This window comes from Anoplopoma fimbria, chromosome 18 (assembly GCF_027596085.1).
Source record: "Anoplopoma fimbria isolate UVic2021 breed Golden Eagle Sablefish chromosome 18, Afim_UVic_2022, whole genome shotgun sequence".
NCBI lineage: Eukaryota > Metazoa > Chordata > Actinopteri > Perciformes > Anoplopomatidae > Anoplopoma > Anoplopoma fimbria.
Window position 1 is genome coordinate 18,668,574 of NC_072466.1, and position 72,089 is coordinate 18,740,662.

The following is a 72,089-nucleotide window of genomic DNA, read 5'->3' on the forward strand; positions in this document are numbered from 1 at the left end:
TTTCCTGCCTGCCCGTTTGGACTCAAGACCTGTGAGCTATTTCCAATGAATCATTGAATTGTTCCTGCTGCCTCTCCAGACGGTAACATGCCATGGGTTCAGAGGTTGACTGCCTTTATCTTGGAGCCATCTCCAATGTAATTGTAAATGGCTAATGAGTATAACCAATATACCCTATATTATAGGGAAACAAGTTCTGGCTTTTTGTAAAAACATTTTAAAAATTGCTACTTGACTTCCTTAGCCTGACTTCAGTGCTGGTATTGTGTCATGACTGCATCTTTCCACTGAAAGCTTATATGTTTCTTTATCAAAATCTGACATTTATTGGTTAAGTCAAATGTATGTAGTGTAATTTACTACCTTAGAAATTAAATATTGCACTCGTAAAAAGTTTTGGGGCAACAAAAATAAATCGATAGTTCCCACTTTGAAAGAATATGACAGACAACGACTTGGCGATAAATGGGTAATTTATTTCTAATACGATTAAATGAATTATTAAAAGATTAATAATTAAACAATAATACAAATGATGGAATTAATTAGTTTCAAATAACACAGGCAAATTATTTGAGATAGTGAAGGGAATATGTGATTTCCTTTATAATCCTGACGCTACTCTAACCGATGAATCTAAATTATAATCATCCGACACCAACTCTTGATCACATTAGAAGATGTTAGTTTCCTACTTTGTGCAGCGTTGTCCAGATGACTTTTCGGTGGGTTCAGCCGGTTATTTCTGCTCCAACGGAGTCGATTCACGGCTCTCCAGCGGTTGTTGTTTCCCACTGAGAGGCGATGACTGCCGGTTGTATGGAGTGAAGGAACGTCTACCAAATGGACTGGCAAAAGTCTCTGAATTTTACACACTGCTGTTGCAAAGTGAACTGGAAAGCGTCTTGATCCGCGGCAGCAGGTTCTTGGTCCGACGCGGAGTTTAGGACCTGATAATACTCTGAATAATATGATAACTGAAACTACTCGTTGTGATATACTTAAACTAATCTCGTTTGGCCTAACGACAACAATTAAAGTTGATAGCTCACGAGGTCAACGGACGTGAGTAAAATAAGGCTTCGTTAAAATGAATAACTATAAGATGCTCAAAAGTAGTTCAGAAGAAAGAGCACTAGACAATAACTGCGATTCTCAAATAAAATAACGGGAGCATTTATGAAGCTCCGTAAACCAAACAAAACGCACAACCAACACAAAACGAAAAACGAAAAACAAGTGAGCGACAAAGAAAAGTTCAAAAGGTTTATCCACCCAGGATGGGTGTCAACTGGCGGGGTGCGGTTGTAATTTATGATATCTCTCCGCAACTATTTCAAGTTTCTTTGTCTCTTAATGTTGGCATACTCTTGCTTAGTAAATTAACTAATCTATCATCTTAAACAAATAAGTCACATACTTTCCCCCACTATGGATCATGAATATAAACCTTACACAGGTATCAACTTGTATGTAAACAAAAATGGAATTTTAGTTACACATAGTTAGTAAACAGGATTTAACCAGATAATACAGAGACAGAAATGTGCATCTGTCATGTGACTTACTAGCGTGTAAACATTTCAGAACTATCTCTAACATTTACTGTTTGTTTACCTGTTCAGAACCTTCCGGTCCTTAAGAAAATATATGTCTTATCACTGATGGTGTGTCAGGTGTTTAAAGGGCATGAAACATATTTAAATATATAACTTGAGTGGGGTTATTGAATACTCTGAAGACTTATACAGTGTTATTCAGACCTACAGAGAATAATTGTAAGACACTTAGTTTCTGTTTGTGACTAAGTATTTATGACTTAATCTGTGAAGCCTAGATAAGAGAGTGGTGGAAGAGAGAAAGGTTAGGCAATAGTTCAGAGAAATACTTCAGTTAATCCCTCTATGTTTTCACTTCCCGGTGCTAACTTCGTATCTTGCCTTGAGATCTTCCTCTAAGGGCTGTGGACTGTCAGATTTGTCACCTGTATTGCTTAAGGTGTAGAGGTACCGTCTGGTATGATGGGAGAGTCTCTGAGGAAGTGTATTCAAAAACTCCCCTCTAGTGATGATATTCCAGAGTGGGGGTTATTGGATTGTCTGTAGTTGGATGATTCTCAAATGTTAGATACACAATGCTGCTCCACACTCGCTACATGTAGTTACAAGAAAAAAGTCAGATTGTCATTGCCTGAGACCAATCCATATTTGATAAAAGGTCTGTACTTTCAAGTCTTCCGACCACTCAAAGCGCTTTTACACTGCATGTCATCATTCACCCATTCACACCCATTCATACACTGATGGCAGGGGCTACCATGCAAGGTGCCACCTGCCCATCAGGACTATCTAAGCATTCACACAGCGATGGCACAGTCTTCGGGAGTGATTTGGAGTCAGGTGTCTTGCACAAGAACACATTTACATGGACTAGAGGAGCCGGGGATTGAAACAGGGCCACAGTCGCCCTTGATGTCAATAACAATTGACAATGGATCAGACAAATAAACAAGTCTATTTTAAATTTCATCAGTTACATTTCAACTGTGCTACTGTCAACTGCTATGGTGCTGAAGTTGATCTTCTTTGCTCTGTGAGCACCATCAGGTGATCAAGCTGAACAGCTGATGAGTGGATGAATAAAAAAAACACAGCACAGCCTAACAGGTCCAGGCTTATTTAATTCCTTCAAAGAGAGAAGTGGGAGCATTGTCACTAAGTTAATACATCAGAGACATTTACAGTACATCACACACATTAAAATGTAGCCAAAAGTAATAAACAAAACATAATATTTCTTCCCTCTATTCCTTTAATGTATTAAAGTGTGCAATTTGGATTACGCTTTGAAAGATCAAATACTAACCGCACTTTAATCAGCATTACAGCTATTTAAGGGAAGTAGTAATGCAAACATGGAGGGTTTGAACTGTCACCCCTAGTTTTCTGCACAGACCAGCTTCATTTGCATTGCTCACAATGGTAAATTGACTGTACTTGTATAGCGCTTTTCTAGTCTTCCAACCACTCAAAGCTTTTATATTACTAATCATCCACCCATTCACCCATTCACACCCATTCATACACTGATGACAGGAGCTACCATGCAAGGTGACACATACATACACCGCAGGCTCCTGCAGGAGCAATTTGGGGTTAAGTGTCTTGCCCAAGGACACATCAACATGGACTGCCGGAGCCAGGGATCGAACTGCCGATCCTCTGATTGGAGGACGACCCTGCTCTCCACTGAGCCACAGCCGCCCCAATGGAACTCCTTTCACTGACCTGAACCACCTTCACTCAACTCTCAACAACAGGACCAATAGCACAAACTTAAAAACATGACATAGACAGACCAGAATACACAGACCAGAAGACACAGAACAGAAGACACAGAACAGAATACACAGAACAGAAGACACAGAACAGAAGGACACAGACCAGAAGACACAGAACAGAAGACACAGACCAGAAGACAATATATAAAGTGATAGGTTGATAAGTGTTCAGGACTATGATCTTGATATAACACATTGTTTTCACAACATGAAACTGCAATGTCTACATACTATACACACACACACACACACACACACATTAGGAACCCAGAATTATGACAACAAGTGTTGAGTAACATCAAATCAAACATTTAAGTCCAAACCAAGTGGAGATACATTAGCAAAAAATAAATACCACTAACCCTGTGCAGTACTACCTGTCACACAGCTCCTATCTATTCAAACAATAAGTTTATAAGTGATAGGTCAAAACAATTCAATGACTGTCATAGGTCATAGCAGTGGATTCTAAATAAATGTGAGGGGTGTTTCAAAGTAAGTATACAAAAAACGATGTTAAATAACTGCAGCTTAAATGAATAAGTCCACCTCTTTTTCTCATATTGGACAGGTAAAACATTCAAACTGAACTTTGAAAGATGAAGATCACAAGGACATAATATTTAGTTATCTGCTGCACTCAGTTAGCTGTATCTGTTGTTAGTTTCCATTTTACAGAATTAATCTTTAACATTTGAAGAATTTTATTCATCCTCTACTTTGAACTCTTCAGGGCCAGCTGCATGGGAAATAAAACAATGTAAAATATGTTTGTTGCAAAAATACAAACAAATACAAATACAGTCCATATACAAATCTGAACTTTGTAATATATATTACATTCATGACCAAGGAAAAGGTAGTATATATAGTAAATATAGCTGTATGCATATGTCACCTTGTGAGCAGTGTCTGCAAACTGCTGGGCTTTGTGCATCAGTTCCACGGTCTTGTCCTCAGCACGAGTTAGTCTCTGTCCACGCCGCCCCAGAACCACATTCACCCTGCGGACTGCATTACCCATAGTTCTCCATGTGACCTGCCCTGGCTGACCTGTTTATATACACAAAAGAAGAAAACATATATCAAAAATATATTCACCTATGTTAGCAGTCAGAGTAATATGTTGTCTTTTCGTCTTTATTACTGGAGCATGTATTGCATATGACAGAGAAACACTCATCAACATCAACATCCATTCACACCAGCCAAACCAAACGCCACCAAAAGCATAGGCGACCGCCTCGGGAGGAGATGGAGGGGGGCCGAGATGGAAGCTAAGCTAACCTAGCCCTGAGCTGAGGCTGCTCCACTTCCAAGCCCACTGCTGACTGTCTGATGACCGGTCACATCTTCACAGAGACCTGGCTCCATCGTTCAACCCAGATCAAGCTGATCAAGCTGCACTTGACGCATAGGCCGCAAGACAGGGCAGGACTCCGATGGGAAAAGAGGAGGAGGACTCTGTTTACATCAATGATGCTTTGTGCTCAAACAAATGTTTAGTTTAATGGACAATGTTTCCCTGATGTCGAATTTTTTATGTGAAGATGTTTGCCATATTATCTACCCAGAGAATTAGTTATGTGTGGTTGTGTGGCAACAAGGCTGTAAAATGTGCACAGCACACAATATATGGGGCGGCTGTGGCACCGCTGCTCCTCCGGGATGGGTCAAATGCAGAGAATTGTATTTTCCCCATTGTGGGACTAATAAAGGCTTAATTATTATTATCATTATTATTATAACGTGTGGCCTGACCTTTCTCAGCGATTCGCCCAGCCTTGGAAACAGCAAAAAACTGCGAGAAATTTCCTCAGAGACATGCATGCGAAAAAAACATTTAAAGTTTCAAACGTTAACAAAACTCTGGACTTTATTGGGCCAAATGATAGCAAGCATAGCTCCATTGGACTCAATGTTAAATCACACAATAATTTCTCAAAGAAAGCAGACTGTGACACCACAAACATAAAAAGTACATCAGCGAGTTCGACAGTCTTATCTCTCTGATATCAACATTTTGACAGTTTAACTAATTGTATGTCAATCAGGGGCAGGAGTTTGACAGGTAGTTTTGTTGAAAATCACTGTCTACACTTACATTCCTTAATCTCTGATCCCAGGTGCCACTATCACCCTGGCAACCAGTGACACACACGCACAGAAGCATGCAAGCACGCACGCAGTGCGTGTGTGTCTGTGACCTATGAATCTTGAACACAGAGATGAGAGGAGAGATAACTCTTCATTCTCAAGTGCCCTCAGGGTCACATTTTAAACACCACAAACATAAAAATGACATTAACACGATCAGAAATGCACCAGTTTTTATGGTCTTTTGCTTTTCATGTTTTTCTTGTGAAGCAAATCAGCCTTAACTGCATTTTGATGTGCAACTCTGTGAGCCGGAAATCAATCTCAGTGCTCCATATGAAGGACATTCTAATTACTAAAATGCATCTCGAGGATCAAGGAGCGAGGAGGCTTGCTTATAAAAAAGGTGTGAAACACAGCTGGAATAATCTCAAAATATGTCAGGACTCAAAAAAATTATTTAACAGTTCCTTATGTTTATTGTACTTATTTAAAAAGATAAAACTTTCTGCCCTTCAGTTTGTGTCGCTCCATTTAAGGTGCTGTTCTAACCTCATGGGGGGGTCGGTAGTTCGAGGAGAGAAATGGACGATGTTCCATCTGGGAAATATGAAAGACCCATGGACAGAGAGACTGAGGAGAGGACTTGAGTGTGAACCATCACCATCCGGCCAGGTTGGTTTGTTAGCAGTCACTGATATCACCTGGCATGATCACATGGTATCACAGCTGGCGATTGTCAATCAACTTTTGTTTCACTTTAGCTTTCAATGTGCAATATTGCTGGTGCAGCATCAAATTTATTTCAGAGGTGTTCCATTTGCATATATTCAACAACTGAGTGGAGACAACACGCTGGACAACTTGAGAATGTTTTGAGTATTGTTGCTCAGAAATCCTGCAGAAATATGAATTCTCTGTCTTGGGATGGGGGGGAGGATTACAGCACATAAATACACACACACACACACACACACACACACACACACACACACACACACACACACACACACACACACACACACACACACACACACAGAGTTCACATACTCCTATCAGCCGTCTCCTGAGCAAACTGTTCACCTCCTGTTTGTTTTGAAACAAATTTGCTTGTGTTTTTCTTCAGTGACAAATTTATGAGCTTTTTTAAGCAGAGGGCAAGTCTACCAACACAATTAACAATGAACTTATTTTGAGTTATCTTTCCTTAACTGCAAAACTGATTCACTGAAGCATCACTTGAATGTACTTTCTACAGTTCCTTCATCGAGAGTATCCTGTGTTTCTCCTTCATTTGCTGGTTCCCATCCCTCACTGTCAAAAACAGAAACCGTCTCCAAACCATAGTGAACACATGTTCCAAAATCACTGGAGTGCCACTTCGAAGCCTAGCCTCATTCTATGAGCAGCAGGTCAAGGCAAAGGACCATGACATCATGGGGGATAGTACCCATGTCCTACGCCCTCGGTTCCAGATGCTACCTCTTGGGCGCCGCCTATGCCTCCCCAGGCGCTCTACCAACCGGCATAGAGCATCGTTTATACCAGAAGCTATCCGCCTGGTGAACAAGGAACTGAAGGTCAACTCTGTTCTCTATTTGGACGTTGGCACATGAAATGTGATAGTGCCTATCTGCTATGTAGATTACTTATTAATTTACTTATTTTCGAATTATTTATTATGACTTTTAGTAATAGCAATTGCACATCCAACCTTAGCTCCTCTGCTTGTAAATAGTTTTTTGTCTGTTTCTATTTATGCCGAAAATCTAATTGCCCTTGTGGATTAATAAAGTTGTATTGTATTGTAATGTATTGTATCATACTGTACTCTCATCACAATAGCACTGCATGTCACATCACAACTGAGGTTATGCATGAGGTACTTAAAACTGTAACTTGGTGCTTTGCTGCAGCCTGGTACGTCTCCCAGCCATTACACTGCCCCTGCCAGCGGGTTCACTGGTGCGCTGCCTCTCAGTCTCAAAGAACTGGGCTTCCTAAAGACCGGCTATTGTGTCGACGTCCCCGAAATAAACAAAGTGTCCTATCATCTGACCGCCACATCACAGAGAGGCCTTTCTGTTGCAGCAAAGAGGTGCCACACAGAGGACAATAGACAAAAAGATAGAAGGGAAAATGACCCAGAAGGACACAAGCCCAGGATGATATGACAAGAGGAGTCATGGTGGTGACAGGATGTGTGTTGTTTTGAATACCAGAATACACTGAAAATGTCATTTTGAAATGTCTCTGAGAAAAGGAAGCAGACGCCAAAGTTTTCCTGTTTAGTGATGAAATGTGTTGGTAGTCCATCTTCTTCGCAGAGTTTTTAATGGATTTGAGGTGCTTACGCACTCATTTAGGGGTGTAGGAATTCTGAGCATCCTGAAAAAATGTTGCTCTCCTTCCTCAGGTACACTTCTCACACGTTTGATGGAACAGATGATATAGCTGTCTACACAGATCACTCATGTTTTATTTTAAGAGTCGCACAGCAGTGATTGTGTGTTGGGCTGGAGGTGCTGCCAGAACATGGATGACCTGCACAGCAGTGTTTTACCTGAGACACTGAAGGAGGACTAACGTGCTGCTTTAACTAATTTGCCTGTGAAGACATGGAGTAAAACAACATGACTGCAATCTGTGAGAGCCATTCAGCAATTTCAGAAAAGATCATTATTTCCTGAGAAAACTAATCATTTAGAAGATGTCAGGATGACACTACCCACATCAGTCTGATAATGATCCAACAGCACAGCTGTGGGGCACTGAGCAGGAAACTAAGCATTGAGTGAGACAGTTCTATGATGTGCTCAGCAATGTTGAGGTAGTTGGAGGTCAGTGGGTGGTACAGCTCCTCCCCAGCTCCTCCTGAACCCCAAATTGCTCCCCACGGTCAGGCCAGCAACCCTGTTTTGTAGTTTGATGCCTTCAGTGTGTGTCTGAGCATGTGAATGAACAAGTACTGACAAAAACTAAGAAAAGAGATCATATTACTGCGTATTAGCTTCTGTGCACTGGCTCCCTGTTAAGAACACGTTCCATTTTTAAAATCTTTTTTCTCACCTACAAAGCCCTTATTGGCCAGGCACCGTCGTATCTTAAGGACCTTATAGTTCCATATTACCCCATAGAGAGCTGCGCTCCCTGAATGCAGGGTTACTTGTGCTTCATAGAGTATCAAAAAGTAGGATGGGAGTCAGAGCCTTCAGTTAATAAGCTCCTCTTCTGTGGAACCAACTTCCAGTTTCTGTCAGACACACTCATTCAGACACACTCATCACTTTTAAGAGTAGGTTTAAGACCTTTCTTTTTGATAGCGCATATAATTAGACTGGCTCAGGTTTGCCTTGGTCCATCCTGACACCCACTTCTATTACTGTTATTAATAATAATAATAATAATAATAATAATAATAATAATAATAATAATAATAATAATAATAATAATACATTTTATTTAAAGACCGATTTTCAAAGTTCTCAAAGACGCTTTACAGACATTTAAAATCATCATTAAGAGCACTAAAAACTTAAAACACACAGCATTCGTCAGACATTAAAAGCAGCATTCGACAGACATTAATTATTATTACTAAATGGTAAATGGACTAAACATTTATAAATACACCATTTATGTTAATCAATAGGAGCACAGAGCTCTTTTCTGTAAACATGAATGACAGATACGATGTTTCATTTTAGTGAAGCTGTAACTTTTTGATTATTCAACTTCAACTTTAACTTTAGCCTTATTATCCCTGAAGGGAGATTTGTCTTGCAGGCATAGCACACAGAGACATAGGCACATGGACTAAGTTACATATAACATGATAACATACATAAAATATGAATCAGTCAAGAAAATACATTTTGGTAAAGAACTATTGTGTTAGCCATAGTCTTAGTCTTTCCAACTCTTAAACTTTTGTTTCCACTATCCACTTGAATGATTACTCGAGCAATTTAGTATGTCACTGAGATATCCTGGTTTGTAGTCCCTAGTATGGGACAAGCTCCCCCCAAAAAATCCTACCACAAACAAAAAGTATATTTTCATTAATCCCTCCCTGCATATATTTATATAATATTTATATACATAACAATATTTCTTCACTACTTGTTACTAGGTTGGAAGGTTACAAGGTTTCTTGATTAGTTATCGTAGGACGAGGTTGCAAAACGCAATATAGATTGTAGGCCCAATTTGTTAATTATGAAAGAAAACCAAAAAAGAACATTTTACATATAGAGGGCGAAGGAGTTCCACAGACAGAGGAAAGAAGCGGTTTTGAAGTCTGGTGGTTCAGCAGCTAATTCGTCTGTATCTCTTTTCAGACGGCTGCAGGGTGAACAGGTTTTGGCTGGGTAGGGTTTGTCTTTTTATGTCCTTGAGCTCTTTACAGGCTCCTCATCTCACCAATATCACTGATGCTCAGTAGATGGGTACCAATGGTGTTCTGGGTGGTTTAATCAGTAGCAGTAGGTTCTTCTCTGAGCACCACTCTGATTTCCATTCTCTTTGAAATCTGTTCGTTGTTTGTAATACAGCCGATGACTGTAGTGTCATCTGCAAACTTTACAAAAGGGCTCTCCTCATGTTTGGGGTAGCAGTCGTGGGGTACAGCATGAACAGAAGGGGGCTGAGCACACAGCCATGGTGGGCTCTGCTGTTCAACACTAGAGTGTGGACTCTTACTCGTACACATGTACCAAATCGTTCTTTCAATTCTTTACCTTTATCTGTCCAGCTTTGTTGTCCATTTCCCTAGCTCTTATTTGTATTTCTGTGTTAGTACATCAAAAGAAATGCAAGATTCATATTCCTTGTATGAGCACATCTACTCGGCAAATAAAGGTGTCTCTGATTCAGATTTTCTCAGACTTGACATGGTTCCTTCAGAGACACAGAAGACATTATACGGCTGTTTAGAAGGTATTGACAATAACTAATGAACCTACATGATCAGTAAATGCATGACTTAAGCCCACCATTTCATCACTGCCTTACCTTGAGTGGGTGATCGACTTTGGTGTGTAACCATTGTATTCTTCATACGATTCAAGTATGCTTTGCAGCGGTAGATGAACAGATTCATGGTGCAGGCGTCTGAAAGAACACATTAAAACGAGCTCATTCACATATAAACTAAATGATTTACAGAGTATCATGAACATCAATAATCTTGTGACACTACCTCCTGTGAGTTTGGATTGGCAGTTGATGAACTCTGTCTGTCTTGGAAGAATGTAGCTCTTCCGTCTGGCCTGCAGGGTTCTGGCTGCAGTGGACTGACTTGCTCTCCTCTGGTGGCCCATCTTGTCCAGATTTCCTGCTTTCCCCTCCCAGTAGGTCTGGCAGGCGTGGTACAGGATTTGGACAAAAATGCACTTCTCTGCTGATGAGCTGGCTACCCACTGGTCCACAGCATTGTCAAACACCAGGTCAAACTCTGGGCTGTCCTGGATGAGCAGGATACAGGCAAGAGATTAAAGTCAATATGTTGGATAGACCACTACTGGTAAGAACAGAATGTCCACATGCTGCTGACCTTGTTGGGGTTAATGCCGTTGACCTGTCGGAGCTGCTCCACCGTCCACTGGGACCTTCTGATGAAAGAGGAGGAGCCACCAAACTGCTTCACCTTTATAATGAGGAGCTGATGTGGTCTTGTGTTGGTCACTAAGTAAATTGTATAGAAAAAATGTTATCTTTATTGAAAGCCTTCAAAAATAGTTTATAAGGGATAAACAGGTTTACATAATAACTGCAAAGAAGACATTGGGAATGCCATACTAAATCATGACTTTAACTTGATAATTTGTAATTTCAGTCCAAGAAACTTATGTCAAATAACTGACCATTTATAAACAGTTAGATATGGCAATGAAGGCTCTGCTTTTTGAGGGAGCTCTTAAGGAATCCAAGAAGTAGCACATACCTGAACATCAAGAAATTAGCAAGCCAACAATACCAAAAGCGTCAATCACATAAACAAGAGTGAATTGGTGTGCATCATTACATTGTTCTGACGGGCAGGTGGCACCTTGCATAGTAGCCACTGCCTTAAGTGTATAAATGAGTATGAAATAGTAAATGACATGTAGTGTAAAGGCACTTTGAGTGGTCGGAAGACTAGAAAGGCGCTGTACATGTCACAGTCACAGATTCACTCTTCCTGCACTATTTCTCTCAGCTCACAGCCCAGCCCCCTCTCTCTCACCACACTCTCCCTCACTCACCTAATCAGCCTCATGCAGTGCACCTGTCTGCCACACCCACCTCATCAGCACAATCACCTCATCAGCACAATCACTCTCTGCTGCACCTACACCCTGCAGTATTTAAACCCCAGTCTCACACACACTCACTGCCAGATCGTTCTCCGCATTATGCCAGACCTTCCAGCGTTATTCCCAGGACTGATTTCCCGTTGTCGACCCCGCTTGTTTGAACTTCTCCGCCTTGCCTCTGCCCCGGTTAACCGACTCAGCCTTCTGTCCCCGACCACGAGATTTGCCTTCGCTCCTTTTGGTTTTTGTCTGCCTGCTCCGCTGACGGATCAGCGCTCTCTAGAGTGGAATATTCCCCGTGAGTTATCTCCTGCCTGTCTGTCTGCTGTTTGTTCCGCTTTGAATAAAGCTCCAGAACTTTACTCTGTCTCCTGGTCGTACTGCACTTGGGTCCACACACCACCCGTTACAGTACAAGTACAATTTGCTTTTTACCACTTACCATCTTCAAACTGAACTTACTATACTGAATCATCAATTACAGAAACTTGAAACCTGATATTGTGTTTGGGGTCTTGACTCGAAATATGAGTAACATAAACTTCATCAAACGTGCAAGAAGTATAATGCATAGGGTGAGGATTATCACGTACATACTTTTCTACATATTGTTATAAGTAGGTGGTATATAATAAAAATTTCATTCAAAAATGAAAATAAATAAATGCTAAACTAACACAGCTTGAGGCCCAGATTAAAGACCCAATGGAATGGATATTTTCAATACCCTGTCAAACAAGATCACTAGATCAAGAAAATACAAAAGCGATACAAAGGACTATGGTGGAGGGCACAGAAACATTCCCTGGAACATGCCCTACTACACACTTTAAAAAAGCAAGTAACACTAGATTTTCGATGGTCAGCAAAAGGGACAAGTCAAAAGGAAATGAGGCTGAAAACATCGTATCCCCAATCCTTTCATTCTAATTTAGACTTCCTGGCTCTTTACGAACCATGGCTCAACTCCAATATTGTAATAGAACTAGTAGAAATGCCTGGCAATCATTTCTACTGCAAAGATAGACCCTCAGGGAAAGGTGGAGATGTAATGATGTATGTTCAGTTTATTTATTTTGTATAGCCCAGAATTACAAATTTGCCTCAGAGGGCTTTACAATCTGTACACATGCGACATCCTCTGTCCTTCCCTCACATCGGCACAGGAAAAACTCCCCTAAAAAAACCTTTAACAGGGAGAAAAAAGGAAGAAACCTATGGGAGAACGACAGAGGAGGGATCCTTCTCCCAGGATGGACAGAATGCAATAGATGTCATGTGTACAGAATGAACAGCATAACAGATGTGAAAGATAATATTTAAAGCTGGGGAATGGAAATAATATTTAGCTGTATAAATAACCCTCTCACCCCAAATGTCCTTTGATGTGCTGGTCATGTATATCCCTCCATCAAATACAACTTCCTTCTTTAATGATTTGAAGCACTGCTAAAGTTAACTAAAGAAACATTTTTAGATTCAATATAAACTGGTTGGACAACAAATGAGTGCAAACTAAACAAAATATGTATCCTCAAAGTTCAATCTGAAACAAAGCTACTCCAACAAGAATCACCAGAAACTGTCAGACATTGATTTACTTGATATTCTCAAACAATCCATGATGGGTAATTAACAATGAAATTTAGTCACAGACCAAAAAAAGGTTCTTAGGCCATGCCTGTAATTCAGTGACAATAAAAGGCATTCCAAACCACTGACGTCATCACTTTTACATCCCTGAGAAACAAGGTGGTCAAAGAAATGCTTGTTGCAAAGATGAAGTAGTTTACCAGTCAATTGAAAACATCAAGGGGAATGGGTACTTGGACACAAATGTACAGTTTGGTCAACCCTAAACCTCAGAACAAAGCTCTGTTAAGTAGCTTAAGATTGAGAATGCCATAGCCAAAGAGTTTATGGAAATTGCAAATTGCTTTATGCACATGCAAAAGATGTCTTGCATAGACATTCATCTACCCCAGCAGAGCCGTTTACCAAACTCATAGACTTGTCTTTAGCCACAGAAAGATTCCCTGCTCTCTGAAGACGGCTCTAATTACCCACATTTGCATGTAGATGGAGCTAACCTGACAACAAATAACAGGCCAATTTGCATACCTTGCAATTTTCTAGAAAAGGTTGTAGCACAACAATTATGGCATATTTGCAGGATAATATTATCTTTCACCCAAATCAATTTGGTTTAGGACCCAAGCATTTAACAGAACTAGCTAATAGCTAACTACTTAAAAACATCAAAAGCTTTATGGATAGGGAAAGAGTAGTTTGTTCAGTCTAGACCTCAAAAAAGCTTTTTACACTGTCAATTATGAATAAATGCAAAAAACTTGGTTTATTTCTTAGTTACAAAATAGGAGTCAACGTTCATTCTAAAATCTGTATGCCGTGACCGTACATGGGAATACTACAAGGATCAGTTCTCAGACTTTTGTTGTTTAGTTTATATATCAACGACATCTCAACAATAGTTGAACTACAAATGTTTGCTGACAATATTGTTTCATTAGAGGCAGCAAAATCACCTACTATCGCTGCAGTCAAAATAAAAGATCTTAGGCGTAGATCTTAGACAAGATCACACACTGGCATGACATTTCCCGCTCAACACTCAATGTTAAAACAACTGTATGTAGTTCCCAAACACACACATTCAAAGTTTGGATATAAGACAATTAACTAGAGACGGTACAGGGCTAATCAAACCCTTAGGCAAATCAAATGCAGCTTACTCTTTAATACAGCTCAACATGGATGAAAACAATGATTTTTTTTTCTCATCTCTCATACTATATAACCCTTTTGCCTTTAAACCACTAACATCCCTTTATAACCAAGATAACAATGTTCTGGACAAGAAATAACGAAGATTTCATCATTGCAACATCCTAAAGAAGCATAATCTTCAATATCATAACTGTATTTAAGATAAGATAAGATAATCCTTTATTAGTCCCGCAGCGGGGAAATTTGCACTTCACTATACTACCACTAACACCCGAAGTGTATCAAAAGGAAATTATAGAACTGGACACTGCAAGACTTCCTTTGCACCAACTGCATTCTCAATTAACGGAACAACCCTCTGGAATCCCCTAACTGCCAGCTCAAAGCAGATTCAGGATTTGAAAATATTTTTCCAGTCCTGGTTAGACTTGGCCAGAACTGTAACCATTACACCAACTAATCATTACTTCCATTGTCATGGAAGGCTGTTTGTGTTTTTGTTTATATGCCCTGATTTTAAGATTTTAGAGTGTAACATGTAATTGTATTGATGACTAAAACTGTCAATGCCAAACAAGGGACTGGTGTTGGAACTTGGCTTTCGCTATATAATGTACAATACATTTCACACTGCCTCTGCAATGTTCAGTGTTTCTCTGTACTTGTCCCTTACAAAAAAATTGCCTAAAAATATTTCTTATTGGCGCTCTAAGGAGATTGGATTACTGATTTATGAAGAAAGTATCCCATTTGTCCTGTATTTCACGCTGTATTGTAATCAATGTATTGGTTTATTTTGTATGCCCTTTAGTAACACCTAGTGTAGACTGTGAATAGCTGCACTGATGAGGCGTTGAGCCAAATGTTCAGAGAAACAGAAGTGATGTTCAGGAAGTTCCTTATTGCCCATGGATTCATAGAGTTAGCATCAGTGTGCGATCTTCTTAATCCTATACCTTAAAGTCCACAAAATCAGCTTCATCTGTAAGTCATCTACTATTTACAGATATATTAACATGTTTAGGTTAAGATTTCTTTGGATTGAGTACAGTATTGTTGATGATGGTTAATTTACTGTCAACTACATATTGATGTATTAGTGTTTGGTGGCTATAGCATTGGTGCTTGTGTTAATGGTATTTACTGTTGAATATCATCTATTATTACTTACATTTGAATACTGTTAGTCACTTGTCGACTTTGGTTTATGTCAGTAAGCTTTTATCTACTGATTTAATAGAGATATTATTTAGTACTTACAAAGGCATTTACCTTTTGTATTTTTGTGCTCTTTTTCAGTTTTACAAAATGACATGTTTTCCTTCATTAAATTCTGCCAAACACAACAACCTGTCTGTTCCTTGGAGAATGCGGTGCTGGAGAATATATAACATCAAGCTGGCTGTATAGCTGAAAAATAAGTTTCCTGCAACAACTTTTAGTGAGAACAGCACACACGGCTTACCCAAAATACTAATTCTTCGCCGTATTGTTTTACGTGTTGCCTAACTGAAACTTTGTCTCAATTTGTAAAAAGAATTTATGAAAAATTGGTGATCGAACTTCCCTCCTATCTAGGAGACACAACATATGTCCTAAACAGAATATGATTTTAGCCCTCTAGATGTGCAAAGCCTCTATACCTACATCCCTCACAAGATGGTTGACAGACCCTGCCACACTATTTGAGTACTCGTTATGAAGGCATTCTGTCTCCTAATGAATTTTTATTGATACTATCTGAATACATTTCATTTATTAACGTCTTTCAATACACTGGCTGCATCCATAATAACTGCCTAACCCCTAACACTCAAAGGTTTCCATGTGGTTCGAAAGGTCTATGCATGATATATATTTAAAGTATGGAATGGTACATTACATGAGCTAAATACCCTAATAAGGCACATATAATTTCACTTCTACATTCTTCTTCCTTTCTTTCACTGCTGAATTTGATTTTGATCATATAAATTTCTTGGATCTCATCATTTATTTCACATGTCTACACTAACCTGCCCCCCCAAGCAGTTTCGTGGCTCTATAGTGTAACAGGATCGTCATGCTTCAAGTGGTCCTTGACAGTTAAATATAATCATATTTAGGCAGCAAACAACCCGGATGCCTATTTTAGCTAAAAAAAAAAGGTTACTATGCTAGACTTAAATTGTTAATAATTTGCTTTTGTACATATGATGCTTTTAGAAAAATAGTTAAAAAATGACCATTAGCTGTGAAAATGTATAATTTTATTTCACTTGTATCTTAACATGTAAATGTACAACTGTAAGTGTAATTACCTAGCATTCAGCTTTGTTTTTTACTGTTTCTATTTTGTCCACACTTTAAATGTTAGGCTCTAATGAATGACATCATAATAATAATAATAATAATAATAATAATAATAATAATCAATCCTTTATTAGTCCCACAATGGGGAAATTATTTCTCTGCATTTAACCCATCCCGGAGGAGCAGTGGGCTGCAATGAAGCGCCCGGGGAGCAACTTGGGGTTAGGTGTCTTGCTCAAGGACACCTCGGCATGTTGCCGGTAGAGGGGTTTGAACGCCAACCTTGTGGTTACGGGACAAGCGCTCTACCTCATGTGCCAGGAGTAATAGTACATCCAGCTGGTCTGCTGACAAGAGAGGCTTTTTCTCACAAGATGAAATTAATAACTGGCCAATCAGAGTTTATCTTACTAACCCGAGGACTTCCTTTCATTATGCTGCAAAAAAACAAACACATTTCAGACTATCAATGCTTAGCTATTGTTTACTAAATAACATAAGTCCTTAAAGTCAAATTTAACCTGAAACACAGATGAATGTGGCGTAGTCTTCTTTGGCTCCAGTAGGCAGGAAAGACATTCTCTTCCTTTTCCTCCTACGCACCTCCACTGCCACCAACATCCGCTCATCACGAGGGATGAAGACCTCTTTGTTGATAGCAGACTGAATGTTCATTGTAGTCCTGAGACCTGTTGAGGTGATGGATGGACATGACTGAGCTTGTCTAAGAACCACAGGCTCCAAACACCAATCAGCTGTTTTCTGCTAACAAGCCTCTATGATGAACATGCTTTGTACATTTAGTGACTTTATATAGTTTGACTCTTGACTTTATTTTTGTCTTTATCAAGACTAACATTCCTGAAAAATTAGATGAATAGAAAAACATTTAAAACGTATAAAGTCTAGTACTGAAAGGATTTGTCAATTAATATTTTTTTCAATTAAAGATAAATAAATAAACAAGGACTTTGATTAATTATTGTTTGAATAATAAGCACAAACACAAATTAATCTCTGGCTGCAGTTCTCACAGTATCACAGTAGGCTGAATGCATTTGTGCTTTAATCAGTGAAAACAAGCCATTTGAAAAAGTAACTTTACTCATTTTACTACTTTATGACTTCAGATTTAATCAATCTGAAAAAAACAATAGATTAAACGTTTGTTCAGAACTAATTCAATCTTCATGAAGAATTAAAGTTCTTCTATAATACTTTCAGCTGTTATGAAATGGATATTCTTTCATGAAAACCAAGTGATATGACCATAGTTAAACACTCATCACAGCACTAAGTAAAGAGGCTAAAGCAGATAATGATGTATTTATCTTTTCATTTCCTACAGTAAATTTCTGATTCATGCTTCTACTGTAGATCAAAAATGTTTGACCAACAGGTTAGCTTACCTGGTTTTGTCCGTTTCTTCTGACTGTTGTAGTGGTCTCAGCCTGATTTTCTTGTTAGTTAAACATCAGATTTTGTAGCCTGTTATATTATTAAATGTTTCCCAGGATTCCGTCATGAATGTATTCCCCGCGCACACCAAGCGGCGTGCCTTGCTGTGAAGGCACCAAAAAAACACAGTCCATCCCATTTCAGAGGTTTACATGCACGTGGTTTAAGTCTGGAAGTTGGAGAACAGTCATTGGCTGTCTCATAGACAAAGCCAGGGCTGACTAGCACTTTGACGGGGGGGCTGCTCTTCTATAGAGATCCAAATTGTTCATTGTCAAAGACATTATGAATTCGTAAACACAGAAAAAATGTGTAAAATAACTATTAACTACTCAAAAAGCAAAATATTATATACGATTTAATTATATTTCATCCTTCTTCCCATCGCTTTTCATCACAAAATATTCACCTGTCAATCAAGATATTTTTCATTGGCTGACAGACAATCACATAACTGACTCTATCTTTTGTCTTGATTAAATATATATAAAAAAAAGAAAGTGGTAAAAATTATGTTGTGAAATATAGACTGACTTTCAAAAAAGGCCATTTTATTAATAAAAAACCCTGCTGGAATTTGAAAATAACCTTACAAAAAGTGATTCACTGTGATGTACTAGTCACAGTGAAATAGGTGATGATAAAATGACATTTGCAGTGGTGCAACGGTGACTAATAAGAGGTCATGAGTGATCTGTTGGCCACACTCCTGAAAGTTATCATAGATAACAGTTAAATCCACTCAAAATGTGTTTTTTCTGTCCCCTAAAATGTCTGACCTTCATTATACTGACTTGTATCTGTGCAAAGTTTGTCAGTAGAGAGTTGTTTTCACATTCCTCCACTAAAGGCGGAGATGTCGGTGCGCTTACCTTGAATCTGAGATTAGAACGTACCCTGAGCAAGCTAGTTCTGATATGTCGCTGTCTAATATGCAAATGCAGGGTAAGAAACCTTAAGTGAGAGCTGATATTCAGCTTGAGATCTGATTGACAAATGTACCCAGGAAGTGAAAGGACTCCGCAGTGGCCACCAGGGAGTCACACAGGTTGATGTGGGCAGGTGATGCTGCATTCTTTCGGAATCCACAACCATCTTCACTGTCTTTAGAGCATTGAGCTCTAAGTTGTTTAGTCTGCACCAGGTCACCAGATGGTCAATCTCCCTGCTGTGGGCGGACTCATCCCCACCAGAGATGAGTCTATGTTAAGTTTTTCATGTGTGCGACATGCATGGTATTCCGTGATTTCCACTTCATGACTAAAGTCTTCTTGCCGATATTTAGGGCTGGTAGGAACAATCTCTTAGTAAGCACAGTAAGGGGGATAATGGGATCCATCAGCCCAGGAAGATGAAAATTCCTTTCCAAAAGGGTTTAACAGGTCTGCAGTGCCAGGTGGAATGACATAGCTATCAGGTTATTTTGTGCGCAATTTGAAGACATTTCTGGCGTGAATCCCATTTAAAAATCCATTGCTTTGTGTATGGAATACTTAATTCTTAGTTTCTTATTTTTCCAGTAGAATTAAGTGATAATTGAGTCAAGAGCTTTTACAAAAGGAGAGGGTGGCTTGAGATGGGATCATTGTGAATAGGTAATTTATTTAAGCAAGTACTGCCATTACCACTGATAGTGGTAGGTTCAAGCGGAGGAAGCTGTTATTTATTGTTTTGAGTAGTGTAGTGAAGTTGAGTATGAATAGTTAATAAATTATTCAAAGCCAAATCTTTGTTATGTGCTTATAAGAAAATGTTTAGTTTCCTTCGTCCAAGGCTTTTTCTGCATCTGAGGTGGCTATGATGGTTCCGGCTTGATGTATTGATAATGAATCCTTTAATTGGATCAATAACACCTGTGTTTACCCTGCTTTCACATTACAAAATAGATTCTGTTTAAGGGGTCCATATGCTTATATACAGAGAATGTTTTTGCGACACTTGTTTTTCCAGAAATCCACAACCATCTAAGGTCTACGTTGTTTAATCCGCACATGGTCACCAGATGTTTGATCTCCCACCTGTAGGTGGACTCATACCCACCAGTGATGAGTTCAATGAGGGTAGTGTCATCCGAAAACTTCAAGAGCTTGACGGACTGGTGACCGGAGGTGCAGCTGTTGGTTTACAGCATAGGGGAAAGAAAGCAGCCTTGTGCTGATGGTCCAAGACTCAGAGTCATGTTTCCCCAGCTTCACATGCTGCTTACTGTCAGACAGGAAGTCTGTGATCCACTTGCAGGTGGAGTCGGGCTTGTGCAGCTGTGAGAGTTTGTCCTGTAGCAGAGAAGGGATGATGGTGTTGAATGCAGAGCTGAAGACCACAAACAGGAACCTGGCGTAGATTCCTGAGGAGTCCAGATGCTGGAGGATGAAGTTGAAGGCCGTGATGTCTGCATTGTCTACAGACCTGTTGGCTCTGTAAGCGAACTGCAGGGGGTCCAGGAGTTGGTTGGTGAGGGATTTGAGGTGGGACAGGACAAGGCCCTCAAAAGACTTCATAACCACAGAGGTCAGGGCGACGGGGATGTAGTCATTATAGACAACAAGAATGAGACTCATCAGACAACCATAAAGGGAACTATGAAGTAATCACTCTGGGGTGATTACTTTTTCCTTGCTTAAGTTTGTTGGACTACCTGGTGAGTGAACAATTGCTGGCCAAATTGACCTGAGCTTGAAGCCTGGATAACAATTCCCGTAATGTTGTTGTTAATCTCATACATATAATCAGAGAATAATGACATATATAAAGGCTCTTGTGAATAGTTTGTTATGAGGTGGATTATGCTTACATAGCACTGTTCAGTTGTACACCCCCCTTTTGCTAACCAAATGTTAAACTATGTCCTAACCACTAACGTAAATCATATGTTACTAGAATTTGCATAATAACCTTACATGACGGCATTTTAGGCATAGTAGTAGTATACACAGTAAAAGTAGTAGTCATAGTGGCAGCAGTGTAGTTTAGCAGCAGTAGGAGGCAGCAGTAGTAACAGTTGTAGTAGCTGCAGTAGTAGCAGAAGCAGTGCTTGTGGTACTAGCACTAGTAGTGACAGCTGCAGTAGTAACAGAGAGACAGAGAAAGAGAATCCATGAGAAGTTGCTGCATCAAAGACGGGCTCCTAAACAAAATTCACAATTGGACTTAAAAAAGTGTGACATTTTGTAAAATAATCTGCATATGTTCTTCAGAAACACTCTCTAAAGACAGTGGTCCACAGAAAGAGAGTCTAAATCTTTGGATTACATTTTTTTTAGTCAAAAACAACTTAGTTAACTACCAACTGCCAAGCTAGTTATCAATAAATAGCGCTACTGTCCGCTGTTGCTGGCACCCCGGGGAAGGAGCTGCACTGGAGAAGGTAGCATCTAGGATTACTATTAGTTGGATTACTATTTGACTTTGACTGACTACTTTAACTATTTTATGACTACAAGAAGAAAAGAAAAGAAAATGAAATGGGTTTAAAGGATACAAAAACTATACATTATAATCCCATAGCTCGGCGGAAATAACTGGTTGCCATGGAAACTGGGCAGCAGGCAGAGAGCAGGGAGATTGAAAACACTGCTTAACGTAAATGTACAACAGCTAAGGAGAAACAGAAGTAGAAGACAGTGTGAAAACTTAGATGTCCTCTTTGCTGACAATGCCCAACAAAAAGAAGGAAGGAAGAAGAAAATACTCATATTCCTTCACTGATTCCATCTTCATCTGAAAAGATACTCAGTGCAGCAATTATGCATATGTATCCAGTGAGGGCATTGACCCATGAGGCAGATGGAAAATCTAAAAAAGATGAACACCTTGACAAGGATGACCCTCTGCTTATATACTTCATTAAACGTTCCAAGGGAATTAAGCCAACCTGAAGCCATTTGAAGAGCCATTCCCCCTGTTGAAAGGTAAGGTTTACATCAAGAGAATCAGTCAACACCATGACAAGTACAGAGACACAGACTCCTAATCCAGTGTCCTAGACTGCCACATCCTGCACCAAACCCAACTGGAATGGCACCAGTTAGATTGTACATCCACAATGCCAGCTGTCAAAAGTGAGCTCTGCCCATCCCAGCATCCTGAAGAACAAGCCCCACATTTATATGAAAATCAGAGGTGTATGTGGCATACCCAATGTCCACCTGGCCCTCAACCCAACCATTGGCACATGGACCTCCATGTTGGACTTCATCTACACAAAAAGGGATGGTGATATTTTCGAAGAACGTCAAAGACACTGCCCTGGGACGCGGTTCTTCCACCCACTCCTCTACTAGAAGCTTTAGAGACCATCCAAGGCCCCCTCCTCCCCATCACCCCCCTAGGATCAACCCCCTGCTATCAGAAGACACAACAGTTCAGCCTCTCAAAGACTCCCCAGATGTCAGGAGAACTAATACCAGTTACCATGAATAACCATATCAATGAACATAGTATGAACTATACCTACCTTAGTATGTATATATATATATATATATACAGCATCAGGGAGTTTCCATATCTGATATATTTGATACTGTCATCCTGCCCATTGCGCTACAGTAGTGAAGTATGGGGTCCGCTCAATCTTCATAGCTATACCCGTTGGGAAAAACATCCAACACAATATTTTCTTTTACATGTAAAAGGAACACACCAGTAAATGTAAAACATTAGAGCCGATCCCAGCCGACATTGGGCGAAGGCAGGGTTCATCCTGGATATTTGCCAGGCTGTCACAGGGCTCACACATAGAGATAGACAACCATTTATACTCACATTCATATCTACAATAATTCCTACATGTAAAAATAATGTGCAGTAAAAACCATAACACATACTCTGTTTTCCCAAGGATATGGTCTCCGACTTGTAAGAAAGGATCCAACTGTGAAAAACATCATACATCAAAAATCATTAGGGTCACCAACCAGATGAAGGAGCTGTTCTTTGCGAGATCCACACTAACACCCGAGTGAGGCTTGAGTGCACAAAAAAGGAGGTGGAGTTGCCATTTTGTTTAATCATCCCTCCAATGCAAGCAGATATCTTGTGGAAATTTAGCTTCTTTTGAATAAGTGACTCTTCAGCTCAATTCCTCCTCTCAAACAATATCTACAGGCCACCTAAATACTGTGCAGCCTTTTTTGATGACTTTTCTGAACAGCTGTCTATGATCTGTATTGATGTTGACTGCACAGTAATAGTTTGTGATTTTAACATCTATGTGACAACTCCCAGGACAGAGGCACTAAAGAACTGTGTTGTGTTCTTGAAAACTCTGTACGGACTCAAATGTGACCAAGCCCACACACAATAAGGGGCACACTCTGGGTCTGAATGTTTCTAAGGTTGTGGTGACAGATGTTGCTCTTTTTGATCATTCCTGTGATTGTGTACTCGATTTGAATATTTGTGTGGACACAAATATTCAAATCGAGATAATCAAAAACTAACATATTGCTGGAAACACCAGTAAACATTTATTCTTCATTAAGTCTGTCTCTTCCACACCTGCCCTCTCATGGGCAGTCAATGAGCTTGTAGATCATTTACATTCTGAAATTACACCAGCTAAGGTGAAGGCTGTCTCTGGTAAAAAGGTTCTCCATGGAAAAACGCCATGCTTGTAAGAACAAAAAAATAGAGCTGAACGCAGGTGGTGACAAAAAAATCTCCAGGTTCATCATGAAATCTAAGAAAAGAGACTTTGCATTTATAATTTGGAACTAAGCAATGCTAGGTGGTTCTTTTCTTTTTGAGTCATCGGCAAAAACAATAATAATGCTGGTGCCTTGTTTGTTCTGTCGACAGTAGCTTATGAAAATTAAAAAAATTAGACAAGCAGTCAGCGCCTCCATGTGAGGTAAAGGATATGTGTTTTTCCTGTGCCCACCTAAAATCATTTCAAATACCATCACACAATTCTATCAGACCATCCATAAAAATCTGAAGGACATTATACAACATCTGAAATCTTCCTCCTGCTGCCTTGATAGTCTACCAACAAGCTTTTTTTTAAAAAATGTCTCAAATTGCATGGCCTCAGATCTTTTGAAAACTGCAAACACACATCTCTTCTCTAAGGTGTCTTCCCACCGGCCCTGAAAACCTTCAATTATCAAGCCACTCTTAAGGAAGAACAATCAAGACATATCACTAATAAACAATTATAGGCTCATATCAAATCTCCTATTTTTAAGTAAAAAATGTAAAAGGCTGTTTTTCAACAGCTGAACAACTTCTTTACACTGAACAATTATTTTTGATGTCTTCTAATCAGGTTTTAGACCACACCACAGCACCCAGATTGCTCTTGTTAAGGTATTCAACAATATCCACTTAAACACAGATAGCGGAAGAATTTCTTTCTTTTTTATCAGAGCTGTATGTTTCTGTACGTATCATCTGTATGTTTACACTGGCTCAGATTATGGAAAACAACAAAATAAGGTACCATAAATATGCCGATGACACACAAATTTATATAACAGTATCACCAGGGGTCTTCTAATGATCACTCAGCACGTGGAAATCATCGGACTAAGTAAATCACCATTGGCTTATTTAGCGGCAATTACATGACTTCTATACAATCATATTAATACATCTTTCAAATCATTTTGAACAGAAATAACAACTTAAACATATTTTCCTGCCACAAAAACAAAAAACACTTCACAAGACCACAGGTTGATTGATTCAAAGAAGGACTTCACTTCCTGTTTAGCTTTTTAAGTTTGCTTTTTCTGGAGCACAGTGCCCTCTTGTGGCTTTAGTGTGAACATCAATTAAATTGAATTGAGAGGGAGATAGAGAGAAGGAAAGAGAGAGCGATAGAGCTAGATAGATAGGCACATAGCAATGTTTGGGATAAACAATAAGGGTGTCTGGGAAGCAGTGGCTCAAAGTTAATAGCATTATTCTCTTCCGCAGGACTAATAGGCTAAAATAATACATTTAGACTGACTGACAGGACAGACAAATAATGAAAGAATAGGAAACTAATTGAAAGTCAAGCCCAAAAGATGACATTTGAGTTTGGATTTAATTCAATTCAATTCAGTTTATTTTGTATAGCCCAAAATCAAAAATTACAAATTTGCCTCAGAGGGCCTTACAATCTGTACACATGCGACATCCTCTGTCCCGGAAACCTTACATCGGCACAGGAAAAACTCCCCTAAAAAAAAACCTTTAATAAGAAACCTATGGGAGATCGACAGAGGAGGGATCCTTCTCCCAGGATGGACAGAATGCAATAGATGTCATGTGTACAGAATGAACAGCATAACAGAGATACAACACATTCAATGTATATGACATAAATTATTCATATAATGAAGACCTCCACAGAATCAGAATGATGGTCATAACCACAATATATTGAAGTCAAGTATCATGCATGTACAGTTTAAATTATCAGAATAAGCTTGATTTGTAATCAACTTTATTTATCTGACCTGAGGTTGACAAGTGCGTGGCGATATGAGCTAAGGTCATTTGTTGAGTTTGTCACTTTTTGCAGCGCAGCACATAAAATTAATTTTATCTGGAGGGAAGCAGTTGGTAGATGCATATGCTACCCTGGACAGGCGTACTTATCTGGCCTCTCCAACCAACCGTGTTACGCAAAGAAGCCTACTTAAAGCTGGATTAGCGTTGAGTGTCACACTGTGCCCCACACTGCGCTCAGTCACACACAACCTCTCTTCCGCATACAACACAGCCGCTAAGGAGGGCTCTCTACTAATCAGCCCCTGGGAAACAGAGAATACAGGGGAGCTCTGGCTGCCCACAGAGCACACACACCCAAATACAAACATCCATGCATTCACTGGAGACTGTCGGAGCTCTTGGACACATAGGGGGGATTAATAAGATCTTTTTTTTCCTGCATTATTCGTGTCTGAGTCTTATCTTCTTTGAATAAGCAATCATGGGGGAGTGGACCATATTAGAGCGTCTCTTGGAGGCGGCTGTCCAGCAGCACTCTACCATGATCGGAAGGTAAGTGTTGGAGGAAAATAAATAAGAAACATGTCGTCTTTGCCTCTTGAAAAGGTCAAATGTTTTAAAGTCAAGGTCAAAATTCAGAACAGTGTCAATGGTGTACAGCAGGGAAAATCAAAAAGAAGAACCGCATTAGTTTGGTTATTCAGAGCTTGCAAAACATGTGAAAGAAAGCGTGTGTTTTCATCTTTGGGGATAGTGTTGAGGGCAAGCAGAGATTTGCACTTACATAAGATGAGTTAGACTGCAACCGGAGAACGGTGGGGTTAGACAGGCTGGGAGAACGCTGTTATTTCAGCAACAGACATCTCCATAACAGTTCCAGCGGCGGAGATCTGCCTGGATCCGCTTTTCCTGAAATAACATCCGCCTACAACTTGATGGTCTGCCTGAGGAAGCCTTGGTAGTGATTTTTAAAAAGGCATCCATTACAAAGGGTTTAGAAGTATAGGTATAGACTTTTTTAAGGTTAAATCAATATACAAAGGGATCTTCAAAACCTGGCAGCCCAAAAGTATTTCTTATAAGTTGATTATAACTGCTCATTAAAGCATTAGTGAATGATCTGAAAATAATCTACTGATTCTTTGTGTCAATTTGACATAACATAATCTAAGATAAACATGTCTTAGTTAACATGAACATATTAGCAAGATAATGCAAGGTAAACAAACAAGCCATCCAGGTTAAACAATTACACTTGTATTGTGTTCCAGAGATATTTACTAAAATGTGCGTGCTAACCAGATAGCCCAGGCCTGTCCTGTAATACCACTTGTACTTCAAGAAGGGATAGTGAGTCATTGTTGCATCCAGTCTGCCCACAGACTAACCCCAAAGTAAGAAGAAGTAAAGCAGAAACAGAAGGACCTTCAGTAAGCAATCAGCTCAAATTCAGCCAGAGCAGACTTGGGGTCTGAACCACGGAGCGGCCAGACTCCCTGTTGGATCAGCTAACCATTGTTGCTGGCGTTACACAGGTTAGACCTAGCGGCAGCCAACTGTGACTCCGGGCGTTGTGATTTGCGCTGGCTGGATTTGAGTTACTGCAGCCACTGAATGGGGGTACGTCTCTTGGCACACTCTCCTCCCAGCAGGATGGTCTCCTGGCTGCGGGGAGGACGAGATTAAGGTGCTGGACATTTTATTGTTTGGATATTATCAAATATACAAGCAATTAGTGTACACACAGACCGTTAGTGTCAAAGTGAACACACAGCTAAAATAACTATAGGCTGATGCGACAGTGAAGTTTATAAACTAGCAGTGTTATTTTGATGAATGTAAATGTTGATTGTATGGAGCCAGTAGTAGAGGTGAAATGCTCTATTTGTTTGGAGCAGGTGGCCAGACATTTCATATTGCACCTGTAAAGTGAAGCTTGATTTTAATATCCTGCACTCAACGATAATAACATAACTACTAGGAATACAAATTATGTTTTTCTGACTGAAAGCTGACCCCTGTTAACCAATCATTAACCATTATCCAACAAGATTGGTGGCTAGCATGCATGGGTGCTGTGGTTGAGGTGCCAATCAAGTCGGCAACAAGGGCAACAAAATGGTGGCCCAGCTGAAGTGTTTGTGCAAAACATAGTCCCCCTCCGTGAGAGAAGAAACATACTGAACAAAAATTGCTTGCCATTGTAGGTATTGTCATAGCAGCGCCAGATATCTTTATAGTAAGAGCGATCTATATAAAAAAGAAAGGGTCTCATGCTAACTTAGTATCCCCAAGACTAATTCAGATTTTGTGCAAAACTTTTAAGAGTTACCTTTCAGAGAAAGGCGGATTATGTGTGTATTTAAAAGGGTTAAAAACAGTAACCATTTTATTTTGGGTATCTGATTTTGAGGCTGGTGCACAAAAACGATTTGTTAAGCTATCGCAACTCTTTTAAATGAGAATATATTTCTGTTGCTAATTTTCCCTCAGGATCCTGCTGACCGTAGTAGTGATCTTCCGGATTTTGATCGTGGCCATTGTAGGAGAGACTGTGTACAACGACGAGCAGTCCATGTTCGTGTGTAACACCTTACAGCCGGGCTGCAACCAGGCCTGCTACGACAAGGCGTTCCCAATCTCCCACATTAGGTACTGGGTGTTCCAGACCATCATGGTGTGCTGCCCCATCCTCTGCTTCATCACCTACTCTGTGCACCAGTCTGCCAAGCAGAAGGAACGGCGCTACTCCACAATGATCCTCTCCCTGGACAGAGACATGGACTTTATGAAGAGAGACGACAGCTGGAAGATCAAGAACACCATTGTGAACGGGATGCTGCAGAGCACAGAAAACACCAACAAGGAGGTAGACCCCGACTGCCTGGAGGTCAAGGACACTCACAACTCAGCCTTGCGAACTACAAAGTCAAAAATGAGAAGGCAGGAAGGCATCTCCAGGTTCTACATCATCCAGGTGGTGTTCAGAAACGCACTAGAAATAGGGTTTCTGGTGGGTCAATACTTCCTGTATGGATTCAATGTTCCTGCAGTGTATGAGTGTGATCGATACCCTTGCATAAAAGATGTAGAGTGCTATGTTTCCAGGCCGACAGAGAAGACGGTGTTTCTGGTCTTCATGTTCGCGGTCAGTGGTATTTGCGTGGTGCTGAACTTGGCAGAGCTCAACCACCTTGGCTGGAGAAAGATAAAAACTGCTGTGAGGGGAGTGCAGGCTAGAAGGAAGTCCATTTATGAGATCCGGAACAAAGATTGGCCCAGGATGAGTATGCCCCATCTTGGGCGCACTCAGTCAAGTGACTCTGCATATGTGTAACTGCCTGTTACACATATATGAGGAGGCTGCGGGACAGCTGTGTAGAAACTAGTTTTCAAGATTGACAAAAACTTCAACATTCAGTCTAATAATTAATTAATTAGTTAAAAAGGAGAAAAACATTTTGAAACTGAGATTGTTTCTATAACATTTCTGAAACAAGAAATCTGATGTTACTGATGATGAAGAGAGCCTTTGATTTTGACTGGCCTTTTTTGTTGACCATTTATCTACTGGACATCATGTTTTATTTGGCGAGTATGAATTTTGTCTGCCTTTTATTGAGAGGTTCAAATGGATCATAGATCTAATTAATGAGAAGAAGGCACTGATGAAAAATAAATCTGTGTTTTATGTTTATTTATTGTGTTTCTTATAAGAACTAACTGATACACTACATGGTCAGATGTATGTGTAGCCCCAACATTTAAGCCATATGTGAAAGTTGAACATTAATTGCGACACTATGGTCATTATTGTGCTGCTATAACAGACTCCACTCCAGTCACCAGAGCATTAGTCAGCAATGATGTTGAGTGATAGGCCTGGCTCACAGTCGTCATTCCAAAAAGTTATTGGGTGGATTCAGGTCCCTGTTAGGCTAGTAAAATTCTTCACAATGAACTGGGAAAACATTTTTTTATGGAGTTGGCCATGTCCACATGGACATAGTCATGTTGCAATAGTAAAGAGACAAACAAAAATTGCTGACAAAAAGTTCGAAAGCAATTCTGGAGCACTTTTATAAAGTTGGGGCTCTTAAATCGATGGATTTAATAAGAAGGACAAATCCGTGCAGCAGAGGCAGAGGTATCCTGACTTTTAGTCCATAATATGAATCAAGTTCCTAAACAGCTGGATCCTGCTTTTCCCATAGAGCAACATGATAGTTTATTTCTTAATGCCATGTTCACGTCATATGGTAAATGGACTGTATTTGTATAGCGCTTTTCTAGTCCTATGACCACTCAAAGCGCTTGAACACTCCATGTCATCATTCACCCATTCACATCTGTTCAGACACTGATGACAGGGGCTACCATTCAAGGTGCCACCTGCCCACCAGGACTCTTAGTAATCATTCATACCCATTCAGACACCTTTGGCACAGCCTGCAGGAGCAATTTGGTGTTAGGCGTCTTGCCCAAGGACACATCAACATGAACTAGCGGAGCTGGGGATCGAATCGCCGATCCTCTGATTGAAGGATGACCCGCTCCACCACTGAGCCATAGTCAGGAAAGGATGGTAGCAATGGGAGGGATTTTCTCGTCCTCAGACAAATCAGGAGGATTGTATGATTGTAGAGTAGATTGTTTGAGGGTTAAAATACAGTGTATTGACAGTGTGCTTTTAACTGGTTTAATTACCTTAAAAATATGTATTTTGGCTGACATGAGGAATCTAAATATATTTGCCTTTTCGAGCATGTTTGTATTCTCGAAAAGTAAGTTGGACATTTTGGAATGTTTTTAAAAGTGTCACAGTTGCAACTTATATGCTAATGTGAACGCTATTTCATGTTGTAAACTGGTAAATACAGTAACTCCCATATGACATGTACAAGGCATTTAACTCTCACTGCTTCAACAAAGTCATTCCACACTCACTTTTTCTTTTAGAATTTGATGTCTCCCAGCCTAATCCCTGAGTCTGAGACAATAATTGGAAGTCCCAGACTCGACAAAATTCCTCTAGACCCACAAGCTATTATACAACAGTTTTCAATTGCTGCGCAGAGTTCCTTGTGAACGGTAAACTAGGTTTGCATTTGTTAATTAAATCTGACGCTCTATATTAAAATGAGAATGCTGTTGTTGGAAGAAACAGAGCGTTCTGTTTCCAGTTAACAAACTGGTAAAAAAAAAATTCTACCAATATGTATAATGCTAAATTGTGCCTCTTGTGCAAAAGCTTGTTTTACAATGAGGATGACAATGATTATGATTAGACAAAAAACTGTAACAATATGTCTAATAAAGAAAACTGTGTTTAACATTAGTGAAAATGTAACCTAGTTAGCTTTGCTAAACCTTTTATTAAATGGTATGGCAAACAAGTAACTTTCACACACACTTGAGTACAAAAAGGTCTAGTTTGTTCCAGAGTGCACTATTTATGAAAGCACCCTAATGCTTATATCTCTAATTGGTTTGCTGCTCTTTAAATTGGAACTTAAGGACCTAGCCCAACCCACGACAACAACCCAAGACTAAAAGTAAATGGTAAAGGGACTGTACATGTATAGCGCTTTTCTAGTCTTCCGACCCCTCAAAGCGCTTTAACACTACATGTCATAATTCACCCATTCACACCCTGATGGCAGGGTCTACTAAGGTGCCACCTGCCCATCAGGACACTTATAAGAGCCATTTTGTCATTGTTTTGTTTTGTAAACCTCCCACCACTTGGGGGCGTAGTGCCGCTCTCAATTAGGCAAGAGGTCAATGTAATCAGTGATGGTTACCTAAGGCAGGTGCTGCTGAAATTGGAAGGAAAATAGTTTTTGACCGTGCAATACCGTGCAATAGTGAACGAGGATGAACGGTATGATTTCTGTTGACTGTGATTTAGCAAAGAAACTTATGACAGAGAAACTGGCTGTGCTTTGTAAATAATAAATTGGACTATATTGTAAGCTGAACATCTCGTCAGATATTTGGCACGCGTCTAAACAAAAACAATCAGCAGCCGTAGTGGCCTTTTTTGATAGGCCACTACATTAAGTCAAAACCTGCTTCATTGAGGAAAACGTTGGATTTCTGCTGTCCTTTGTCTACGTTCCGGGACCAGAGCTGCTGTCGGCTACTTGTCATCTCCTGCTGCGCACCGGAGCTGTTGGAGCTGCGGTTCACACGCGGAGGCCAACGGAACGTCAGAACACCTGAATGCCGGCCAACGCCAAGGTATGTGTAGCGCTACCTCCAACACAGGAATGGCCATTGTCTTGAATGTGTGCACACATGACTTTGCGCATAAAATCTAATGTATTGGTGGTGACTGTGTAAATGAACTGAGCGCATATTTGAATATGTGTAAATGACTATGGATGAAAAAAAGACTTCCAATGCTGAACTCTTAACTGAGACAGAGACTCCGGTTGACGCAGGTGATATGGACTGCTCTGTAAAAAAGCGGACTGTTAAATTGACTGAAAAGGCACTTATGGAAAAAATGATCAACCTGCAAAAAGAAAGAAAGGTGAAATTTCAAAGAGCAAACAATCTCAGAGATAATTGTTGATTTGATAAAAGCTATGTTAAAAAGGTAAAAAGTACATTTGAAAAATCCAATGTTCTTTGTGTTGAAGCAAAGGTAAAACAGAACTTTGATGGCGTTGATACCTAAAGATGAGGTGGAAAAGCATGAGATGTGGTTTTAAGTAAAAATGCTTGATATCAATGACTTTATTGCTGATGTAAACAAATGTTTTCTTTGCAATGAAAGTTGCCTTTACGCTGAAAGTGTCAATGTTCATAATGATGGGGTTCATGTGGAGCCTCAGGACAGCATTTCAAATGTTGAATCCAATGCTTACAGCAAATTCTCTGGTAGAAAAAGTAATGTCTCAAAAAGCAGCAAGTCTACAACATCATCTGCACGGCTTCAAGCAGAGGCAGAAAAGGCTGCACTCATGGCCCGTTCTGCAGCACTACACAAAAAACATGCTTTGGAGGAGCAAGAGGAGCAATTAAGGAGGAAAAAGGAGCAACTTGAAATTGACACTGAAATAGCAGCATCAACAGCAAAACTTGCGGTGTTGAATGCCTCGTGTCATGGAAGTGTTTCAAATGCACATTCGGATGGAATGGAATCCTATTTCAGAAAAGGAGCATCACTCAATCCTCATGCTGAACAATATAACCCACAACAAAAGGAATAATCTCAGCAGAAATATTCATTGTTTGCCAACGCTCAGTCAACAGTGGAAAAAACTATGGAAGCGGACAAATATAAAAATAAAAATGCAGCTATTCATACAAGCTTCAAATGGAAAACATCTGATCAAATAAAATCACATCAATCAGATTTAAATTCTGGTGGTCAGCAAGCAACACATTCCCAAAGTAATCCTCAAGTACCTGGAGATCGCTACAGTCTGTAACAAAGACAAAATGAAGTAATGGAACTGCTTGTAAGGACAGAAATTCCTATTTTCAATGGAGATCCTCTACAATTTAGATAATTCATTAGAGCTTTCAAACATTGTGTTGAAGCTAAAACAAACAACAGAGGAGACTGTTTATATTATCTAGAGCAATTCACTAGGGGGCAGCCTAGAGATCTGGTGCGTAGCTCCCAACAGATGGCTCCAGAAAGAGGTTATGCTGTGGCCAAAGACCTTCTTGGAAGACATTTTGGAAATGGATTAAAGGTCACAGCTGCCTATGTGGACAAAATCATTGGATGGCCTGCTGTTAAGGCAGAAGATGTTACAGGGCAACAGGCATATGCATTGTTTTTAAGGGAATGTTGCAACGCTATGGAGGATTTGCAATATTTAGATGAACTCAATGTGCCATCGAACATGAAAACAATAATGCCAAACTTCCATACAAGCTCAGAGATAAATGGAGAGTAACAGCATGTGACATCTCTGAAACCCAAGGTCGCAGATCGGGCTTTAGAGATATTGTCAAGTTCATTGAGTACCAAGTAAAAGTTGTGTCTGATCCAATCTTTGGCGACATCCAGGACACTCAAGGTGGTGTAAATAAAGGTGTCAAAAAGGCAAATTTACAGCAAAAGTTGCAGTTCAAAAGAATCAGCTTTGCAACTGCTGTCTTTATGTCTACTGAACCAGCTGTGAATGCAACCACAAAAGCCTTCAGACTCAAACACTAAGTATGACACCTGCAATTTCAAATATTGTTTCCTGTTTGTATTGTACGCGTAGACACGCATTGGAGCATTGTTCACAATTAAGAAAAATAACGCATCGGGAAAAGTTGGACTTTCTGAAAGAGAAAAGAGTTTGCTTTGGTTGCCTGCACATAGGACACATGAGCAAGGATTGCAATCAACGCATATCTTGCAGAGTTTGCAACCAAAGTCGTCCCAGCATTCTTCACATTGAGAAAAAAGAAATAAGCAAAGGCGAAGATCAGACAAAGGAACTGTCGGTGAGTGGCACGGCTGTCTCTACTTGTGGTCATACAGGGGCCAGGGGCAGTAACGGCATTCTTTCGATCTTACCTGTCAATGTTAAATGTACAAAGGGAAATCAAAAATATTCAAACTTATGCATTTCTGGATCCAGGAAGTACTGACACTTTCTGTTCTGAGAGTCCATGGAAATGCTGAACATCAAAGGGAAGAAAACAAAGATGAATCTACGTACAATGGGTCGTAGTACTACTGTTCCAAGTTGCATTGTCAAAGGCTTGGAAATCTCTGAATTTGCTGCCGAGCATATTTATGAGCTTCCTAGTATGTTAACTCAGAAGGAAATGCCAGTGTCGACAAACAATATAATTACCGAAGAAGAGTTGTCGAAGTGGACTTACCTAAAAGATGTACATATTCCCGTATTAACGCTGATGTTGATTTGTTGATTGGCACAAACGCCTCAAAGTTAATGGAACCATGGGAAGTGATCAACAGTCGAGGAGAGGGACCATATGCAGTAAGAACTCTACTGGGCTGGGTGATTAATGGACATCTTCATGGAAACAGTTCAAAGCAGTGTGAGAGTGGCTACCCTGCTGTTACTGTTAATCAGATAGGTGTTGACAGATTGGAAGAACTGTTAAGACAGTGCAGTCATGATTTCAGTGAGAATTTCTCCAATGACAAAGAGATGTCAATAGAAGAAAGGAAGTTCATTGAAATAGTGGAAGGTTCAGTACAGCTTGAAGATGGCCAATACAACATTAAATTGCCTTTCTGTTGCTAAACAGCATGTCAGTGCATTGAAAAGGAGACGTCTGAAGGATGAAAGTTTCCACAAAGAATATTCAAACTTCCTTACTGATGTCATTGACAAAGGATATGCTGTAAAGGTGTCAGTGCATCAGTTGGAAGTCTTTGATGGGGAAAAATGGACATGAAATTTGAACATTTGGTTCAAAAGAGATGGATTGAAAGAGTTTCTGTGGAAATCAGAAAACGAGTGGCCAGCGCACTTATTGGATTTAAACATTGCTGATGACCCTGAAGTTAAAAGGATCTTCACAGTAAATGCAATTGTGACTGCAGATAATTCAAGCCACAGGCATAAACTGATCACTCACTTTTCCAGTTGGAAAAGGTTGAAATTTGCAGTAGGTTGGATTCTCAAGTTGAAGATGATTTTGCTGATCTTTTTTGGAAAAGATGGACACAAGAATACATACCATTGCTGCAAGAAAGACAAAAATGGAATGAGGATAAAACATTTTTTTTTACCTGGAGATGTCGTTGTTGTTGTGGATTCAACGGTGCCTTGTGGATCCTGGATACTTGGAAGGATACTAGAGACATTTCCTGATAGAAAAGGACTAGTGCGTTCTGTTCGTCTTCAAACCAAGGCCAGCATAATGGAAAGACCAGTGACAAAAACTTATCTTCTTTGTGAAGCAATTGAATCTTAAAGAATAATGAATTACAACGTCCATGTTTCTGAGCCAAGGATACACAGTTTATGGATTATAGGGGAATTCTTATGAAGTTGACTGTTTCAAACAGTACATTTATTTTTTCTAATGTTATGGCTCCTTATGTAAAATGTATAAAGAATTGTTTTGCCTCCTGCCAGAAACAATTAGGGGCCGGTGTGTAAGAGCCATTTTGTCATTGTTTTGTAAACCTCCCACCACCTGGGGGCGTAGTGCCGCTCTCAATTAGGCAAGAGTGTTACCTGAGGCAGGTGCTGCTGAAATTGGAAAATTGTTTTTGACCGTGCAATAGTGAACGAGGATGAACGGTATGATTTCTGTTGACTGTGAAACTTATGACAGAGAAACTGGCTGTGCTCTGTATATTCTATGAAACCCTGTATTTGTAAATAATAAATTGGACTATATTGTAAGCTGAATATCTTGTCTGATATTTGGCACACGTCAAAACAAAAACAATCTGCAGCCGTAGTGGCCTTTTTTGATAGACAACACTAATTATCATTAATACACATTCATACACAACAGCCTTTGGAAGCAATTTGGAGTTAAGTGTCTTGCCCAAGGACACATCGACATGGACTGCCGGAGCCGGGGCTCGGACTGCCGGAGCCGGGGCTCGGCGGACGACCCAGCTCTCCACTGAGCCACAGTCGCCTCAATACACTGAAGTATACAAAATTTGGCCATGAAGTGTATCAAATTATTATTATTATTATTATTATTAGAGTATATTCTTGCTCTAATAAGCCTATCTGCTCTGAGCTGCGATGGTGTTTCAATGACATTTCAATGATTCCAAACACCACATTCACAGTAACACACACAATATGGCTGTTGATAGGGCATGAATATTCTTTCGAAACTACAATACATTACACATCCTGACATATGTCTCATCTCAAATATCTATTTCTGTAGAAATGTCATTGTTTTGGAAGGTGGCCTGGAAAACCTTTTATACAACATGCACTTTTCCATTGCTTTTAAATGTAAACGTGTCCCGAGTGTTTCTACAGACCCCCACAGTGTCAGAAAAGATCACCCTCTTTTTCTCCTGCTCAGTCTATCAGAAAACGTGGGTCAAAAGGAGATGATCAAAATAGGGACCAGTTTGCACATCATTCGAAGTCCTAAGACATATATGGGTTTTCGAGTGGTTCTGCAGAGCCACCTTCAGCTAGGTGACCCCACCCACTGAGCTTTGCAGAATCCACCACTCTCCGTCATTTCTGATTTTCTGGTTATCACAAACCTAACACAGCTCAAGCAAAGACAGCTCCTTGTTCTTTGTTTTTTGGCTGCATGAACCAACAGAAAAGTTTTCATGTAACTTACTTCCATCACCTGACAACGTGAACTACTAGTGGATTAGCTTTATTTTTAGGTGTTTTAAGATCATTTTTTTACTGAAATTTCCTTACAACAGGAAAACTCTTTCTCAACGAGGGTTGGTAACATCTTCAAAACTGAAGCTCTGGAAGGATCTGTACCTGCTGTGAGTGACCCAACTTCAAATTTGGAGCTGTAAGTTCTGCAATTTTTATGTTACTTTAGTTACTGTATATTTAGCAGACTGTTTGCCTGTTAACGTTAGCATGCTGCACTGCTAATTTGGCTAGCTTCGATTGTAGAGCCAAAGGCTGGAGTAATATAGTAACCTTAGGTAATACATAGAGACTGGTCATTAAAGAGGCCCTATTATGCTTTTCCTCTTTTGTTCTGTCTTTTAGTGTGTTATATATATTTTTGTACATGTAAAAGGTCCGTAGAGTTGTAAAGCCTGAAGACCAAGCTAGAGAGACGGGAGCTGGAGCTCAGTCCAAAGAGTTTGGTTTGCGGCCGTCATGTTGAGAAGCTGCTATGTTAAGTCGTAATGGACTGTACTTGTATAGCGCTTTTCTAGTCTTCCGACCACTCAAGGTGCTTTAACACTACATGTCATCATTCACCCATTGATGACAGGGGCTTCCAACAGCAAACCCTGGATCAATCCTGATATAAAGACCCTCCTCAAGGAGAAGAAGAGGGTTTTTAGATCAGGAAACAAGGAGGAGCTGAGGAATGTGCAGAGGGAGCTGAGGAGGAAGATCAGGGAAGGGAAAAATGTCTACAGGACAAAGATGGAGGATCAGCTGCAGCAGAACAACATCAGCGGAGTCTGGAAGAGCCTCAAGGCCATGTCTGGCCACAAGGGGCCGAACCAACAGCCTGTGGGGGACAAAAAGTGGGTGAATGATCTGAACTTATTCTTTAACAGATTTGATCAGCCGATGACGACAGGGAATACAGAGAACTGAACCAGGACTGAACCAGCGGAACCGCCTCCAGATCAACTCTGGTAAAACCAAAGAGCTGGTGGTGGACTTCCGCCGGGGTAAACACTGTCCTCCGGAACCAGTGAACATCCAGGGACTGGACATTGAGATTGTGAAATCTTACAAGTACCTGGGTGTTCACTTAAACAAACTAGACTGGACTGATCACACTAACGCACTTTACAAAAAGGGTCAGAGCAGACTGTATCTGCTGAGGAGACTGAGGTCCTTTGGAGTGCAGGGAGCACTCCTGGGGACCTTCTTTGACTCTGTGGTGGCATCATCCATTTTTTATGCAGTGGTCTGCTGGAGCAGCAGCATCTCGACAGCCGACAGGAAGAGAATAAAGAAACTTGTCAAGAAAGCCAGCAGTGTGCTGGGGTATCCACTGGATACGGTGGAGGTGGTGGGAGACAGGAGGATGATGGCCAAGCTGTCATCCCTGATGAACAACACCTCCCACCCCATGCGGGACACCCTGGCAGCTCTGTACAGCTCCTTCAGCCACCGGCTGCTTCACCCCCGGTGTATGAAGGAGAGGTACCGCAAGTCCTTCCTTCCTGCTGCTGTCAGGCTGCACAACCAGCTCTGCTCCCAGCACACCACGACACTAATACACTAATACATGAATACACTGCAATACAACATTTATAATAATTTCTGTCTGTATATATATTTTTACTGTGGATCTCTACTGTTCTTACTGTTTTTATTGTTCATTTCCTTATTTATAATACTTATTTTGATCTTGTGTTTTTTATTTAATTCAGTCTCTTGTTTGCACTATCCTCTTTGCTGCTGTAATCCTGTAAATTTCCCCACTGCGGGACTAATAAAGGATTATCTTATCTTACCATGCAAGGTGTGCCACCTGCCCATCAGAATTAACTCATCATTCATACAACAGCCTACGGGAGCAATTTGGGATAAAGTGTCTTGCCCAAGGACACATCGACAAGGACCAACGGAGCCGATGATTGATCTGCTGATCCTCTGATCAAAGGACAACCCTGCTCTACCAATAAGCCACAGTGCCCATGTTCTGCTCTGCGAAAGGAAATGTTCTTAGAATTGACTACCAAAGGAAGTTGACCTGAAGAACAAGTGGCTAAACTTAATTTTTTTGTGCATTTTTACGGAGGACAAGTTTCAAAACCGGACACAGTTCACGGCTGGAAAATCTAAACTCTTACTACTGAAAGACCATGCTAAAAGATGATGGCGGTTCAGGATGACAATCTGTAAGTATGATTTATTATCTGTAGATGTGTAATGTTTAAAACAACCGAGGTAGCTAACGTTACTAGCTGGGGTTCAAGTGCAGAGCTACATGTTGCACACAATGCTCATCTGTCGGCTTCGGCTAAGTTGGTAGCTAACGTTATTGTGTCCTAATGGCTCTGCTAGTCAGCTATAGCCCCACTGTGACCTAACTCTGTGTAGAACAAGACGATTGGATATTTGAATTTGAAATATTTTGATTGTGACTAGAATTGAAATGAGGAGGTGGGTTTGTGATTAAAAACTGTATTGTAATGTTCACTTTGGTTTGGCAATTTCTTTTTACTATTTAGATGACTGTTGGCGCTGTGTTTCTTCCTGCTCTGATCCACTGGTCTCCTTTCATAATTCTGCCGACAATAGGTCAACTGGACATCTGTAGATGTGTAATGTTTAAAACAACCAAGGTTGCTAATGTTACTAGCCGTGCTTCAAGTGCAGAGCTTGACCTGGCACACAGTGCTCAGCTGTAGGCCTCAACTAAGTTGGTAGCTAACGTCCTTGTGTTCCAATGACTTTGCTACTCAGCCTTAGACCCACTGTCACCTTACACTGTGTAGAATAAGACGATTGAATATTTCAATCAAGTGAGGAGGTAGGTTTGTGATTACAAGCTGTAGTGTTACAGCCGCCATCCACTTTGGTTCGGCTAACTTTCTAGCTATTTTCAACTATGATAAATAAAAATCATATCTCAGTTGCAATGACCATTGATTAGTGTAGTTTTATCGGCTGCTATTTGACACACTTTTTTGTAATGTTACTCAAGGGTCAGTTGCAGTACACAAAGTACTGCAACATTGTCAAAGATGTGGAGAAGCTGAGACACCTCTACCAGTCATCCCTGGAGGCCTTCCACAGCTTGATCCTGCGTTCCCTATCCATGAATTTGTTTTTAGTTTTAATGGAATGCTATGCAGGTAATGCAATACTCTATAATGGATTCTGTAACCTCTTATAACAATGTGACTGATTAGTGAAGCATTAGGACTGTTATGACTGAGTCAGTCATTACATTTTTGCCTTTCTATTATTGTAAGTTCAGGAACATCTGTCTACAAGGTTGTGTTCCCCAAGTCAAAGAAGAATGAATACATAGCAAAGCCAGTTAAAACAGAGCCAACTTAAACTTTTTATTTTTCCTAAGAAACATAATACAATGAACATTCAATGTGAATGACCTTTTAAGTATAAGGAAGGAAGCATTCTGAATTTTAAACAAAAAAAATTACTGTTTAAATGTTATGATTTAACAGAGTATGTGGATGTACTGATGAAGCTGGTATTTAAGTAGGTGTTTGAGTTGTTTGAGTTTTTAAGCATTTGTTGAGGAGATGCCGGTATCGCCTGTATGGAGAGGATCAAACATCATTACCCCTGTAGCTTATCTGTACAGTCTTACAGTATTTGCATGTGTCATTTTTATTTATTTATTCTATATTTGAAAAGAAAGTCATTTGGAGGAAAAATAAATTAGTCTAATTTCTTCATTAGTTAGATGAAACATTTATGTTCATATGTAGTTTACACAGATTACATTGTATGTAATAACAAATTACTCTTCTATTCGACGCCTCAACCGTCCATAGTCAGCTTTGTAAATGTTGTGGATGTTCCTCAGGATGTATGGATTCAAATAGTTTAGATCAAGGCCAGGATGGTGAACCATGCATGTAGGAGGGACTGGAACCTGATTTACTCTACATAACATTACCAAAGTCACTAATGAAACACATTTGGTTTTAACAGAGAACATGTGCTAGTAGCTAACTTTGGTGGTATTTCCCTACACAGGCAACGTGAGTGTAATTCTTAGCTTCTTAGATAAAGAGAAGGACTTGTGTTTTACACCACATCATAGGCCTATAGCCTAATGCTAGGCGTGTGCTACTGTTAGATACCTGTCTTATTTCTTGGCAGCAGACGTTTTCAACTTTACTTTACTGTGACGTAAAGAAATTACACAGGTATAATGTTACATATAAAATACAAGAGAGCTATAACATAATCCACTGTGAAACGTCCTGCTCCAGTCATGGTTATGACTGTAGTTCGGGTCTATCGGCTCGTTCCTCCGGATTTTCGGTAACTTACTCGTGTTCATACTGACACGGCAGGACAGATGTTATCGTTAATATCGGCTACAACAGTGTTTTGGGCCACTCAGTGAGCCTTTTAGAGCTGAATTCTGTTGGTAAGGGGTGGGACATTTCTAATACGTGCGCTGCTAGTAAACTAAAATGTTGTAACAGTTACTTGAGATAAAAATATGCACCGAAAAAGACCATAATGGGTCCCGCTTAAGTCTCATTTGAAGCCAGTTAAATAATGACAGTAGTAGGTTGGCTCTTTGTAACTGTTGTTTTTTCCATGTTGACTTTTGTGAAAGTGAGTACTGTGCTGCTAAGCTGCTTTGTTAGCATGAAGGTCTTTCTGCTCTGTGATTCACACCAGAGTGTGTGTGTTACTGCTCTCGAGTGTGTAGATTTATGACATACTGCTCTTAAGGCACAGATGTGAAAACAAATTCTGAAACTGTATTGAAACCGATTTAAAGACTTTGTAACGTGAATAACTGTTTTCGTTTAATTTTGTCTCAGACTAAAAAATACGTAAATGTATATGATTCAGACACACTGTAATATTAGTGACTCACTGTAGCAGCACCATAGCAGTTCCAGTGTAACATACATATAAAAATACTGCCAGCAGTCCTCGGTCTCTCCGGTCACGGTCTCACTGAGTCTCCCTCTGTCTCTATTGCACTTTATTGTGCAAATTAAGTGTGTGTGCTGAATGCATGTGAATAAAAACATTTGACAGAGTTTCAGTGGAGGCCTTTATCAGTGGGTAACTTAACAAAAAAACTGTTACTTAAATAAGGCATTCATATTCAAACTTAAACATACAAATCGAAGTTTTGTTAAACAAAAGCACCAGACCTTATCAATGAGGATCAAGAGAAATACAAATTAACCATGGCATTTCGAACTGCTCTTCCTGCTGGTTCATCTGCTTGATGTGGTGGTGGTGGTGGTGGTGGTGGTGGCTGCAGCTGTGGTACTTCTGCCTCAAGTGGTGGTCTGTCCAGGATGTCTTCATTCAGAGGAACTCTTCTCAATTGGGCAATGTTATAAAGAACAATGCAGGCAGATATTATATTGCAGGCCTGCTTCGGCTCCACACGAAGATAGTTCAGGCAGGCAAATCTGCGTTTTAAAACACCATTGATACGCTCAATTGTTCCCCTTGTTGCGCTGTGTGCATTGTTATACCTCTGCTGTGGGTCACATGTGACAGTAGCAAAGGGCCACCGTAGAAGTGGGTAGCCACTGTCACCCAGGAGGATACCATCCGGCGCAGTTTGTTGCAGTCTTCTGTAGAGATGACTTTCTCTTAGAATCCGTGCATCATGTACAGAACCAGGCCATCTCACAACACAGTTGGTTATTTTAAGGTCAGCATTCCCTATGAGCTGCACGTTGATACTATGCCGTCCCTTTCTGTTGACAAATTCCCATTCTCTTTCATGGGGTGCCTGAATGTGTATGTGGGTGCAGTCAATGGCACCAATAGTGTTAGGCATCCTGGCAATTGAGAAGAATTTTCTCTTGGTTTGTGTTATTTCTTCCTCAGTATCTGGAAATCTCACATACTGGTGAATTAGACCAGCCAGGGCTGCTGCCACTGAATGCATGACGTGTCCCACTGTAGACTTTGTCACAGCCAGGCCATCTGCAATGACTTCATAGAAGGATCCACAGGCAAAGAAACGTAGGGCAATAAGCACCTGCTCCTCCACAGTTAAGGCATGACTCCTTCTTGTAGGACAGGGCTATTCAACCTCCTTAACAAGTGGGCCAAAAAGGAAAACCGCTGGTGGTTCATGGGCCACACATACAAAACTTATGTCAATTAATCGCTACAAATAAATCGTACTTAAAGCAGTGTTAACTTAATAGATATAGTGCTAAATGGAATAAACTTGTAAGACGCATTCCTTTCTTTTTCACTTTTAATTGCATCTTTATAACAATTCTTGATCTTACATATTTTGGACACATATTTTTAATAGCAATTTTTATTCAAACATATTTTTGGACACATTTATAATAACAATATAATAACAATAACAATATTTTGGACACATTTTTATGATTCAAACATATTTTTTGACACATTTATAATAACAATATAATAACAATAACAATATTTTGGACACATTTTTATGATTCAACAATGTTGTTGGAATTATCAAAAAACAGAACTACTGTACATATGACACAATTTTCATTCAAACATATTTTTTGACACATTTATAATAACAATAACAATATTTTGGACACATTTTTATGATTCAAACATATTTTTTGACACATTTATAATAACAATATTTTGGACACATTTCTATGATTCAACAATGTTGTTGGAATTATCACAAAACAGAACTACTGTACATATGACACATTTTGAGCCTGTTATATTCAGTGAGAGAAATTGCACTGCCAATTTCCTGGATCGCGATTCGATTCATAAGGTCAATCGATTCGATCCGATTGATTTTGCTATTTCAGCATAGTTTGGTTCATACGTTGTAAGACCGATCCTGAGACACTCATGCAACTTCTCATTGCTCATGGAGCAACGTGCCCTTGTTTTGATGGCATTCATGTGTGAAAAGCTAGACTCACAAGTATAGGTTGAGCCAAACATTGTCAGAATAAGTGATGCGACTTTCCTGATCGTGGGGTACTGATACTGGCTAACATGGTTACACCAAAAGTCAGCTACACCCTCAGACTGCAAGTGCTGTTTTAAAGCAAAGCAAGACTGCACATCAACCAGTTCCATCTGAAATGTGCCTTCATCAATACAGGATAATACCTCCTTTACTTTTACACAGAAGTCTGCATCAGGCTTGATGGAAAATGGGTCACGAGCAAACTGCAATACCTCAATGGGAATGCTGAAGCCTTGGAATCTCTCAGTGAAGTTCTCTGTCAATTTTGTCATGCAGTCTGTCATGACAGGCGTTATTTCTCCCCGTGGCGATGTGCTCATGAATGCACGGAGTTGTGGGAAGTGCAGCAGTTTTTTTGTGATCAGGTCTGTTTTGAAGATCGATAGCTTGGTCTTGAAGGCACAAAGTCTCTCAACCAGATCAGCGATCGACTTTCCCCGCCCCTGCAGTTCGAGATTCAAAGTGTTCATGTGTCCAAAAATGTCACACAGAAAGTAGACTTCTGCCATAAACCGTTCATCCAACATGCCCTCCAATAGGTTCGCTGCTCGTTTGTGTTTACATGTGCGAAGGAAAGACACAATCTCCTGGCGGAGCTCACAGAAACGATCCAAAACTTTTCCCTTGCTCAGCCATCTCACGTCGTTATGTACGAGCAAGTCAGTGTGATCGGCGAACGTGTCCGCAAGCAGCTGACGAAACAGGCGATGTTGTAGGCTGGAGGTTGAGCGGATGAAATTCACAATGCTCATGACGGTGTCCATGGTGTTTTTCAAATCACCACTGAGTTTAGCACACAGCACCGATTGATGAATAATGCAGTGCAAATACTGCATATGCGGGGCTATGGCTGATAGCCGCGCCACCAGCCCCTGAACTCTGCCGATCATAGCCGGAGCGCCATCAGTAACCAACAGGCACACCTTTTGTAAATCCAGTTCATGTTCATTAAAAAATGACACTATCTTTTGAAAAATCACTTCACCTGTAGTGTGTCCCTCCAGCGGAATAAGCCCAAGAAGTTCTTCCCGAAATCTCACTCCATCGAAAAACCTCACGTAAATGCAAAGCTGCGCCATGTCGGTACAATCCGTTGATTCGTCCACAGCAATCGATATATATTCCGCTTTTCGAACGTTTTCAAAAAGCTTCCCCGACACATCTTTTGCCAGTAATTCCACTCTGCGGAGAATTGATGTGTCTGAAAGAGGCACTTTTTTAATGGCTGAAGTGACGCTCTCTTTTACTTTTTGGTCAATAACCACTTCATCAATGACAGCAAGCATGCAGTCTTTAACGGTGTCGCGTCGGTAAAGCTTTATTTTATCCATTTAGTTCTTTTATTTTAGCCTCTTCTGTCTGGTAAGAGTCCAGGCTACACGCAGGGATGCTATCATGGCTCTCTGTTGTTCCGTGCAAAACTGACCAAGAGCCATTTGACTCCGTTCAAACGATGCTTGCAGCACCTGTAATTTCTTTCTCCGTTCCTCCGAGCCCGCGGGATAACTGGAAGCAAACGAGCCGTGATTTGAGTGGTAGTGCCTCTTCACATTGTATTCCTTAATCACGGAAATGGCTTCGTTGCACACTAAACACATCGGTTTACTACTTGCGGCGGATGGCAAAGTAAATAAATATTTTTCAGTCCATTCGCTATTGAATTGGCGATTTTCACCATCAACCTTCCTTTTTTTGGCTTAGAAAGAGACATCTTGGAGCTGTTGTTAGCCTAGCTACAGTGAGTTTCTCCGTGGTCTGCAAGCATAAAATGCAATGTGACCTTGACTGAGCCGTTGGCAGGTGCAGACAGAGCGGATGTAATCCTGTTGCCGTATAATTCTTTATATAATTCTTTCAGAACAATACATTATTTCTATTAAATATATAATTTATACCTTTTAATATATATATTTTTTTCATTCATTCTATCTATTTTAATAAGTGTGTTCACATAAGTCTAAATACGTATTTATTTGTTTTTCCTTCAGTTGCGTTGCCTCCAGCGCGACAATATATGTATTAGAGCCCTTATCCAATCAGATAATTTCCCTGCGCTGTCTCTGGGTAAAAAAAAAAAAGATTCTCTTCAAAATCCTGAGAGAATACCCTCGCTGTTGACGCTAATGGGGACTAGGGCCTCGTGGTAAAAGTCACGGCCCGCGTGTGTAATACACGGTGTAATATGATTCATATATTTTTTTTTATTTTTTTTATTATTTTTTTTTTTACAGGCAACATCTTGCGGGCCAGATAAAAAGTAAGATGGGCCGTATTCGGCCCGCGGGCCGCTAGTTGAATAGGCCTGTTGTAGGACGTTGAAGATGTGGGCGAAGAATTTCACATATACAAAATATCTTCTCTTCGAAATCTAAACCGTGCATAAAGGTCATCATTTGAGTACTGCTCAATGAAATTACCTCGTTGGACATACTGACGAGGCTTGTATCGTCTCTGACGGTGCCGCAGGACATGTACTATGGATGTCATGTTGCAGAAGCAAAGGTCATTGACCTAACGAGCCCAGTTTTAAAGTCTGTGACCTGTTCTTTCTCACCTGCTTTCAATTTAGCTTTATGGTATTTAAGGCCTTCCTTAGTGATAGGGCTTTCTCAGACAACATGGAGAAGAATAAAGGAAGTAATTTCACAACAGCAGAGACAACGGCCCTTTTGGAGGGTGTTCGTGCCAATTACCAGGCCCTTTTTGGAGGTTTTAGTGGTCCTGGACAGAGTTCTCTGTCCTCAAAAGTAAAAAAAATAAAATATGGGCCGACATAACAAGGCAAATTAATGCCATTCCAAGGCGGAGTGTTGAGCAGGTTCGGCTTAGGTGGAAAACTTATCATTTGAGTACTTGAAAAGCAAAAGGCTACGAAGGACCATTCTGAGGCGAAAACCCCAAACAGGGAACAAGTCCATAAAACGTGGGGAGTTCACTGATACGGTTTTGGACATCATAGGAGGTGAGAGTTCCCAAGCCTTGTTTGGAATACTGCCAGCTGGTACAGGGGAGTCAATCGACCCCACGGAGCCTCTGAACCTGTCTGCTGAATTGGTCACCCTCACCCCTGTGGAGCTGGCATTTGAAGAGCCCAGCACAAGCCAGAGCCCTGTCTTGGAGGAGATGTGGAATCCACCGGCACCACCACCACCATGTAAGCGCAAAAGTCAAGCTGAGAAGGGGGATGGCTACAATGAACTACTGAAGGTGGAAACGGAACGGGCTCAGCAACAAATAATTCTAACAAATGAACAAATCAAACTAACACTTCTTAAACAAGAAGAAGTGAAGTTAAGAATTCAGTTGCTGGAAAAGCAGTTAAAAGACTGAAATGTATACTGCATAGTTTAACACTGTTTGTTTAATAAATCACATTGTTTTTCCTTCATAATTCCTTGTTAATTGGAGTTTGTAATGTCACTTACACGCAGTAGTGTAATGTTTATTCTGTGTTGCACTTCTGACGCCGATTTGTTAAAGCATTGCAGTGAACAGCGTGCATGTTTGCAGAAAAAAAAAGGAACGTGAAAAGGAAATAAACATTGATCAAACAGCAGTGAAGCTTAGTTGTATTAAACAAAGAACTTTGAAATGGGACACTTGATCTTTTTCTTTTCTTTTTTTTTGCACAGTTCTGAAAACATTAAATGTTTAATATAGGCATGTAAAGTAAAAAAGGCTACAAAACTGGGACACTTTTCTTTACACAGTTACACAGTTCAGTGACATGTCTTGTTTATTTTGGCTACAAAGATGATGTGATGTCTTTAGAAAGCTAAGAAAATCCTTGTTTCAATAGTATATGAAACTCAAAATGCCCTTTGTTATTAATGTGACTGAAAATGTTTAACATTTTGTTTATCATTTTGGAAATTCTATTTGAATAAATGATATTTTTGAAAGCTAACCTCACCTTTTAATTGCCAAATAATAACATACACTCTTACCAGCGGTCAAAACAATGCCATTTACTGCTTTTTATATAGAAATAAAATGTATATTATGCATAATTGAGTTCGGCATTTTGGCCCTGCCCTCCAAAATATTTTCAGTTGCTCATTTGGCCCCCTGGGAAAAATAATTGCCCACCCCTGTCCTACACCAATCAATTTGCATTAAAAGTATGTTTACGGTTCACTGAGTTTATGCATAACCTAAATATCGAGCTACGGTGACTAAGCGATATAAATAGCATTATGTACTGAAGCAAAAGCATCAGAAAAAATATAACTTTCATGATTTCGCCCCAGCAGTCTGCCAAAAATCTGTTTCTGTACATTTTAAGGTGAGAAATTGAGGTTTATGTCCACAGCCCTTCTAAGAGCTCTAAACCTCACCTTTAATCACCCAAAAGCACATTCACTCACCAGTGAGTCAAAGAAGTTATTTCACATGGTGTGCTCGAGACAGAGAAAAGTGGAATGTAAAACCAGAGCCTTTAACCAAGAATGGACAGACTCTTAAAAGTAAATTCTTCCCACAGGCCACATATGATAGATCAATCAATCAGAATCATTACATTACAGTCATTTAGCAGACGCTTTTATCCAAAGCGACTTACAATCAGTAGCTCAAAGCTTATATTACATATCATTGCGTATCATTCACCCATTCACACACTGATGACGGCTACCATGCAAGGTGTCATCTGCCCATCAGACTCTAACTAACATTCATACAATATCCAGTCCACACCGATGGCAAACCCTTCGGGAGCAACTTGGGGTTAAGTGTCTTGCCCAAGGACACATCGACTGTATCGAACCACCGATCCTCTGAATGGAGAACGACCCTGCTCTCCACTGCGCCACAGCCGCAGCCGCCCACATTCATTCATTGTCCAATAATGGTGTTAACAGAGAGTGGAATAAAGCCAGAATAAGTGGTTTCCATAATCACAGATAAAGTCCCTGCAGAGGAGATGAGAGGAATATGGATATCTTGGCTTTTGTGGTTGACATCACTTCAGACCTGAATTAACTGAATTTGAGCTGCAGGGCAAGGTTTATTCAGTTCAATACATGTTTTTATAATTAAGTACTTTTTTTAAGAGGCACATTTTTCAAAAGCTTTCTGTTATGTATTTTATCGATAAATCTGGCCCTTATTTCGCTTGAAATGCGAGATGAACATTTATAATTAGAGTATGTATTTTTAATTCATCCAGTTCAATTAGAAAACTGACTTCATTTTGTTGAACTTTCTTTATTTGAAATGAGTCAGTTGTTGACTACGTACAGTTGATACAACTACTAGGCTGCTTCAATATATATGGCACTAAATCATATAATAAGTTAAGCATTATTGTGATGTTCCAGCCCTTTGCATGCGAATATATTCTCTAAATGGACCTCATCAAATTTGAACTGAATACCCCTGGGATACAGGCTTCCTTTTTCAAAACACCGACTGTGATACAAACTGAGATACAAACTCAGTTTGCATGTAGGGACGATAGGCCAAACGTAGAAGAAAATATATATATTTTTAAAATATCTGTATATGTGTAGACAGGGCCTTAAGTCACTGAAAAGTAGATTACACAAAAAAGAGAGAAGTTGTGGGAGCAGATCGGCCTGGCGAACAACAATTATTGCTGGTGAGTGTTGTGCTTTTATCGCCATACGCCTCTAGATGAAATGATGGGATGAGCAGCGCTTCTCTGCCAGGAAAAGGATGCTGTGTGGATACAGGACCTTACCCAGTTCCCTCTCTAGCTGAAAGACTGTATTCCATCAAACTAGACCTCAACAAGTCTTTGTTTGCTTTCCCAGGCTTTCCCAGGGTTACCGCATTAAAACAAACATGTTGTGATGGTCACACCAACACTTACAATCTTAATTAATCTTCAACTCGGCAAGCACTCCAATTAGAAGTCTTCCTCATGTGGGATTATCAGCATGAACCTAGTGACTATCAATAACGAAATATACAAGGAAGGTGTACAAAAATTAACTTGGAGCTTTGCAAGAGCCCTCCTTATGTTATGTTTGCTCGAAAGCCAAACTACTCAATTTACACATACATGAATACGCAACACTTTCACACATCATAACCTATGATTGTTATGTTTTATGTTTTGTTATTGTCTGTAAATTGAGTTACATCTGTCTGTTAGCTGACATTCTCATGTCATCTTAGACTTGATAAATACTAGGTGATGAGGAAGCTTCTGTACTGTGAACTTTTTCCCGATGAAATGGAATATATGAGCGGAGTACAGTTGCAAGGGGGATTTAAATTAAATCGTCACATTTGATTGGACCACTAACAGTGGGCGGGCTTAGAGTTTAGCTCCACACAAACAAACAGACCTCCCTCAGCTGTATTTAGATGCAGAAGGAGGACGAGCGAGAGATGAAAAGGAAACTTTGCTAATTTTCAAGCGGCTCTGTCACTGCAGTCCATTTGCTTTGAATGAATCAGACCTCAGCCACATCGTTTGGGAGGGCCTAAGCATGCAAAAGTATGGTCTTCCTGACTGAACTTACGCTAGAGCTTCATCAAGTGTGTAATCAACCATGCACCAAAGTAGGCAAGACTACATTCCTGTTGCTTTATGATACTCAATGCAAAACATTATTCCTAAAAGTCTTTTTTGATTACTGCATGAACTGTTCAGTTCTTTCTCAGCTGTGGATAAAAGCAGCTCAACAAAAATGTATCTTTTCCATTCTGTTAGACATTGCTTGCGGGTTCAGGATCCTGAGGACTCCTGTGGCGTTATTTCCCTGCTCCACATCTCAACTGTAGTGGCGATCCAAGGCTGACTAACCCAATCAAAGAGAAAGGTGTACATGTCAGCGGGGTTGCTCCTCATATTTTGTTCTGTGTCTACATGCACCAAAGCAATGTAACTAATTAAATTACCTTGTAATCACCCGCTGACCTATACAATGTGCAGTTCTTATGAGTCGAGCAGACTCAGTCTCCCACGCTGATGCAGGAAATATCAAGAGCAAACAGATCAATGAAGGATGAGTGATGAGATGATCATGTATTGTATTGATTTAGTAGACAGCCAGTCATACAAGCAGACAGTAATGCTTGAGGAACTCCTGTAAGGATTCAACTAAGGATAGTTCTTAATTTAGATGTTCATGAATCCGTGGTGTCAGAACCAGAAGCCAATACAATTACAGACATCAAACAACAACTTCCCAGTGGTAATAGAGAATTGGCTGTAGAGTCAAAGCTGCCGCATCTTTACAATGAAAAGAGTTTATTACCTACACCAAGACAGCAAAAACTGGGGAAAAATTAATGAGAAATAAAAACCTCTTTCATCTGTGTGCAAGTGAATGAAGTAAATCATTACATCATTCATCTTCAACGATATACACAGAAAATATCCTTTCTCATTTTGAGACAACCAGGACTCAACCCACAGCATGAAAATGGCACCACCTTGTGGTAGAACTGACAGAAAAGCACAGAACAAGAGTGCAATGGTCCTGGGATTCCCTCACAACACAAAAAATAACCAACTATATAATATAAAGTTGGCTTGGGCTGACACTAGAGAAAGGGTCATTAAAATAAAAATGCCCATGCCTCTGGTGACATGAATATGCTTTGTATATTTTAGATTATGAGTAATCTTGCATGTTAGATTTTTTTTGTTCATGTTTTATGAACAAAACAAGGCCTTTTGACATTCCTTGATCATTGATACAATGTCACTTTAATTATCACTTTTAATACATTTTGGAAAAAATTGCAGGTAATACGAAATATCCTTGGTTCTACAGGTGGTACAATAGCCTGACGTCAAAGCCCCCACAGGCCAAAAGTCTGTCAACCTCATTGTTAATCTACAGTGGGTACGGAAAGTATTCAGACCCCTTTAAATTTTTCACCCTTTGTTTCATTGCAGCCATTTGCTTAAATCGAAAAAGTTCATTCTTTTTCGCATTAATGTACACTCAGCAACCCATCTTGACAGAAAAAAACAGAAATGTAGAAATTTTTGCAAATTTATTAAAAAAGAAAAACTGAAATATCACATGGTCATAAGTATTCAGACCCTTTGCTCAGTATTGAGTAGAAGCACCCTTTTGAGCTAGTACAGCCATGAGTCTTCTTGGGAATGATGCAACAAGTGTCTCACACCTGGATTTGGGGATCCTCTGCCATTCTTCCTTGCAGATCCTCTCCAGTTCTGTCAGGTTGGATGGTGAACGTTGGTGGACAGCCATTTTCAGGTCTCTCCAGAGATGCTCAATTGGGTTTAGGTCAGGGCTCTGGCTGGGCCAGTCAAGAATGGTCACAGACTTGTTCCGAAGCCACTCCTTTGTTATTTTAGCTGTGTGCTTCGGGTCATTGTCTTGTTGGAAGGTGAACCTTCGGCCCAGTCTGAGGTCCTGAGCACTCTGGAGGAGGTTTTCTTCCAGGATATCTCTGTACTTGGCCGCATTCATCTTTCCTTCAATTGCAACCAGTCGTCATAATGTATTCCCACGCAATTAGTTTTTTGCTCTGTAATATGGCCCAGCCAAAATGTAAAGCCCATACAACAGAACTGAAAAAACAAAGATCCTGCTGAATTTAGGTTAAATATGGACTTACACTATTGTTACACTGACGGGTCAAACCTTTTATTTTTTTTACCAAAGAATGAGCTTTGGCTAAAATAAATACTTTTTAAAATGAAAAGATTTGTAAATTGATGGTATCACATAGGCCTATGGATGCACTCCACTACATTTTATCATATCTAAACTTAATGTGCATAACATAGAACTGACCTTTTCATCTTTATTAACAACAAGCCATATAGCCCGCCGCCTGTGAAAGTTCTCAGGACCAGGAAACAGATCCTTGATTTCCTCTCGAGAAAGGGAAGGCAGTATGTCTTCTCCAATCTTGGCATCTATAGAAAATACAGTTAGTGCCAAGACACTGAGCTCATCACTGACTTTATTCAGCCTTGTGTACATAAATCCTATATACGTATATGATATGTCTTCAGAAAAAAATCAGAGCAGTATACACTGTACTGCAGTATTCAACTTGCCAGCTGACATCACCGGATGGGCAGAGCTAGCTAACAATGCTAGTGCTGAATAAGTATTTAGCTGCTTGGCTCCATGACGCCGGTTAAGAAGGGCTCGTGAAACTGCTCATCCAAAGAAGGAAGGGGAACCCACTTGTCTGGCATATTAAGACATGACTAGCGAAAAATAGCCCAAACTTTCCAAGACTTTTAGCTAGTGCTAAGTTTATAGAGCTAGGAACCTAGCGAAAAATAGCCTCAACTTTCCAAGACTTTTAACGTAGCTAGGCTACTTTTATAGAGCTAGGAACCTAGCGAAAAATAGCCTCAACTTTCCTAGACTTTTAGCTAGCGATGGTACTACTAGTAGTCTAATGCTGAGGGCTAGCTGATATCGTTGTCTTACTCGTTGGGCACACCCAATACATTAAAAATGTGTAGGTCGTACATGTGTGAGTACAGTACTGGCTCAAAAACGGTGTGGTCGCAGTTTGGAGCCCTGCATAAGGTTATCTTGAGCCATGCTAGCTAGCTAGCTAACTTCATGGGTTTTAGTACACAAGCCAACATAGCAATACAGGTTAGACAAATTAAATATAAACACGTTTATGTTAATAGAAACAGATAACAATATATCTTACCTCTTAGTGTAGCAATTGTAACTTCGTCCAGTTGATCCATTAGTTCAACGATTCCAAAAACTCTCTGGTTGCAAAAAAAATGTACCTGCATTTGAAATCCAATTGCCGTTAGACGCTGCGCGCCCAATTCTCCACAGAATCGCGCTGAAACATTTGGAATGTTCCAGTGTAGGATAGGGGTGCAGCCGGCCGAAATAGCTTAGGTTTGCAGCGATTTTTTTTTATAAAAATGAATTTACTTTAGATCATTTCATTCAAATACAATACATATTAAGCCTGTGTATGAGATACTTAATTAATGACTGGTTGCTGCTCTTATGAGACACAGATTTATGGTCACTTCCCCTTGATGAGCTCATGTGATAAACCAACCAGGTTGCCCCAAGGGGACACACACTACCCTTTGGCTTTCCTTGGAACAGTGCGTGCCGTGGGAAGGAGGAACATAATTGTTCATATCTGCGTCAACAAGCCAGCTAGCTTAACTAGCTACTACATAGGATCATGATTTGGCTATAGAAATGTTTTGGAAAGTTTTGAAATATATTTGGTAAGAAGGTAGTGGGCAACACAGAACTGTTTTATATCTTTTTCCCAATCAGTCAACGGTCATGTTAAACTGTATTTTCATGTTTGTCATGTAAATGAAATAAATTGCTGTCATTTCTTAAGATTCTTAAATTGAGAAGTTGTGCGCGTGGTCTCAATCTTAAAATAAGGAAGATAATCTTGTTCCTTTGCTGGGATAATTAGCTAAATATGCCCACACCTTGTTACTAGTTAAATCGAGCTTGATATTAGTTGGTAAATCTTATTAAGAAAAAGTTAGATATATTTTCTCAAAATAAGACTATTTTTCTTATGTGAAATATGCTTGGCAAGATTTTTCTTCTTTTAAGACTTAAAATAAGACACATTTTCTCGAAATAAGGCTTTTTTTACTTTCTTAAAAATCAGTTTTTGCAGTGAAAATCTAAATCTTACCAAGTATATTTGTCTCATTTCTAGTCAAAATATCTCATTACACTTAATATAAGACACAAATGCCTAACACGTACCATTTCAGCAAGATGTACACAGTAAAATTACAAGAGTAAAATTTATTTTGGATAACATTTGGTCCCTCTCTAAAAAGAGTTAAGTTAACTCTTTCGATAGAGTTGTTTAATCGGAGTAATTTCTCTTCAATTTAGAGTAAAAATTCTACTCTTTAATAGTACAATTCACTCTATGTAGAGACAATTTCAAATGACTCTCACTCTATTTTTACTCCTACTAGAGGAACTACAAATTTACTCCACAGCAATTTACTCCCTTAAAAAGAGTTAACATTCCTCAATTTTGAGTAATTGTTTCTCTGTAAGGAGTCCAATTTAGAAATTGCACAATTCAATATTAAAGCTAGGGTGGGCGAAAACAGCCGTTGAGATTCCGTCGCGTGCTCTCTGGCCTCTCCCTGCCACGCTACCTGCTGTAGCTCCTCCCACCGAACGTCAGTTATGCGCGTTCATGTGAATTCAGTTACATTGATAGGAAGACGAAACACGCAGGGACGCACCAACGTCGTTGCCAAGGTGACCGGACAGTCCCACAGCCAATAAGAACGGAGAATCGGAGCCTCGCTCTGATTGGTCAAAGTGTACATGAGCGGTGGCAATTTTTGGGTGCGGCCCACAGAGGCAGGGGAGAGCAAAGTTATGAGCAGATATTCTCAGAGCACTTCACCTACATATAGCTGACTGGCTATTAGGACAGTTTTGCCAAATATTACAGTAAAGAAATTACCCACCCTAGCTTTAAGCTCGTACGATTGTTAAAAATGACAAAAGATCAATTATTCCACATGTCCTTTTATTTGGCACCAAATATTTGCTCTCAATAGAAAATTATCCTCATCATCACAAAAAGCATTACATGAAAAAAGAAGGGATTATAAACAAATCTGAATCAAGACCACATGACATTAAAATATCAAAACACTTGTGGTGCAAAAGGTCTTTAAATTCCAAAACAATGGGTGCTTCTGTGGTGTGCATAACCTTGAAAGCATGGACATGTTCCTCTAAATAAAGAGTTTTCATAGCAGTCGTTATAAAAAGAACACACTCATCTCTTACAACAATATTCTGGATTACATGAAACACAGGCATCTCATTCTCCACTCCTATGCAAACAGCCAGCCCAGGCCGATACAAATTCCCAAAACTCTTTATCCATTTTACATTGTAGATCGTTGTCCAAACGGGAACATTGAGCTTAACAGCGATCTCTGTGTAGGATTCTAGTCTATTCAAGGGGACCATTTTGCCAGGGCCTAATTTCAATTCATTTGGATTAAATGTTTGCCACAAATATGCCACATGACATTGGTGTTTTTTGGCCAATGTTTTTGTAATGTTTTTAAAACTTTTTATTTGTCTTTTGAAGTAATTGTGTTTTCCTTCGTAGCGCATGCACCAGCTATGTATCAAAGGGCCAAGTTTCTGCATCGACGTCGGGTAGTGGATTAAGAAATGATGTTTGGGCAATAATTTCTTGTGGGGATATAAATACTTGAATAGACGGTGGTGTTCAGAAATCAGATGCTTCAAATATATAGTTATGCCACTCGATATGGCTGGAGACAAAACTATGCTGACTATTTGAAGCAGTAAAATGAATAGATACCAGTTTTGGTCACTTGAACAAACAAGATCCCCGAATATAATCGGGAGGTGGCGCAGCAAACACCAGCTTTGTGTAGCATTAAGGCTTAAGTCATTCGAACCCTCAACTAAATTAACACCTGGAGGTTTGTTGCACTGTTCCAAGCAACCATAATTGAAACTCTGAATTCGTCTGTGTATTTCTGCCGGTGTTGTGTAATTGTGACCCAAGTGTTGCAGAAGGAGCTTCATCTCAAATTGGGCAACCCCTTCAAATATGTCGTGCATGATATCGACTGAATAATTTGTCGCCGTATGAAAATATTGCAAGGAATTTAAAAGGCACGACTTTTTCACGCCCATAACATAAGGAAGTTGAGGGTTACTCTTGATAACCTCACAATGTTCTGCGTGAAGTTCTTTGGTTCGAAGTGAGATCTAATAATAATAAATTTAATTTATAGTGCCCTTTTCATCCGAAGATCTCAAAGGGCTACAGGTTAAAAGCAAAAATAAAAATAAAAAGGGGGTTTTAAAAACATCTAAGAGTGGGAGCCAAAGGTTTTTTTAAAAAGAAATGTTTTAAGACCTTTTTTAAAACAATCAGTGGATTGTGGTGCCCTCAAGGTGTCAGGGAGGGCATTCCACAGGCGTGGGGCGGCAACACTGAAGGCCCTATCTCCCATGGTCCTCAGTTTGGTTCTGGGTATGTGGAGGAGGTTAGAGTGAGTGGAGCGGAGGGAGCGTGTTGTGCTATGTATGTTGAGAAGTTCTTTGAGGTATGGGGGGGCATGACCATGGATGCATTGGTGAGTGAGGACGGAAACCTTGTACTCAATCCGGGTGGAAACCGGAAGCCAGTGGAGTGAGTGGAGGATGGGGGTAATGTGCTCATGCTTGCGCACTCTCATCAGGATCCTAGCTGCAGAGTTTTGTACGTATTGAAGCCTCTGCAGGCTCTTGCTAGGGATCCCGATGAGTAGGGCGTTACAGTAGTCCAGTCTGGAGGAGATAAAGGCATGAACTAGTTTTTCGGAGTCTGAGAGGGAGAGAATGGGGCGGAGTTTGGAAATGTTGCGGAGGTGATAGAAGGAGGTCTTGCAGAGGTGGTTGATATGGGATTCAAAAGTGAGCTGGGGGTCCATTTTTACACCAAGATTTGTTACTGTTGATGAGAGAGGGATATTTGAGCCAGAAAAGCTGATGCTGGTTATGGATGATGATTTGGTCTGGTGAGAGGTGCCGATCAGGATGGCTTCGGTTTTGGAGCTGTTGAGTTGGAGGAAATTGTGCTCCATCCATACCTTTATCTCCTCCAGGCACGTGGTGAGTTTTGATGGGGATGACGGTGATGTTGAAGGTGGGCTGGCAGCTGTGGCATTGACATAGAGCTGTGTGTCGTCGGCATAGCAATGAAATGAAAAACCGTGGCGGCTGATGACCTGACCAAGGGGGATGAGGTAGAGGATAAAGAGGATGGGGCCAAGGACTGAACCCTGGGGGACACCGCAAGTGACTGTGTGTGGGTTCGATTTGGAGGGACCCAGGGAGATGCATTCTATCCGGTTTTTGAGGTATGACTGAAACCAACTGAGGGGAGTGCCAGTGAGTCCAGTGGTGAGGTGGAGGCGGTTTAGAAGAATGTCATGGTCGACTGTGTCAAAAGCAGCAGAGAGATCCAGAAGGATGAGGAGGGAGGGGGAGCCAGCGTCGGATGACCTCAGGAGGTCGTTTGTAACTCTTACGAGTGCTGTTTCTGTGCTGTGGGCGGAGCGGAAACCGGACTGGAATTTTTCATAGAGGTTGTTTAGTTTGAGGTGGTTTTGAAGGTGGGTGGCAACTGCTTTCTCAAGTACTTTGGATATGAAGGGGAGATTGGAGATGGGCCTGTAGTGTGATAGGACTTTTGGGTCAAGGGTGTGTTTTTTGAGCAGTGGTCTGATTATGGCTTTCTTTAAGACGGGGGAACGTGACCAGTTTGGAGAGAGTGATTTATAACAGAGGCGATCAGGGGACTTAAGACTGTGACATGGGTTTTTACCAGGGAGGTTGGGAGAGGGTCCAGGGCACAGGTGGAGGGTTTCATCTTCCTGATGATGTTCTGCACCTCTTCTGATGAAACCACAGGAAAGCAGTTTAGGGGTTGTGAAATGGCATATGTATATGGGGGAACGGTTTGGGTGGGAGGACCAGAAAGAGCAGAACGAATATGTGCAATCTTTGATTTGAAAAAATCCATGAAGTGATTGCACTGTTCTTCTGTGGTGCCAGTAAGTGGGGGGGATTGTGGTTTGAGAAGATGGTTGACCGTAGAGAAGAGCCGTTTGGAGTTTCCTGGATTGTTTCTGATGGCGTCAGAGTAAAAAAGTGACCTTGCCTCTTTAAGGGACTTTAAATATTGTAGTTGGTGCTCACGGTAGGTTTGATTGTGAACAGTGAGGCCAGATGTTTTGTATCGCCGCTCAAGGACTCCCCCCTGCTGCCTTCATCTTCCGCAGCCCATCTGAAAACCAGGGAGCTGGGCGGGTGAAGGTGACTGCTCTGGTTTTAACAGGTGCATGGTGATCCAGGAGGCTACTCAGATGGCTGTTGTAGTAGTCCACTGCTTCGTCGGCTGATGAGAAAAGTGTGGAGAGATGCTGAAAGTCTGCTGACAGGTGTTCTTGGTTAATGTTTTTGAGATTTCTAAAACTGATATTTCGTCTAGGCTTGGAGAGGCTGGATGAGGATGGCAACTCCATAGAAATGATCTTGTGGTCAGAGACACCAAGGTCATACACCTGCAGGTTTGTGAGAGGGGCAGAGTTTGTGATGACCAGGTCCAAAGTGTGCCCCCTGGTGTGTGTGGGGACATCAACAAGTTGCTTTAAATTAAAGCAGTCCAATAGCTGAAGAAATTCAGCAGCAAAGCGGCAGGAGGGGGTATCGACGTGGATGTTCATATCACCTAAAATGATAACGTCGGCAGAGGATGTGCAGAAAGTTGTGAGAAGATTTGACATCTCAGGGATGAAAGATGTGTTCGGTTTTGGTGGTCTGTAAATAAGGAGGAACAGCACAGAGGAAGGGGGCTTACATTTAAAAGCAAGGCATTCAAATGAAGAGAGTTCAGGCAGGGGCTGCAGAGATAACTCCAGATCACTGCGATGGATGACTGACAGGCCGCCACCACGACCTGTACTGCGGGCTTTCTGGAGGTAGCTATATCCTGGGGGACAGCTCTCATTTAAGGAGGAGAAAGTATCTGGTTGGTGCCAGGTCTCTGTGATGCACATAAAATCCAGACATTTATCCAGTATATGATCATGTATTAGGCAGGATTTGTTGCTGATTGATTGGGCATTAAAAAGTTCAATTTTGCTGCTGGATGAAACAACACATCTTGGCAGTGGACGTAGCAGACTAGAGTCCACTCCACGTTTTCCATCCAATTCCCTGAGAGGTGTTGCCATGGAGATGCCCAAACTACTTATCCAGTAGGAGACAACGCTCTGATGACGTATGTGAGGTGCGACAAGTCGCGTGACTGACCAGTGAACCGGGATGGCAGGACTTTTCGGTGGGTTGAGGAACTTTCTTCGGGAGCCTCTGTGGATATAGCGCCGACGGCGGAGAAGTCCAAGTTGTTTAATCACTGTAATGTCCGGTGGAGTGAAGACATTTTTGAGATTCATCAGCTGGTTGACGGAGTAACTCAACATAGTGGTGCCGGCGGCAACGGGGGGAAAAGTACTCTGCAGGTAGTGTGCTAGCAGCAACAGGTAGGCAACCGCTAGATTTGAAAAGGTCTACTGGTCGGACGCGGATAGTAAAATAGTTTAAAAAGGTTTAAAAAGATTTAAAAAAACAATTTAAAAACAAAACAAAACAATGTTGTTTTGGCTCGACTGGAGAAGCGGCGAAACAGAGAGCGCCAGCGTCCTCCCCAAGATGTAGTGTACTGGCTGATGCAACACAGAGCAAACTGGTGTTGCTCGTCAGTTGTCTTACTGCTATCTTCACTGAACTCCGTTTGAAAATCTTCCTTCTCAAGTAGGCAAAAACGACAACAATAACGAGCACTGAACGATTCTACAAAACCAAATAAAGAATGGATACCAAGGTTGTCTCCTGTAACTTGAATGATGGTTCCGTAAACAGCATGATCATAAAGGGGAATCTGAACTCCTTCAGTTTCAAGACGAGATATATCCTTGACCAGTGGCTCAAGGATCTTATCAAATCCATACGTTTTGATGTCTTGTGCGTGAAATAATGAAACCAAATGGATGGCAAGTAAATTTGAGTTATATTTTGGAGAAATATTTCTCAACGTAAAATAGATGGCTCCTAACTTGTGTATTCCACGCTTGGACCCAAGGGGGTTTGAACACTCAAACTCATCAAAAAAGAGCTGGATCTGAAACGCATGGTTTTGCTTCAAGAAAAGGGCATGACTTTTAAAGAATTCTCCATCCTGTATATCATAGAGAAACGTTTCTTTCTTTTCCCAATCTCTACTTAAAAAGTCATTAATATTAGGATGCTTACAAATGAACCGCAAAGTCTCAAGAATGGGAATATATGTAAACTTATCTCGGACAACAACTTGAGAAAATGACCCATTTGTTGTATTACGTCTGGTAGCAAACCTTGTCCCAAGGACATATTCGACTGGATCAATTTTCCCCCATTGCTCAGAAAAGTACTGCATTCTCTTGCTTTCAGAGTTGAATGCCAAGAATGGATTTTCAATTTTTTGGAATGACTGATCAATTTGAGATTCCACAACACTTTTCATTGGTTCCTGTAAAGATAAACCGTTTTTCACTGACACTAGAGTTTCGTTTTGTATGTCATCAATAACTTCCCCAACAGAGTTGACAACATTATTAATGGTGGTCTCTGCTACCCCAGCAACTTTCAGTTCTGCAACAATTGTCGCACAACTTTTTACTATATTTTTTTGAAGGAGTTCAGATTCACAAGCTACATTTTCATGTGGTAAAAGGTCTACATCCCTAACTGAAACGGAACTGGCTGAAGATGAACTTTCATTAACACTTGAACTGTCACGCAAAGAACACTTAGTGAGATGCTTTCGTAATCCAGAAAAACTATTATATACATGTGCACAACCCCTTTGAGCACATTTTAACCTGAGAGTTTTTCCGGGACAAAGACCATGAACCAATTTAAAGTGCTTAATCAAGGCATTGACACTGGCATGACATCTTGCACAAATGAAGCAGATCATAGGAGTTTACTTCAGCGTCCTGGCCCTCAACTCTGCAACTCTAGGATTTACCTTGGTGTTTTCCACATCTATGTCATAGACAGTGGTTTGCAGAAAGGTGTACACATTGGTCAATTCCTGACAGTATCTTGTGCCAAAGACGAAATGTGCTTTGAAAAGTTCATCAACACAAGCCAATGAAGTTGAGGTCTTACAGGGTAGAGCATGTTTGTCGATCACGATGTAGTAAGACTCGATCATGCTCTTCTTGGCACCAACAGCAAGTAGGTATGGCTGGAGACTCCCAGAGATGTTGTCCAGGTGTCCTTGGATGCTGGTCCCAATCTGTGGTTGAATAAGGAGGCATGGTCATTTATTATGTTTTGGATTCTTACAAAGTTACAATAAGAGTAAAAAGGAAGAGGGCACACTATGCATAACACTTATTAGCACATACGCTGTAAAGCACTCTGAAGACAACGCCAAAACACGTAAATGCAAATAAGGTCAGTGTTATGCAACGTGTGTGGCCACCTTTTGTTAGTTATTCAAGCGTTACCCAATGGCCCAGCACTATTAGCATAATAAAAGAGGAAGTATTTTCCAACCCTTTTTGTTCCACACAAAGCTCACCTTGATGAATTTTACAAGACTGTCGCATGCTTGTCTGGCTGAGATTTTCCCTGGTCTTTTTCGGCCTTGGCTTGAAGGTGGCAGAAGGTGAACCAGCAACAGCATTGATGACATGTCACTGTCCCAGCCTGGGGAATATATAACAAAAACAGAACAGTTAAGCATTTCATATTGATTCAGATTTACAGACGGAGCAGCAGACGGATTATCCATAACCAATAAAGCCTGCAAAAGGATCAATGACATGAGTTTTGAGTAGGAAACTATAAAAACAACTTTGTGCAGTACAATTACTGTATTCCCAGTGATTTCACATGTGAATGACAGCCACTTCCGTTTCTCAAGGCAACAGGTTGATATGTACATATAACTCCAGTAACTTTGTGAGTGGCAAAATGTGCCTTAATGCACAATAAAATGGTTATCCCCATTCCATCTAGAATAGTCGAAGGAGAAGACATTACCATCATCTACTTCAGTGGCTTCAGCATTTTGGATGAGGTCTTGTACATCTCCAGTCAGTGTAAGCCCACGACACCGAGTAACAACCTTTGCTTGAAAGTTGGTGGTCCACTTCTCCAACATCTTTGCAGAGGTTGCGTCACCAAAAAGACTCCTGAAATCTTGATCAATCTACAAGACATGGCAAAGACATTTAGTGTAAGTCCCACAGTAGATGGTCAAAGTAGCTACAGAGATCATTTCTGAAGCCTGATCAGGTTCGGCAGATAGCAATCAAAACATGTAAAAGCAAACAAAGATAAATTTACATTCTGTCTGACAAAACAAACAATAACAAACTACACAAAACATTACTTTGTAGTTCTTTACTCACCAAACCTGGAATGTCCAAGAAACGAGGAAAAACAGATAGGATGTCGGCTGAGTTCTCAGGATCGTGCAGCAACTTCTGACGATAGGCCAGGGTTAGCCTCATTTTCTCCTTCACTACAACTTCATCCGTGGAATGCTTCATCAGGGCAATTGCTTCTTGACACTGCTGTCCGTCCCACTGGATGTCTTCTTTCAATGGATCCCTGTGTGAAGTTGGCCCACCTAAAGGTTTGGGACAACATGCCAGTTTAATACTCAAAAGAAAACCTAGACCAAATAAACTAGTGGTCATGTTCCAAATTAATCACTGGCCTGTTTGAAGTTGTCGTGACCGTTTCATTCGCCCCTCGGACACCTCTTTCTGCAGAGTTTTGATTCTCCAAGCCAAATACCCACTTCCATCTTCAGCATTATAAAAATGTTCCTTTGAAAATAAGGGGAAAAACATGTAAATACAAATATACTTTTCACCCATAAATACGTGACTGATTTGAAACCATTTCACCAGAAAAGCAGCAGTAACTTACATAGCCAAGCTTGCTCAGGGGGTCAGCCAAGTAAGGAAAAAGGCAGATGATTCCTTTGGCGTATTCCTCCTTCAATCTCCTAGGGGGGCTTGTGCTATACACACAAATCAAATTACCATCCTGTCCAAAATACAACTAAGATTAATTTAATATCAGTCTTGTGAGTTTATGAAAAAAACGTACCCATGCTCATTTGTCAGATGTGCAACTAGTATTTTCACTAGGTCACGTCTTCTGACATCTGACAATGTTTTTGTGCGAGCATACTCATGTGTGATCTTATCACCTCCAGGGCTACTCTTGAGGATGTCCTCAATCATCTTGGGAGAGGTGATTGACAATTGACAGTACACAGAGAACACACAGAGTACACAGATTAACAAGAGCATATATATGGTTGCAACAAAGTTACAAAAAGGACATAAACAATCTATTGATCTTACTCGACCCAGACGACGATCCTCTGCATCTCTTTTTTCTGAGGGATTTCTGATCACTATTGCTGTGTCATCAGATCCTGATGAAGGCTCACCATCGCCAATCGTACTAGAACTGAAGGAAGCCTCACCATCGCCAATCAAACTAGAACTGAAGGAATCTACAAAATAATGTTTCATGGGACACAAAATGTTTACAGCATGAGCTGCACAACTCAGAAAAGGTTAAATGTGAACGATATGTCATTGCGGAGATGATTAAAAAACTCATATCTAGAAGTTAAAACGTAAAGTTATTTTACCATCAACGCTTGCTGTTGGGATCACAATTTCTAAAACCCCAATATCCTGTTGTTTTAGAATGTATTCGAATGCCTCATCATCGATTTCGGTCCTGGTTTCATCATAGACTTTAATATCCAGGGTGGGTAGATCAAACTTCTTGGCAACTTTAAAAGACATTTAAGTCATATTAACACTGACCATGATATAGCCTACATAAGTAGTGGCAACACACAAACAAATGCATTGGTAACAATATTTTATAATAAAGGCTGCATATGCAATGTTTTCTCTTACCACTTTCCAAAAATACTTTGAATTGAAAAGGTGATGTTAGGAAGAAGTACTTCTTTCTGTCCTTATATTTCACCCTAACAGTTGCCTCCATCCTAAAGGAACAGGAAAAAATAGTGGTTAGTTAGTTGGTTTGATTACTTGTCTTGAACTAATTAATATGAAAAACATATCAACAGTAACAGAGATTTGAGAAACTGCAGTCAGAAGAACGCAGGGATGTGAACGTTTACAAAAATGTCTAACCGTGTTGACAGATTCTTTTTCTTGTAAATGGTTAACCGTGACTTCATTGTCCTCGTGTGTGTGAGTGAGTGTGCGCCGATACACACTCACTCACACACACTCGCCGAGGGACAGACAGATTCGGCACACTAGCTTTTATCCTCCCCAATTAGTTTATTAGTGATGTAAAATCAATAAATGCGTGTCTCCAGAACATAATTAATTTGAAGATTTTTGTTTAAAAACTGTTTTCGTTTATTGTTTTTTCCTAAACGGTTATGATTTTAACGGTTACACGTGTACACGTGAACACGTGCACACCAGCTGCATTCATCATGAAGTACGACCCGTTAACTCTTTTAAGAGTAGAGTACACGCGGTGCACCAGAATCACAAGCTTCTCACGTAAAATGAGTCTCCCCACAGTGAACCAATGTGTACTGGACACAAACCAACAAAAGACGATGTTCCATCTAGTCTACTTACCAAGTTTCCTAAAAGCACAAACGTGAATTGCACTGCATCGGTGTGGCGCACAAACTCTGTTGACTCTTTCCAGAGTTAAGTCCATGTGGTGCTAAATCATGCTAACGAACCAGTCAATGATACACTATGGTAAACAAAATTCTCCGCAGTCGACTAATGTGTGCATTAAACAAAAAAAAAAGTGTAACATATACTTATAAATGTTCCCAATTTAAAGAACAAAAAACGTGAATTGGTCAAATGACTGGCAAGCTAACGTGATACCTTAGCAGCATCTACTGTAGCAGCTGCATATAGCAATGACTAGCGTAACTTACATAATATGTTTAAATCGCGCGGCTTCGTTGAGCTTGAATTTGGGATACTACCGATTTTAACTCATCCTCCCTCTGCTTTAATAACCTGTGAAATTCCACTTTTAGAAAAGGTGTGACACGACTCAGCACGTCTTGAGACTGGCATGGTAATGTTAAGCCACACATTTGAAAATAACACAAACCAAACATTACATGCATCCTGTACGATGAGAACAAAACAAAACTTATGCGGTAAAAAAAACAGTTGATGTATTACTTACGTTGTTATTTTCCTAGCAGACTTTTCTCCAGATCGGTTGCAGGTGAAATGACCATCGGCGTAATGGCGGACAAAACGAAACTTAACTGCGTTGCCCTCGGGGAGGAGTCAAAATTATGACTCCGTTATTCAGATCTAACTCCGCGTGTCTCTCAACTCTTGTTTTGTTCTTTCACCTCAAATCAGAGCAAAAAATACTATTTTCGAGTAAAATAATTTTAACTACGGAAATTTTACTCTTGTAATTTTACTGTGTAGGGACTTGTTTTAAGACAATACATCTTGAATATCTTGTTAAGTAAAAAAGTCTTGAAAACATCTTGTTTTGAGTCATATGTCATATGAAACAAGCTTTTTTGACATTTGAAGAGGTTTTTAAGCTGCTGTGTTATTTGCATAAGATAAATCATCTTGTTTCAAGAATGAGACTTACTTGATTTAAGAAAATATATCTTGTTTATAGGAAAGCCTTAAGTTTAGTGACTTTCTGGAGTCTCTGCTCTTTGCCTCATGATCACAAGACTAGGAATTCCCAGAATGTTGAACTCAAAATAAAACTCCAACAAAATGGAATAAAATACAATGATACACAAATCCAAAGAGGATTTTTTTAATGTTCAGTTACATAAACATCTCCACATTTTACATTAATTTGAGTCATTTCTCATTTAACAGACATGAGTCTATCTGAACATTATTCAAATCATACCACAATGCCATAATGTTACTACACTGAAACCCCAATCACACACAAATACAATACATGAACTTATTAAAGTATGTCATACACACTGGCCTTATCTAAATGGTTCAATAGTGGGAGGAGAAAAAAAAGTTAAATGAAATGCTCCCCAGAAAATCAAGTTTAAAAAAACAAAACAAAATCAGCATATCAAACTTTTCTCTAGATATGTAGTGGCATCTATTAAACTGTCCTGAAGTCTAAATATTTGTGGTTAAAAAAATAATTTCTTCTAAAAACAGACTCAAGTATTTGTATTAAGGGAGTAATGTTCATTGATGTCTGTGATATCATACTTCATTGGAACGTACTTGCTATTATTGAAGTTCAAATAGTAATATGTTGTTGACTATAGTCAACAAGTTTTTCAGCATCCACAAAAATATTAGCTTGAGCTAGGTAGGGAACTTCTACCTCATAAGCTAAATAATGATCATTCCACTCATTTATAGAGAGAGGCTGGCATTCAAAACAATACAGTGAAGAATTTACTATGTAGATGTTTTTCACAAGTCCAAACTCTGGAGTACCATTGATGACATTAGAAATAACCAAAGTTTTCTCACATGTATACTTATTTCCATGTAGAATTATCCACTTTGCCAAAACTATATGTTGAAGGTGCTCTACTCCTAAGAAGTCTTTAATCTTTCCTTCTACGTAGTGAACGTTTTTAACCTCAGAGACTGGGCCGATTTCAACTTCACTTGAAAAAATTGGCCAGACCAATGTCATTGGGACTCCTGTCATGCACTGTCAGAAGGAGCGAGAATGTGTTGCTGGGTGTAAAGCTGGACATCATGCCCATTCTGACTACATTTTCGGAGTGGGCCGCGAGTGGCTGCCCAAGCAGATGCCCATTCTGACAGTTTGTCGCTGTCTATCTGCACTTTTCTGCACTTTCCACCTCACCCGGAAGCCATGGCCCCCTTTGTTTACAGCAGGGGTCAGCTGTAAACGCTCCGGGACACTGCGCCGCTGCTTGAGGTTCCCCGTGAGCTGAGGAGGAGGAGCGGGGATGCCGTGCTGTACAAAAAACCCGTCCTCCCTCCATCATATTGACTTCGCCATCAGAAGGAATACCGGGAGTGTAGCGTCATGGTGTTCACGGAGACATGGCTCACGGAGATGTCCGGACACCAACGCTGCTCTGGACGGGTTCCGCATCATGGGGACAGGACAGCGGAGAGCGGTAAGAGGAAGGGAGGGGTTCTGGACACATCGGTATATTTCCCGAGGGAATTCTCGCATGTTATCATGATAGCTGCGCAGGACCCCCTCTGCTAACGGAGAAGCGGCCTGTGACGTCATACACTCGGCGACAAGCAGGCTGCTGACAATCCCAATGCCCTCCTCCTCCTCTCTGGTGACTTTAATCATGCCCCTCCGTCCTCCACTCTGCCCACCTTCACCCAGTACATCACCTGCCCCACCAGAGACAACAGAACCCTGGACCTGCTGTATGCCAACACCAAGGAGGCATACAGCTCATCACCCCTCCCTCCCCTTTGACCACAACCTGGTGTGCACCTCCGGCCTGTGTACAAACCTCTTGTGCACAGGCAGCCAGTGACCCGCACAGTCAAAAGATGGTCCGATGAAGCCGAGGAGGCTCTTAAGGACTGTTTCGACTCGACTGTGTGGGAAGTGTTCAGTGATGCCCATGGGGAGGACATCAGGGTCTGACAGACACCATAACGGATACATTAACTTTTGTGTGGAGAACAAACCCACCAGGACTGTACGGTGTTTTTCCAACAGCAAACCCTGGATCAATCCTGAGATAAAGGCCCTCCTCAAGGAGAAGAAGAGTCTTTAGATCAGGAAACAAGGAGGAGCTGAGGACTGTGCAGAGGGAGCTGAGGAGGAAGATAAGGGAGGGGAAGAATATCTACAGGACAAAGATGGAGGATCAGCTGCAGCAGAACAACATCAGCGGAGTCTGGAAGAGCCTCAAGGCCATGTCTGGCCACAAGGGGCCCAAAACAACCTGTGGGGGACCAACAGTGGGTGAATGATCTGAACTCATTCTTTAACAGATTTGATCAGCCACCCACCCCTCCCCCACCCAGACCTCCCTGCCGCTGCAGCCCCCATCGTCTGCACCCCTGTGGATTTACCCCCTCTTCTTCCTTCTCCTCCACCCCCTTTTCCACAACACTCGGCTCCCCTCCACACTCCTCAAACACTGCACACCTCCAACACCCCACCCCCACTCCAACAACCGACAGCACACAGCCCCCATCCCCCAACTTGTCCTCTCTATCAACCAGGTGAGAAAAGAACTGAGGAGAATAAAGGTGAGAAAAGCCACGGGTCCGGACGGCATCAGCTCAAGGCTCCTCAGATCCTGTGCAGACCAGCTGTGCAGGATTGTGGAACACATCTTCAACTTGAGCTTGAAGCTGGGGAGGGTACCACAGCTATGGAAGACGTCCTGCGTGGTACCAGTCCCAAAGACCCCGGGGCCAAGGACTTCAGCAGCTTCAGGCCGGTGGCTTTAACATCCCACCTGATGAAGACCCTGGAGCGGCTGGTATGTCACCTCCGCCCCTGGTGACCTCATCTTTGGACCCTCTTCAGTTCGCCTATCAACCTGGCATCGGGGTGGATGACGCTGTCATCTACCTGCTACAAAGATGCCTTTCTCACCTGGAAAAGGCTGGAAGCACTGTGAGAGTCATGTTCTTCGACTTCTCCAGTGCCTTCAACACCATCCAGCCTTTGCTTCTGAGGGACAAGCTGGAGCAGACCGGGTGGACCACCACCTCACTGCATGGATACTGGACTACCTCACCAACCGTCCACAGTATGTGAGGATAAGGGAGTGTGAGTCAGATCGGGTGTCCTGCAGCACGGGGGCCCCACAAGGAACCGTTCTGGCTCCATTCCTCTTCTCCATCTACACATCGGACTTCACATACAACTCTGCTACCTGCCACCTGCAAAAGTTCTCTGACGACTCTGCATCGTCGGCCTCATCTCCGCAGGCGATGAGAGGGAATACAGAGAACTGAACCAGGACTTCACAGGATGGTGCCGGCGGAACCGCCTCCAGATCAACTCTGGTAAAACCAAAGAGCTGGTGGTGGACTTCCGCTCGGGAAAACACTGTCCTCCGGAACCAGTGAACATCCAGGGACAGGACATTGAGATTGTGCAATCTTATAAGTACCTGGGTGTTCACTTGAACAATAAACTGGACTGGACTAATCATTCAAAGGCACTCTATAAAAGGGTCAGAGCAGACTGTATCTGCTGAGGAGACTGAGGTCTTTTGGAGTGCAGGGAGCACTCCTGAAGACCTTTTTCAACTCCGTGGTGGCATCAGCCATCTTCTATGCAGTGGTCTGCTGGAGCAGCAGCATCTCAGCAGCCGACAAGAAGAGACTGAACAAGCTTGTCAGGAAGGCCAGCAGTGTGCTGGGGTGTCCATTGGATACGGTGTATTGAACAGATCCCACCCCATGGAGGTGGTGGGAGACAGGAGGGTGATGGCCAAGCTCCTCAGCCACCGGCTGCTTCACCCCGGTGTGTGAAGGAGAGGTACCGCAGGTCCTTCCTTCCTGCTGCTGTCAGGCTGCACAACCAACTCTGCTCCCAGCAGACCACATGACACATGACAATAAAAACACTGTGCAATAATGGTTAATATAGGTTTTTTTTCTGTCTGTAAATATTATATTTCAGTTATTGTGTTTTTCTACTGTTTTTATTGCTTATTTATAATACTTGTTTTTTATTTTATTTTTATTTTCATTTTTATCTTGTCTTTCTTTACTATGTCTCTTGTGTGCACTTTAACTTTATGCTGCTGTAAGCCTGCAAATTTCCCGCTGCGGGACTAATAAAGGATTATCTTATCTTATCTTATCTTATCTTATCTTATCTTCATATAGCTGGTTGTGCTTCACAAGAGACTTACAAATATTCTTAAAACTACTTTTCAAAGCCCACTGCTTGAAAAAGCAATGCTTTGACTCAAAACGCATACACATATGCCTCACCATAGGACCAAGAGCCTTAATCTGAGAAGGAAGATGCACAAGGTAATGCTGTTTAGGTATAATATTTGTATCTGGAAACAGTTCTTTGAAATCTTTCAAATGTTGCTCTATTAAAAGTTTCAGCCTTGAAAGAGTTGAGAGAGCAATAATAGGTGAAAACAGAATTTTTACTATCTCTAACAACTTAAGGAGCATTTGCGTGTACTCATTCTCTCCAATTGTGTCAATAAGAAATGGCATGATCTTTAACAAAACCAGCATCTGCCCTGCTGACTGTTTCAGTTTATTGTCATTTGATGACAGTGTATTGACAGATATGGGGCAAGGCTTATCTCTTGCATCCAAAGGAGAGTAAGGGAAACCAATAATTGCACTGTTAAATGTGTCTAACTCCATATGCCCTGAAAGCACAAGATGCTTTAAAACACATTTGATTTCATATGGGGCAACACCTTCAAGAATAATATGCATTATGTCTTGCGGAGTTTGATTGATTATATCAAAGTGAGGACATTCTGTTAATTTGCTTCTCCTGTTAATACCATATGTCGTTTTAAGATTTTCTTTCAGAAAGTCAGTGCTTGCTTTTTCAATGTCACTACATTGTCTGATATGACTTGTCATGGTCCTTTTAACAAACAAATCATCATTAAATTTTTCCTGCATGTCTTTAAAGTTGCATTCGCAGTGTCTGCATTTACTGTAGGCAAACCCTACTCCTTCCTTAAATCCGGCCACTTCATGTTGAGCTAGAGTGTCTCCTAACACAGACATAAGCGCCCCAAAAATTGTCTTCTCACCATTTGCAGTGACAACTTTAACACCATCATACAGCTCAATCAAGTCACAATTAATCCTCTCAAGTACCTTATCAATACCACAAGTAGAAATATCTTTTGATTTTACCATGGCAAGCAAACGAATGGCAGCAAGTCTTGATCTGTATTTAGGGTTGATGTTACCTAAGGTGTAATAAACCAATAACAATTTGTTTTTGTTTGCCCGAGATCCAAGAGGATTGCACAATTCAATTTCATCTGTATATAAAATTATTTGCAATGCTGTGGGAACTCTCAAAAACAGTGGGTGCGATTTAAAAATGTCTCCATCAATTAAATCCTGAAAAAATCCATCCTGGCATGGCTGTGGCCCCTGTTCAATCATTGCAAGAATTCTTGGATGCATTAACAGCTGTTCCAAACTTTTCAACAATGGTATATAATAAAAGTAATGGTGTTTAATGGTAAGGACTCTAGAGTCTCCACTTTTCACATAACATACCGTATTTTTTGATATAATCATCTCTGGTTCAACTGGCTGTAACAGTTCTTTGATTGTCTTATCCTGCAAATGTGTTGTAGCAATTTGACTGAAAGGGTCATTTCAAGTCAAGTCAAGTCAATTTATTGTGTCTCCCAGGGGAGAAATTTGTTTGGATCTGGGCAGTAGCTGCATCACATCAATATGAAACAACATACAACATACAACATACAATCAGTTCATCACATGGGCAAGTGCAAAATTGTTGTACATAGTATTGGCAAATCACAGATACGAAAACGATCAGTAAAAACTATTGGACAAACAGGCTCAAAAACTGTTGTAC

The 72,089-nt window shown here is 40.6% G+C and overlaps 2 protein-coding genes across 2 annotated transcripts; one reads left to right on the forward strand and one right to left on the reverse strand.

Annotated features, from left to right (window-relative positions):
• Positions 1 to 4,055: 4,055 nt before the first annotated feature.
• Positions 4,056 to 17,448, reverse strand: stxbp6l (syntaxin binding protein 6 (amisyn), like). Its single transcript, XM_054619108.1, has 6 exons — positions 17,295 to 17,448; positions 10,992 to 11,122; positions 10,638 to 10,902; positions 10,451 to 10,549; positions 4,239 to 4,393; positions 4,056 to 4,079 (listed from the first exon to the last, which is right to left on the reverse strand). Exons 1-6 carry the CDS (start codon positions 17,446 to 17,448, stop codon positions 4,056 to 4,058), a joined length of 828 nt encoding a protein of 275 aa, XP_054475083.1.
• An 8,704-nt stretch (positions 17,449 to 26,152) lies between these two features.
• gjd2b (gap junction protein delta 2b) lies at positions 26,153 to 29,008 on the forward strand. The gene is made up of 2 exons (XM_054617977.1): positions 26,153 to 26,223; positions 28,165 to 29,008. The coding sequence occupies exons 1-2, from the start codon at positions 26,153 to 26,155 to the stop codon at positions 29,006 to 29,008; spliced, it is 915 nt and encodes a 304-aa protein (XP_054473952.1).
• Positions 29,009 to 72,089: the final 43,081 nt, after the last annotated feature.

Coding starts and splice junctions, on each gene's coding strand:
- gjd2b (XM_054617977.1), top strand. CDS start 26,153: ATGGGGGAGTGGACCATATTAGAGCGTCTCTTGGAGGCGGCTGTCCAG. Junction 26,224..28,164: donor CACTCTACCATGATCGGAAG/GTAAGTGTTGGA, acceptor ATTTTCCCTCAG/GATCCTGCTGACCGTAGTAG.
- stxbp6l (XM_054619108.1), bottom strand. CDS start 17,448: ATGAACATTCAGTCTGCTATCAACAAAGAGGTCTTCATCCCTCGTGAT. Junction 10,550..10,637: donor CCAATCCAAACTCACAGGAG/GTAGTGTCACAA, acceptor GTGTTCTTTCAG/ACGCCTGCACCATGAATCTG. Junction 4,080..4,238: donor TTGCAGACACTGCTCACAAG/GTGACATATGCA, acceptor TTTCCCATGCAG/CTGGCCCTGAAGAGTTCAAA.